General features: G+C 40.9%; 5 protein-coding genes across 5 annotated transcripts in view; 3 read left to right on the top strand and 2 right to left on the bottom strand.

Moving 5' to 3' along the window:
• Positions 1–1,792, top strand: part of LOC138952431 (mucin-19-like) — a 16,255-nt gene extending 14,463 nt beyond the window's left edge. The window contains exon 3 of the mRNA XM_070324100.1: positions 1–1,792. This exon is cut by the window's left edge and continues 3,553 nt beyond it. The gene's annotated coding sequence lies outside the window, so the exon portion shown is untranslated.
• A 1,255-nt stretch (positions 1,793–3,047) lies between these two features.
• Positions 3,048–23,658, bottom strand: LOC138952966 (adenylate kinase 7-like). Its single transcript, XM_070324729.1, has 17 exons — positions 23,513–23,658; positions 22,113–22,286; positions 20,813–20,921; positions 20,208–20,302; positions 19,454–19,564; positions 19,004–19,087; positions 18,206–18,291; positions 17,813–17,903; positions 17,553–17,630; positions 12,597–12,746; positions 11,867–11,995; positions 11,199–11,442; positions 10,689–10,946; positions 9,123–9,203; positions 8,388–8,527; positions 7,502–7,660; positions 3,048–4,285 (listed from the first exon to the last, which is right to left on the bottom strand). The coding sequence occupies exons 1-17, from the start codon at positions 23,603–23,605 to the stop codon at positions 4,247–4,249; spliced, it is 2,121 nt and encodes a 706-aa protein (XP_070180830.1). The 5' UTR covers positions 23,606–23,658; the 3' UTR covers positions 3,048–4,246.
• A 4,092-nt stretch (positions 23,659–27,750) lies between these two features.
• Positions 27,751–49,827, top strand: LOC138953264 (zinc finger protein Xfin-like). Its single transcript, XM_070325064.1, has 12 exons — positions 27,751–28,360; positions 29,863–29,940; positions 30,389–30,568; positions 31,179–31,361; positions 32,825–32,980; positions 34,269–34,426; positions 34,988–37,389; positions 37,838–38,034; positions 42,827–43,219; positions 43,603–43,784; positions 44,212–46,421; positions 47,622–49,827. Exons 1-12 carry the CDS (start codon positions 27,917–27,919, stop codon positions 47,801–47,803), a joined length of 6,765 nt encoding a protein of 2,254 aa, XP_070181165.1. The 5' UTR covers positions 27,751–27,916; the 3' UTR covers positions 47,804–49,827.
• A 679-nt stretch (positions 49,828–50,506) lies between these two features.
• Positions 50,507–66,226, top strand: LOC138952964 (zinc finger protein 585A-like). Its single transcript, XM_070324727.1, has 5 exons — positions 50,507–50,552; positions 52,324–53,350; positions 62,262–62,443; positions 63,095–65,484; positions 65,891–66,226. Exons 2-5 carry the CDS (start codon positions 52,397–52,399, stop codon positions 66,100–66,102), a joined length of 3,738 nt encoding a protein of 1,245 aa, XP_070180828.1. The 5' UTR covers positions 50,507–50,552; positions 52,324–52,396; the 3' UTR covers positions 66,103–66,226.
• Positions 66,227–71,152: 4,926 nt separating this feature from the next.
• LOC138952965 (uncharacterized) overlaps positions 71,153–71,555 on the bottom strand; it is a 25,622-nt gene continuing 25,219 nt past the window's right edge. The window contains exon 3 of the mRNA XM_070324728.1: positions 71,153–71,555. This exon is cut by the window's right edge and continues 3,896 nt beyond it. The gene's annotated coding sequence lies outside the window, so the exon portion shown is untranslated.

Raw genomic sequence — 71,555 nt, 5'->3', positions numbered from 1 at the left:
AATAGCCTGTAGCTGAAGGAGCAAAAACGAAGCACTGGGAAGAGCCGTGAGTAGCTTTTTACGAAGGACCTTAAGTTTGCAATTGCGTTGCAAAATTACACAATAATTCAAATAAAATACATTACTAGTCTTAACGAAACTACTATTTGTTGTAGAGAGGAATAATATGCAGGCCGTACTGACAATTTATAGTCTGCCCTTCTTGAGTGTTGGTGATGGAGTTGATTTTCAATCTGTATGACGATGCCTTCATAACAAATTATTGCAAGTGTAATCATGTAATCAAGCTAGCTGTGATTTAGTTCATTTTCCCTTCTCTTTTGTCTGCACATGCAAAATAGGGATTTTTCTCTATCTCTTGTTGAAGGCTGTGGTTTTTATCATCTCCGAAATCTGCAAAGACTGTTATTTAAACCTTATGCATGTATCTTAAGGTAACTCGGTCCCCTACGGGCGGGTTAAAGGCGCGCAACTGTCAGCATTATTCTTTGCCTTTCGATTTGAAATGCCAAGAAGTATTAATCTGTGAACCGTTTGCTCAAAAATTCACTTTTCAAAGTGTCTTCGTTGTTGTTTTTTGTCCCACTATAACTCCTCCCTTTAAAGGCACACTCCTTCTCGCTCACCGTCTCAGATCTGACCAGGCTTTTACATTGATAAAGCTATATCCATCCACTTGGTCACATACCAAAAATCAGCACCCTGACGGCTTGTTAGGCCAAAAAAAAATAGGTGTGGTTACGGTAACATAGCCAAAAAAATAGGGTAGGTAGGTAGGCAATCACTTTTTTTTTACTTTTTTTTCTAATGTGTACAAATTAAACCTACTTGACAGGGAAATAAGTGTGCGACTCGGGCGCTTTTGCTTTCATTGCGTTTTTTGCACTCGTTTTTTGTTTTTTTTTGTTTTTTTGACAAATGTAATAAAAAGTTATAGGATCGGACCCTAAAAATAGGGTAGGTCGGGTTACCGTAACCACACCTATTTTTTTTAGGCCTTATGGTGAGTTATTATTATTATTATTATTGTGATCATTTTTATGCGCCTAATCTAGATATAGCCCTAGGCGCTTACATATTAATGTATGTTGGTGAATTAATTTTTAAAAAGCCACGAGTGACTTTTACGAAATGTATTCACCAGAAACGTTCAATTTTTGTATGTGACTGAGTGGAGGAATGGTCTTGCGCTATGTAAAAGCCTGGCCATATCTGTTTACAGGGGAAGGAGTTGGCCTTTGAACGCCCTAACCCCGACACGCCCGTCTCTCACTCCCTTCCGTTCTCCATGTTTTCCACTGCTACAACACTCCGCTCCATTAATTATGTTCCGGTCTGTACAATGTCTACTTATTGCCAGTATGGATGACCAATATTTCTAGCTGTGGACTTCAAAATATTTTCCTGATGAAAGACTCAGGGAAATGTGTTGTTTTTTATTCTTCTAATGACTTGGCTAATGGCTTGTTGTTGTTGTTGTTGTTGTTGTTGTTGTTGATTTATTGTAAGTGAGATGTTTGTATTTATTAATGATGATAAGCTGAAGCTGAGATCTGTTTAGTTTAGTTTAGTTTCTTGTGGTTTGGGTTTTGGTGCCAGTATTATTATTGCTGTATTGATGTGAAGAATTGTATTGTTATTTGTGAGGAAATAATAAGTCTGTATCCTCCCAGATTCTGTGTGTGAAGTGTGTAGTGCGAAGAGTGAAAGAGTCAGTTTAACTAGATAGGGCAGAGCACGTAGTAATAGAAAATAACTTCTTTATTCGCATATTCCACTTCATGACAGTGTGTGTGTGTGTGTGTGTGTGTGTGTGTGTGTGCGTGCGTATGTGTGTGTGTCAGTGTGTGTGCGTGTGTGTGCATGCGTGCGTGCGTGCCTGACTCTGCAATGTCGATTTAGATATATAGCTTTGGTTAGTTGATATTCTTTTTATACTATACACACACACACACACTTTCTCTCTCTCTTTCTCTACCTCTCTCTCTCTTTCTCTACCTCTCTCTCTCTCTCCCTCTACCTCTCTCTCTCTCTCTCTCAACGTGACATATTTGAACTTGAACCTTCCCTAACAAAACTGTCGCAATTACCTCTTTATATTTTTCCCCAAGACACACAGCAACAACAAACAAATTAGTTTTGCACCCGATCTTTACTCAGCCGACGTTTAACAAATCCAGCGTACAACGTAAACACAGAGGGTGGTAGGTGTACAAGGCAAATTTCCATATCTCTTCCCGAGATCAGTTTTCTGGCCGAAGACGGGTGGCGGCGGCAGTGCTATTATTCGGGTGGCAACATTATTGACCGGTCTCGTCACAGCTGACTTGGCACCCATGCAAGCAGCATGAGGCGAGGGACAAAGAGATCAGTTGCAAGAGTTATTGTGTTAATTTCGCAGGAAATTGTATGATCAGACAGGGACCTATATTTAGGCATCAGGCTAGGATACACGTGTGTGTGTGTGTGTGTGTGTGTGTGTGTGGGGGGTAGTATAGGGAGGTATAAAGGGTTAAACGGTGTGCATAGGCACATGACGCCAGATTTGTTGCTGTTGAATGGGTTCACCTCTGTTTTACATTTAGTCAAGTTTTGACTAAACTTTTACACGGACTGGGAATCAAAACAGGGTGTTGGTGTTGTTGGTGGTGGTGGGTGGGCGTTCGTGCGTGCGCGCGCTTGTGTGTGTGTGTGTGTGTGTGCGTCATATCCGGCTTTTAGTAAAAGTTGAGGCGGCACTGTCACGCCCTCAGTTTTGGATAAATTTGATTGAAAATTTCGTCGAGCAATATTTAACAAGGACTATGGGATTGCATTTCAGCTGGAAGTGTACACATTTATCAACGACTGAGTCTGGTCATTAAAAATCTCCAAATGTCATGATGTTGTTAATTGTTGTTGCTGTTGTCTTTCCGCATTCACACCACACACACACACACCACACACACACTCTCTTCCATGCACTGACAAAAACCTCTCTCTCTCTCTCTCTCTCTCTCTCTCTCTCTCTCTCTCTCTCTCTCTCTCTCTCTCTCTTCACAAAACAATCAATACTGCTCTTTTATTGTTCACCGTACATACAAATTGGCCGGGTTTATATTTACAAACAAAATAAAGTGAAGATCTTCTTCTTCTTGTCGATCACTCAGATGGAAACGCCGGTTCTCCGCGCAAATGTTGCCGTGCGCTGTAGGTCGTCCAGACTGCCATAGAGCTTCCCTTGCACCGTGGTCGCCTCTGCCTAGATCTGGCTCCTGAGGCCATTGTGTAGTGGGCAAGTCTACAGCAGGTGTTCCGTTGTCATGCTGCCTGTTTGACAAGGGCACTGGTCTGACTGGCCAATTCTGAACTCGGTGAAAAGGTGGTGGTTCATTCGGTTGTGGCCTGTCCGCAGCCTGAATATGAGGACCTGCTCAGACCTTGTGAGCAGGTGAAAGGCGTCGCTTTTGTTGTAGTGTGGGTGCTGCTGCAACCACTTTTTGTGTTGCTTGGCCTTGATGATGGTCTTGGCTTCTTTGAAGGTGGTTGATCTGTCATTCTGGTCCTTCGTAGTGCCCTCCTTTGCCAGAGTATCTGCGGCTTCGTTGCCTAGTATGTTGCAGTGAGACTGTGTGGGCTCTGCACAGGGAGGTCAAGGCGGATGACAGGTCGTTCAGTTCTTTGTCTCTGGCAGTGTCTAAGGCCTGCAGGACTGACTTTGCGTCGCTGAAGAACACAACGTTGTTGGAGGAGAGTGGACTGTGCTCAATATGGGCTGCACCACGGTCTGGAGCGCTACTGCTTCAGCCTTGAAGTTGGTGGAGTAGAGGCCGGTAGCGAGGGAGATGTGTTGTTCTTTTCGACCTCCTGGGTACTTTATGTAGATTAAGTGAAGATCAATGTACAGACTGATAAACACATGAAAAAATGTCCATAAAAAAAAAGAATAGCGAAGCACATATTCTCGGAGTGATGCACAATAGGCAAACAGGTAAGCTTTTATCACAGTTTATTCATTTGTCAGAAATGAAAGGTGGGTCAAAAATGGTCAAGTTACAAAAATGGTATTTTTCCTTCTTATTCATTTAAAAGGGATTCAGCAATGTTTTTTTTGTCAAGCATGGTTTTGTATCTGGTCCTACACACATCAAATGTTTTCTTTGTTGTTGTACCCTCATCAAAAAGGAAACACAATTTGTTCATGATTAAAAGATGAAGACAGATGGAGTGTTGCTGATGTGTTGTCGCTGGTTTCTTGGCCTAGGACCTAGTCCACCTGTGGGTTGTTTTGGAACAAATATTCAGCCTGCAATGAAACAGAGACAAGTATCATAGTCTTAAAAGATAATCATACCATCCTTGATCAGCCGATTTAAACGCCTTTTTTGGCTTCTATCACAAGCGAAAAACAAAAAGTAAAAGTCTGTTCATGCAGCAGCAGCATCAGGATCTTCATGTTCAGTCCAGGCCTTGACTTGAAGAAATCTGTGAAAGAGAATCATATCCTCATCCTGCATAGGGTACAGTGGAAGAACACCCTTGGGGCCAGCCAAAAGTGAGCCTACAATTTAGGGTAGCTTGCTTTTTATGGCAGGTATAATTTTGTTAAGACACTAGACCAAGGGACAACAGATTGTGTCCTTTCATGAAGGTGCTGTAACATCAGAGGGGCTTCACATTGCAGGGACAGTCGAACCTGCCCTTGCAACCACCTCTTGAAAGCAACGACCTGCTCACAACGACCACTCCAAAGGATCCCAAACGAGTTTTTCTTCCATATAATTCACCTTTCCATAGTGACCACCTACCTGTCTTTAATGGCCACTTTATTTCGGTCCCTTGGGTGGTTGCTATAGGTTAGACTGTACGAAATAATTATAGATTAAAAGAAAATAAGACAATGAAACAAGTCGCGTAAGGCGAAAATACAATATTTAGTCAAGTAGCTGCCATTTTTCAGCAAGAGCGTATACTCGTAGCATCGTCAGTCGACCGCTCATGGCAAAGGCAGTGAAATTGACAAGAAGAGCGGGGTAGTAGTTGCGCTAAGAAGGATAGCACGCTTTTCTGTACCTCTCTTTGTTTTAACTTTCTGAGCGTGTTTTTAATCCAAACATATCATATCTATATGTTTTTGGAATCAGGAACCGACAAGGAATAAGATGAAAGTGTTTTTAAATTGATTTGGACAATTTAATTTTGATAATAATTTTTATATATTTAATTTTCAGAGCTTGTTTTTAATCCGAATATAACATATTTATGTTTTTGGAATCAGCAAATGATGGAGAATAAGATAAACGTAAATTTGGATCGTTTTATAAATTTTTATTTTTTTTTACAATTTTCAGATTTTTAATGACCAAAGTCATTAATTAATTTTTAAGCCACCAAGCTGAAATGCAATACCGAACCCCGGGCTTCGTCGAAGATTACTTGACCAAAATTTCAACCAATTTGGTTGAAAAATGAGGGCGTGACAGTGCCGCCTCAACTTTCACGAAAAGCCGGATATGACGTCATCAAAGACATTTATCAAAAAAATGAAAAAAAAGTATGGGGATTTCATACCCAGGAACTCTCATGTCAAATTTCATAAAGATCGGTCCAGTAGTTTAGTCTGAATCGCTCTACACACACACACACACACACAGACACACAGACACACGCACATACACCACGACCCTCGTTTCGATTCCCCCTCGATGTTAAAATATTTAGTCAAAACTTGACTAAATATAACAAGAAGGGCAAAGCCCATACGACTCACATGCTTGACCTTGACCTTTACATCATACACTAAGAACTGCTTTACACATTTTTCCTACCAAAATACATGTGACCTTGGTCAAGGTCATCCAAGGTCATGCAACACAAAGCTGTTAATTCAAGACATAGGAAGTACAATGGTGCTTATTGGCTCTTTCTACCATGAGATATGGTCACTTTTAGTGGTTCACTACCTTATTTTGGTCACATTTCATAAGGGTCAAAGTGACCTTGACCTTGATCATATGTGACCAAATGTGTCTCATGATGAAAGCATAACATGTGCCCCACATAATTTTTAAGTTTGAAACAGTTATCTTCCATAGTTCAGGGTCAAGGTCACTTCAAAATATGTATACAATCCAACTTTGAAGAGCTCCTGTGACCTTGACCTTGAAGCAAGGTAAACCAAACTGGTATCAAAAGATGGGGCTTACTTTGCCCTATATATCATATATAGGTGAGGTATTGAATCTCAAAAACTTCAGAGAAAATGGGAAAAATGTGAAAAATAGCTGTTTTTTAGACAACATTTATGGCCCCTGCGACCTTGACCTTGAAGCAAGGTCAAGATGCTATGTATGTTTTTTGGGGCCTTGTCATCATACACCATCTTGCCAAATTTGGTACTGATAGACTGAATAGTGTCCAAGAAATATCCAACGTTAAAGTTTTCCGGACGGACGACCCGGGTGAGTACATAGACTCACTTTTGCTTCGCATGTGAGTCAAAAACAAGGGTCAAACACGCTCTCGTTCTTTTTTTAAACTTTTTTTAGTTACTATAACACAAGGTATTACATGTATACTCTTGATGTAGTCTTTGTTTGTTTGTTCGTTCATGGGCTGAAACTCCCACGGCTTTTACGTGTATGACCGTTTTTACCCCGCCATTTAGGCAGCCATACGCCGCTTTCGGAGGAAGCATGCTGGGTATTTTCGTGTTTCTATAACCCACCGAACTCTGACATGGATTACAGGATCTTTTTCGTGCGCACTTGGTCCTGTGCTTGCGTGTACACACGGGGGTGTTCGGACACCGAGGAGAGTCTACACACAAAGTTGACTCTGAGAAATAAATCTCTCGCCGAACGTGGGGACGAACTCACGCTGAAAGTGGCCAACTGGATACAAATCCAGCGCGCTACCAACTGAGGTACATCCCCGCCCCTCTTGATGTAGTCGATTTGGTCGTCAGGCCTGGCCTATATTGCATGATGTAGTTACTCCCTCGATGGAATCCTAACCTTGCCCCTAAAACTATCATCCACGGTTACTATATCACAAGGTGCTACCCAATGGGGTCTTCAGACTGGCCTTGCATGATGCAGTTCCTCCCTCAATGGAATCCTTACCTTGCCCGTACAACAATCATCTATGGTTACGGTATCACAAGGCTCTTGCTACTCACAATGTAGTAGATGGGATTCATCAGGCATGGCCTAGCTTGCATAATATAGTTCATCCCTCAATGGAATCAAACAATCATCTATGGTTACTATATCACAAGGTGCTTGCTACTCACGATGTAGTCAATGGGGTTCATCAGGCATGGCCTAGCTTGCATAATATAGTTCATCCCTCAATGGAATCAAACAATCATCTATGGTTACTATATCACAAGGTGCTTGCTACTCACGATGTAGTCAATGGGGTTCATCAGGCATGGCCTAGCTTGCATAATATAGTTCATCCCTCAATGGAATCAAACAATCATCTATGGTTACTATATCACAAGGTGCTTGCTACTCACAATGTAATCGATGGGGTCATCAGGCCTGGCCTTGCAGCAGTCAATGAGGGACTGGGTGAGGGTGGGCATGACGTGCTGCATTAGGTAGTTCCTCAGCGGGATGGACTGGGCCTGCAGCAGCTGGTACTCCTCCTTCTTCACCTCATTCAGTCGAGACGCCTGTTGGACAGAGAACACACACACACACACATATCAACGTTTATCATGGAACCAGCCCTTTAAAGACAATCCAAACATCTGAGAAAATCAGGTCTTAAAAAGGAGGGAGTCTTAAAATGGGGGTAAATTTACAAAGGTTATGAAAAGAAAATCTGACAAGTCAAGGTCTTAAAAGAGAGGGAAATTTAATATGGGGGTCTTAAAAGGGGGGTTCCACTGTACACAATGACAATTTCAACACGCCAAGAGATGATACTTCCTAAGCGAGGGATATTTCTTAAAATGACCCACACTTGGTGTCTATAGAACATCGGGAAGGAAAAGCACCTCAAACAAATTGTTCAGGGAAAAATTACAGACCCTCAGTTTCACACTGTTCTTTATGGCCTTGCTTTTTCAGAGGTTCTCTTCAAGATACAAGTAAGCTGACATTTTCTTTGAAAAGTTTTATCTCCCAATTTTCTTTTATAGAGTTTTGGAGGTATTTTACCATTTGAACCAGTGAAGTACAAGCAACAATATTTGTTCAGATGTTCTCTTCATGATGCTTGTAAATTAAATATTAATGTGAAGGTTTCATCTCCTAAATTTGTTCTTCCTTTTGGAAGTCTTTAACCATGTTACCCACCTCACAAACATCGCCACTAAACAAGCTATTCTACCTTGAAGACGCCCACATCACTTACACATTCAGCTGGGAACACAGAAGAAGAAGAAGAAGACTTACCCATTCTTCTTGGCGGTTCTTGCGCTCTTGAGACTCTTCGGCCTCCTTCCTTTCCCTCTCGGCCTTATCCTCAGACTCTTTCTTCTGCCGGTCCTCCTCCTCCTGTCGGCGCATCTCCTCCAGCTCCTCAGGGGTAGGACCTGACAGCAAGCAAAGCAAATCATCAGGGAAGGGTTTGGTTTTTTGGGTTTTAATGTCCCTTCAGCAGATGCTAGCTGCAGCAGCTATTCGAGACCGATCAGGGAAGGGAGAGAGAAGAACAACTAAAGTTGATCAATAACCAAATCTCTGAGAAACAAAGGGAGGTAAGCGCTATAAATGCATACACCATGTGTCATATATAGAGTTAGTGAGTGTTGTGCAGAACCAATCTCTTGGCACCTGAGACAATACGGAAAGCTCTGAGAAATCAAAGGGAAGTAAGAGCTCAAAATGCACCAGCAAAGGGTGTGTCTGAAACTTGTGGACAAGAAGCATGTGTGTATTATTTGTCTCTCTGAAAGCAAGGGTATTCACTCTTTCACAACCCATACACATCCGACAGAGTTTTGTTCGAACATCGTCTATTTGGTCAAGATTATAGCCATACGGGCAACAGAAAGTGTCATTTTTGGGGAGACTAAAGCCTCTCATCAGAGAGGAAAGACACTGCAGGTACCACTGTGGTAAATGATATGCTGATGAAGTAGTTAATATATACAGTTCAAATCAAGTTGAAGAAGGAGATGGACTCACCATAGTTCCTTGCTGCACCCATAGTCTTCTTGATTCTCTCCACTGTGTTCTTCATCATGTGCGAGCCGTCCTTCGTCACATCTGAAAAGCACAACAAATCAAAACCATTAACAAACATATCAGCAAATCACCAGACGCATTTCCTGTTATGTTATTTCTGGTTTACCTTAATCCCTCTACACATTCATTTCCGATATTAAAAAAAGACTTCCCGTAAAATGTCCATCTGTCTGAACCCAATGAACCTTCTAAATTTCTCTCTACAACGTACAGATTCTCTTAGGATAGAACTCCAGCTCGTCGAAGTAGTTGAGCACCTGTTATTTCATCCTTGGTGTACCGTATTTTTGGGACTATAAGGCGCTTCGTTATATAGGGCGCAACCCCCACTTTTGAGCTAAAATTGAGAAAAAAACATCACTTTAAGCGCTTCCGGTCTATAAGCTGCACATCAAAGGAAGAATACAGAGTGGAAATATTTGTGCTCTGTGTGTGCCGCGAGATCAAAGGCAGGTCCATTCTGATAGCTGGATGGCCTTGTTTACAGACATGGACCTTCTTCCCCCGGGGTCAATGACCCAGTTTTAGCAATGAGAAGTGGTTCCCCTTTCGAATCTGAGAGAGGAAACTTTCCCAGTTTTATCAATGATCTATGAGAGGGTTGGTCTGCTTTCATGTCTGATAAGAAACACTAGTGTGCAGATCAAAGGCAGGTCCTTTGTGACATCTGGGTGGCCTTGTTTACAGACAGGGGGGGGGGGGGGAGGGGGGCGGTCTTTTTAGTAGTAGTAGTGGTTAGGGACTGAATTGGTATCCATAAGCCTCACGGCTTTTTACGCGTCCCATCTCATTATCAAATTTGTTGCAGGTCAATCTTATTAACATGCTCAAAATCGTATTTATTCAATATCAATTATCGTACAAATAAAGTGACTCAGTCATAAGTTTTGGTATGTCCAGCAGATTTTTGAAAGTGTTAATAGTTTGTGCACTTTTAACAACATCAGACATTGTGTTCCATGATGGTGCAACTCTGTTACAAAAGGAATGTTTCCGGATATTAATTTTACTAAATTCAATAAAGATTTTGTCCGTATTTTTTCTTCATGTGTTACATCAGTGGTAGACTTCTTGAAAAAAGACTCGACTTTGACATTTTTGATGTCTTGAGAGGAAACTTGGGCAGGGTAGTACTCCCTGCACCGGGTCAGTGACCCAGTTTAACCTATGGGGCGGTCTCTTTGATGTCTTGAGAAGAAACTTGGCCAGGGTAGTACTAGTAGCTGAAACATGCATTATCACAAGTTGTTTGACTGGTACTCAGGCGGTCTCTTTGATGTCTGAGATGAAACTTGGCCAGGGATTTCTATTTTAACAACACATAGGGCGCTTCCATTCAATAAGCCGTAGGGGTCAAGATTGAGAAAAAAAGTTGCGCCTTATAGTCCGTAAAATACGGTACCTTAATTGCTCCTCACATTCATTTCTGATCTTGAATAAAACTTCCGATTCATTTTTCATGCTTCTGAACCAACTGAACATTCTCTCTACAATGTGAATATATACCGATTCTGTGAGGGTGGAACTCCAGCTCATCGAAGTAGTTGAGCACAGTCTCATCCTCCGTGTTGTTGCCTCTGTATTCCTGCAGGCGCCTCATCAGCTCCTTCTCTGTGTTGTGCGTTCCAGCCACCACAGACTCGGGCAGGTTCATCACTCGGTTCTTCAGGAACTCATCAGAGGCCTCGAGGGAGATGACGAACTCAGGCATGATGGCGGTGTCGTAGCTGGCCTTACCCTCCTCCTCTGCCTCTTCGTCCTCCACTGACAACACAAAATGGAAATGCTTTAAACGATCATTTTTGGTCATTATTGAAATTAACTCAGTACAAGGGAACCCCCCCCCCCCCCCCCCCCCCCCGTTGGCAAGGTTTTGATACCAGATTATGGCTGTTCATCTAGCTCTAACAATTTTTCTCAGAGTAACATGAACATTTACCTGGTCTCTATAATGTCACTGTTCAAGAAGCAAATTAACCCATCTCAACCACTGGCAGAATATAAACCACCACTCACAAGCAAAAAGCTCCTTGGCCTGATCCAGGGTTTTGGGGTAGCCGTCAAGGAAGAATCCCTGGTTCTGACAGGGCATGGATTTGAGGCGATCCCGGAGGAAGCGGATAACGAACTGGTCCTCGACACGGCCACCATTATTTTCCTTGCTCTCGTTGATTTGGTCCAAGATTTCTTGAGCTTCCTGAGCCTGTCCATCATCATCCTCATCCTGATCTTCTGCGTCTGCACGGCGAGCTTTGGCTTGCTGCAAGCAGTAGTGCAAAGCATTGAGAGCTCCTTTCCACAAGCAGCATTATAATAAAAAGCTTTTTTTTTTATACTAGCTACCTACGACTCAAGTCAAAACTGCAGTTTAATATGAGTTTCATGAAAAAAAGGAGGAAAACAGGAGACTGTTAAGACAGAAAGAACTCTCCATCAAGTACAAATGCTTCCCATATCTGTTGAAAATCTGCACTGCACAGCATTCATTATCACCAAGTCCATTCAAGACCACAATAACATGTCATCTTTTTACCTGCACTTCTTTTTGTAACTTCAGCTCTTCTTTTCTTTAACACTTTTTTTTCTAATAAAAAAACAAAAAATTACAATGACTCACAATTTGAACAGTAGTTAGTCTTTAAATTTTTCATAGAAAACAAAAACCAGTCAGGTGCAGTCCTCACCAAGTTCTCCAGCTCCTCGTCGATGACATCCTTGATCTTGATGTGGTGCAGTTTGTAGTGCTCACACAGCTGCTGGATGACTGTGCTCTTGCCCACTGCTGGGGGTCCCAGGACCACCGCTCTCAAAGGCTGTACAATTCAAATAAGAACATTCAGATTCTTAGCTTGTTGCTTACGCAGACGCACATAAGCGCAAAAGAAAACTCAGACTCTTTAAAGGATGCTGATTAGCTGTCATATGAATCTTTCTCACTATGAGGCCTACTGTTAATTGTTTCTATCTATCTATCTTTCTTTCTATCTATCTATCTATCTATCTATCTATCTATCTATCTATCTATCCATCTATCTTTCTTTCTATCTATCTATCTATCTTTCTATCTTTCTTTCTTTCTTTCTTTCTTTCTTTCTTGTTTTCTTTCTTTCTTTTCATTGTTTCTTCTTTTTGGTTTTGTTTGTTTTGTTTTTGTTTTGTTAAAAATAATGTCCACATAAAAAGATTTTCAAAGATCTGTAAAAGTTTACACCCAGGTTTAAATCAAAGTTCTCACATCTCTGACCACCAACACTCTCACTTCTAATTTCTTCATTTCTTTTCTGTTTTCCTTCGTCAAACCCTACAGTCCGGCCCTCACACAAGGAATTCTCTTAACAACTTCAGAATCAGTGACAGAGAAGAAAAAAAAGAGAGAAAAAAAGGCTTGCCAACTCCTGTAACTGGCTTTCCTACCTGGAGATGACGTGTGTCTTTGTACTCCTTGATGATCTGCTGAATGTTCTCCACCAACCCAGCTTCAGATGCCCACGGGATTCTCATGTTCTCCTTGACAAAGACTGAATCCATCCTCAGGTTCACCAACAGCTGATCAAAGTCTGCTTGCTGTGAAGGTAAAGAAAGAAAAGACATGTATTTAAAAGTCTACTGTTATGGTGGAACCCCCCTTTTTAGACCTCCAAAAGTCGGAAAAACTAAAGTCGGAAACAGGAGGGAGTCTCTAAAAATTTAGTAAAATGGGGGTAAATTTACAGAGGTTATGAACAAAAAAAATCAGAGAAAACAAATCAGGGAGTTTTAAATTGACGGAGGGGGGGGGGGGGGTCATAAAAAGAGGGTGCCACTGTATGATTAAGCTTTGCCATGCTATGTCCTAGTATGTAAACAAAAAGTTTGTGTAAATAACTGAGTAACTTGCTTTTTAACATACAAGTCAAGAAAAATTGGAAACGCATGCCAAACATCAAAATACACCAATAACTAAAAACATGTAAAGCCTGAAACATAGATCAGGATAAGGATAAGGGTAAGATTTCATAGTGTCCCATGAGGTTACCCTCATGAAAATTTCGGGCTGCTGCATGCGATCCTCACTGAGGAAATTAAGCGAGCTGCAATTAATACAGTACGGTGCTACATGTACCTTTTTTTTCTTCCCCACATGAGTGTATTTGTTGTGTTTTCAAGCCCTGAGATTTTCGCTGTGAACTTGGGATCTTTATTGTGCGCAGGCATGCACACGGGGTTTCACTGGAAATGGTGTCTCTCATCTTTTACTCAACAATACAGTTACGTCAGAAGATGGAGTTTGTATTTAAGGGGGAACAGGGTAGGCAAGCACTTTTTTTTTTTATTTTGGAAACAGCTTGCTGCTTGTTTGATTTTTGCAAGCAGAATAACCTAATTAAGGGAAACCATTTTAAATTTTGAGTGAAAAGCAATTTTGGGGGGTTTTATTCACCAAAATGTGAAAAAAACGTTATAAAATGTGCTTTTTTTAAAATGTTGCAGTTTGTGAACCAGTGCATGTTTTGATCCAATTTTTCTTCTTTGCAGCAATATGTGTGTGTTTAATAATTCTGTGTATCGAAAAGCATTTCTAAGCAATATATTATTTTAATTTAGCATTTTCAGTTACCGGTTCAGTTCTGATAAGAAAAATACATGAAATCCTAACTGTCAGACTCATAAAAACCCAACCAATGCACTGAACTCTTATTCCATACACAGAACTGATGCTGTACAACTCATAAACAACATATACAAAAACTGAACAAATCCATCAAGCCTTTCAAAAGTTGCAACATTTTAATTGTAGCGTTTTGTCTGAAAATTACATTCAGAGAAAACAGCATTTTAAAGATTTGAACCAGTACATAAAAAAACCAGTAGCACAGTGCACCCTGAATTCATATGTTTTTATCAGAATGACCACTTTACTATGTAGGGAAAAGGATTTGACAATCAAATTATCAGGATTTTTTTATATACATCATATGAAAACAACCATCTTTGTTTGTACCGATATGAAAAAATGAATCAGAACCAAACTGTCAGACTCATAAAAACCCAACCAATGCACTTAACTCTTATTCCATACACAAAACTGACGCTTTACAAATCATAAACAACATAAACAAAAATGAAACAAATCCATCCAGCCATTCAAAAGTTGCAACATTTTAATTACAGATGTTTGTCTAAAAAATTACATTCAGAGAAAACAGCATTTGAAAGATTCCAACCAGTACCTCAAACTAGTAGCACAGTGCAGCCTGAATTGATATGTTTTTTTATAAGAATAACCACTTTACTATGATGGGGAAATGATTTGACGATCAAATTATCCGGACTTTTTTTTTTAAATTATTTGAAAACTCATCTATGTTAGTGCAGATATGAATCAAAACGAAACTGTCGGACTCATAAAAACACAAGGAATCCACTGTATTCTTATTCCATGCACAGAAATGGTGCTTCACAAATCATAAACAACATATACAAAATTGGAACAAATCCATCTAGCCATTCAAAAGTTACAACATTTTAATTACCACATTTTGTCTCAAATTACATGTAGAGAAAACAGCATGTAAAAGAGTCTCACTAGTACCCCGGTAAACTAGTACCACAGTAGAGCTTGAATTAATGGGGTGTTTTTTTTTAACCAGAATAACACTTTAACTATGAAGGGGAAATGATTTGATAATCAAATTATCAGATTTTTTTTATTTAAAAAAAAATCATATGAAAACATTAAAAAAGTCAATTATCTGTGTTTGTGCTGATATGAACATATTGATCAGAACCAAACTGTCAGACTCATAAAAACCCAACGGATGCACTGATTTCTTATTCCATTGCATAGAAATGATGCTTCACAAATCATCAACAACATTACATAATTATATATACACAAATGGAACAAAGCTATCAAGCCATTCAAAAGTTGCAACATTTTAATTACAGTATTTCTGTGCTCAATCCTAACACTGCAGCAAATTTCTGTAAAGCTGAATGTCCCTTTCCATGTACCAACATGGTCATACGCGGATTATTTAAAATGCAACTTTACCACCCGAAGCGTTGCAAACACCGGGAGAAGAGTAAACAACTGCAGACTTGAATGGACACTCATATGCACTCCAGATGCAGGGCCTGTGCAAATCCTTGGGCTGATGCATCACCTTCTTTCATAATCAGACTGCTATCAGACAAGCATTCAGTACAGGATATAGACCTTTCAGCAATAGATTGAGCTGATCAATGTTGACAAAAGCCCAACACATGTCAGCGGAGTGACGTTGCACAGTACCAGTATCCATATCTGCTTGTGATGGGTCAGAAGATGGCAAAGTATCTGTATCTTCTTATGGTTGGTCAGAAGATGGCAAAGCTGATGTTTCTGCTGTGGAAGAGGGTAGTTCCGGTTTAGCAAACTTTTCCATCAGGTCAATCTTTCTCCTCGCTGCCACCACAGGAGGACTGGCTCTCCCCTTGCTCCAACCTAATAAATACACAAACACTGATTTAATATTTGATACAACTGTCCATGGTTTTTGTTTGTAATAAGCTGCAAAATTTAAGACTCAATATAAACGTCAACAAGTGCTTGTACTTTATTTTGCAAATGACCATGTTACATGGGGTGTACCTCAACTTTTTGGCTAGGCCGGTAAATCAGAAATCCCAATCAGCCCCCAACCACTGAACCAGGCGGGTTTTCTTACAACCACCTCAGCGGCTCGTACCCACATATGTCGGTTGACGAACACACACACACACACACACACAAAAGACATTCATTAATTGGCCCCTATCACAAAATTTACATGTCAAGTTTACTATGGGATTTGAGTAACCACACAATCACATACACACAGGAACTAATACTGAAACTAGCTGAATTATTTTCTTTCTTTCTTTTCATATTTTGCTTTTAAAATTAATTTATTTCATCACACTTGCTATGTATTTGCTTGTTTAAAAATTCTTGTCTGTTGTCTGTTTTGTGTGTGTGTTCTGTGTGTGTGTATACATTTTCAGATTTCCTAAACTTAGCACTGTTTGCAGGTGATCTTTATGCTTTTGATTCATGAGTTGCATCCCCAGTCCTTTAGTTTAACTCTTTTTTTTTCTTTGGTGAAGTAAATTGGATCTATTTTTTTATTCCTTAGTTAATGGAAAAGATTTGACAACAATATTGCTGTCAATGATAGGTTGGTCAGCCATGCTGGTGTAAACCAATCCTTTAGAATTAGAGAACGCTCTCTAGTAGGGTACTTATTTTCCTACGGTCAATGACCAGAAACAGAAACTGTGTCAGTCGTACATCGCTCAGATGCTGCTTCTCAGTTTGACCCCAGACAAAGAATAATGATGACATGTTACACCATAGTAAGCACTCAAGGACTGGCCAGCGAAGAACAATAAAATAGGGGTTGTGAAGACGATATCACAGAGATGATCGAGGGAGGGAGGGAGGGAGAGGGGGGGGTGCGCGGCGGCGGCATGGTCAGTAAATTGGATCAAGAAACACGCAAAATACTTCAGACACAAACTGTTTATCATTTACCTGCAAACCCTAACACATTCTTACAACAACAACAACATAACAATGTGCAATAAATCACGTTGTCAAACAAACGAGATCGAAAAGAGAAAGAAGCAAAACCCACCTCGTCGAGTCAAGAATCTTAGAATGTCGTCTGCTTCAATACGAAAATGTTGGTTCATTTCGGAGTGTTGTTACTTCCTTCTACTGTTCGCTGCTGCTGGTTCATCTTTCTCTGATATTTCTTGCCACTATGCCGAACATTTCCAATGTTAGGGTTGTTCTCCGCAGCTCAAAACTTTGAAAAATGCTGCTGAATCGGTGAAAACGTCATGGATTTGTTGACACCGGGGGACTGATAAGTTGTCTACTGCGCTTGCGCCAAATGCCTTTGACCTACATATATTTGCATATATTAATTCCGGGGTTTCGGTTGGAACGGATTCTCTCTCTTTGTGCCTATGTCAACGGAAATTCCCCAACGGTGATGACGTCATCTTGAAGAACGGAAATTTCCACACAGTTTGAACAGCGAAGGGTCATGTCATGTGCGCACATTTACCAGCACGGAGTATCCAAAGTTGACCATTTTTTCGATTTTTTTTATAAAACACAGACAAAAACAACAAAACATCGGTTTGAAAATGGTTTTATTTACATGAATACATGTCTAAAATGACAAAAGCAGATTATTGAATGCATTCCAGGATGTTCAAAGGTGTGAAAAATGCAACAACCCCAAAAAGGTGTATGAGACCAAAAATAACTCATTTTGCCTACCCGGTCTGCCCTTAACTATGTCACAGACAAAATGTCAGCTGCATGTGTTCAAAGAATAAAAGCTAGATGTATAATACCTCGATGTCTTTGCTGAGAAGGGCCTCCTCTTTGGTGATTTGCTTCACTTTGCCGGTACCCAGGCTGGTGCTCACAGCCTGAAAGAGAGAAAAAAAACATGACATTTCCATAAATAGAGAAAAAAAAGGAAAGAAAGAGAAGAACAGAAATGTGCATGCAAGCCGGTATAAAGAATGTGTTGCTTTGGTGTGATATGTATGCTTTAAAAACAAACAAACATTATAACATGTGGATTCCCGGAACATTGACAAACTCTTACCTTGACGATTTCTTCCAGTGAATTCTGAGCATCATCTTTGGCAATCAGGTAGCGCACTTTGGGACGTGAGTCAGCAATGTTTTGGATCACACTGCAAGTCAGAGGATTGAGATTGTTCAGGAACATGACATTCTGTACCATGTGCAACAACACACAATTATTATTGTAACATTCTGGTGTCACCCAACTAGGTGGTACGCAGCCACGGGGTCGGATTGCCGGTTGAAACTGAGATTTGTTGGGTGGGACCCATGCAGTTTTGCTTCGTGCACCGCAGCCCAAGTTAACAGTTTGGCCAGCTCCCTTAACTGCTTTCTCTCACTCTCTTTTTTCTTTTAATTTTTTAATATTTTGAGACAGTATAAAATAAAAACAAGTTTTTTTTAAACTTACGCAGCAAGATCTTTGATGTGAATGGAAGGCACACAATTCTGGCCATTTCCAAAGCACTGCAGCTGAGGAGCATTGTGCCAGGCAGACTGCAACAAAAGCACACAGTTAAAACTAACTCAAAACCGAACAAACTGTAGGCAGTTTTCACGAAAGCTGGAACAAGGGAGGTAACATGCAAAACAGCGAGAGGTACCACTATTCAAATTATGTCCCTTTGACTGCTGTTTCCATTTTTGCCACATCCTTTTTCAAATCAATTTTTCACTTTTCCAATTCAGTTAAAAATATGTCCTTTGGCACGTTCTGATTCTACAAGCACAGTTATTTAAAAAAAAACAACTTTAAAGATGAGATAATCAAGAACAAACCACAGGATCATCAAAAAAGACCTATGAGCTGTTATATAGTTCTTGTTATTGATTGAAATTGAATGTACTTTTGATCCGTGCTGAGCACTGATTTCGAGATAGGGAATGATTCAACTGAACAAAAAACATTTGCAAGACAATTATTTGGAACTCAGAGAAAGTGTTTATTTACAGAGTAAATGGTACAAACTTAGCAAGACAGTTTATATGATCAAGAGTAAATAAAGTGGCACGAAACATTGTGATCACACACGGGCACTCACGCACTCGCACACCCATGCACCCATACACCCACGAATGCATGCAAGCATGCACACACACACACACACACATACACACACACACACTTACACACATGACTTATACAAAATCTACCTTCAAATGTATTGAACAAAGCTCACCATAATAAATAATAAAAATAATAACTTACTTTGAAGAGATAATGGAAGATGTTTTCTTCTGCTCCATAGCTCAGACCAGCACAGACTGTGTAGGTCACAAGTTTGGCCTTGTTCTAAAAAATATTGCATTTTTTTCATAAAAGGCAAGCAAATAACAGGGAAAAATAATGTGAAACACATACAACAACAACAACAACAAAAGAAAACACTTCTTGTATGCTGGGAGGAAGTACGTACGTACACAACATTTTCTACAAATGTTAAAAAAAAAAAGTTCCTGTTGTGGTATTCTTTTCCGTATTTATTTAGTTTAATTTTTCTTTTATTTAGATGAATATTATGAAATCAGACGGAGAGACTCTCGCATTGTGTTACAAAAAAATATTGCACTGCATAAAATAAAATTAAAATAATCACTATAATCCATGACAGCTTAAAAAAATATTTAAAAAATTGAAAAAGAATGCACAGTAACTCACTGTTTTCCCCAGCTTGATGACAGTTTTCTCAGCACTGAGGTGTTCCTTGAAGTTGGGGTGTGGCTTCCTGCGTCTGTAGTCATCTTCCGTGAAAGGAATGTCAGGATCATCCTGAAACAAGCAATAACTATCAGTGACAAATGCCAAAACTCTCAAAAAGCAGCAAAACTATTTTTTAGAAAAACAACAGCCTATATTGTTTGGAGAGGCCAAAAGGAGGGCATAGCTGGGATTGTTCAACTGCCCCAACGACATCTTATGGCAAAATACATGCAGAGAAAAGAAATATCGCCCAGCAAGGTACACTGACAGAGCGAGGGAATTTCCAAAAAAACTTGGAGATATCATCCTGTTGAGTCAACTGAGAGATATTTTTCTACACATAAAAATGAGAAAAAGAGGCAATGAAGAATATATCTCACAGCAAAGTAAACCGGCAAAAACAATTATCTTTGAGCAAGATAAACTGACAAAAAAAGACCTCACAATGATGTTGTTTGATGTCTGTTGTCAGCTAAATGCCAAAAAGTATTTCAAATTCATGAAAAGTGAAAAGTTGCTGCAAAATTCCCAAAGATCTTCCTCTTTTGAAGACCTTATTTTTTCAGATTTTTTTGGTTTATGACGTCTGTAAATCTAACTCCATTTTGAGACTCTCTCCCTTTTAAGATATGATTTTCTCAGATGTTTGGAGTTCTTAAAAGGGAAGGGGGTAGGGGGGCAATGTATTACATGTTTTTCCAAAGCTACTTACAGGATCCAGTGATTTGCTCTTGGCCCATGTCATGACGGTCGAGATGAGGATGAACATTTTGGGCTTCTCCATCTTCTCCAGGTCAGAGTGGATCTCTGAAAAAAGAGAGAACATAATTATAATGAGCTGAGCTTGAAATGCATCATTCACTGTAAAGAGAGTGCCAAAGTGAGTGATTTTTCTTTCTCATTCACAAATTTCACTTGATATATTCTAGCATGATGTACAGTAACCTGCGCTCTGAGGAGGCAAGCACTATAAATAAAAGTCAGTAACAAAATTAAATCAAACACTTTTAAAAAGGCAACTAAACAAATGAAACTTTCAGTCCTTACAAATAGTTACTCATCCAAGCACTGGCACTGCTGCTACATTCATTGCTGTTGTTGATGCAGTTGTTGCTCCTGCTGCTGTTGTTGCCATTATTGTTATAGCTTAGTGAGTAACTCATTATTGCCACTGTCATAATCATCATCATTGTCATCATCATCATCATCATCATCATCATCATCATCATCATCATCATCATCATCATCATCATCAATATCATCATCATTACTTTTGCATCCAAATAAAGAGTATATTTCTGTTAAATTGGAATGTACCTGAGACAGCCCAAACAGCTTCATCAATCTGGTCGGGATCCTCAGTGATGTCATACACGATGATGTCACACTCCACAAGGTACTCATACAGCTGATCTTTATTTTCAAACTGAAAGGAATACCAAATGCATGAATTTGCTTCAACCAACTAATGAATCACACAGGCAGGCAGTCAGGCAGTCAGTCAGTGGGTCAGCCATACAATCAATCAATCAATCAATCAATCAATCAATCAATCCAATGGTCAATGAATCATCAAGTCTGAATGATAAGCAAAACTTCAACTTAGTCCTATGCACTCTTCTGTCAAGTTTATTTGTTATTGTGCAACATTACACCAATTAAAAATGAAAACAAACATACTGTGACTCAGACATAATGACAGTAAATAACAAGAAGAGCAAACGCTCGATCGAGTCACTTTCGCAGTTCTGAATATTATATGAGGCATCAGATGGACAGGAAGAAATTGCTATTCACAACACAATGAGTCACGTTCACATAAAATTTGAGCCCGGTCACTTTTATAGTTTCCGAGAAAAGCCCAACGTTAAGTTGTGTGTTGCCGAACAGAAAAGGCTAGTTATCTCCCTTGTTTTTCTGATAACGTTCGTAAAAGGCTACAGATGTAAATACTTTGATGTAAAGAATAATCCTACAAAGTTTCAATCACATCCGATGAACTTTGTCAAAGATATAAAATGTCTAATTTTTCCTTTGACGCTGACCTGTGACCTTGAAAAAGGTCAAAGGTCAACGAAACCATCGTTAAAGTGTAGAGGTCATTGGAGGTCACGACTAAACAAAATATGAGCCCGATCGCTTTGATAGTTTCCGAGAAAAGATATAAAATGTCTAATTTTTCCTTTGACGCTGACCTGTGACCTTGAAAAAGGTCAAAGGTCAACGAAACCATCGTTAAAGTGTAGAGGTCATTGGAGGTCACGACTAAACAAAATATGAGCCCGATCGCTTTGATAGTTTCCGAGAAAAGTCCAACGTTAAGGTGGTGTCTACGGACGGCCGGCCGGATGGCCGGCCGGCCGGACGGCCGGACGGCCGGCCGGACAGACTAACACTGACCGATTACATAGAGTCACTTTTTCTCAAGTGACTCAAAAAACTGTATTTAAAAACAACAATGGTGATTGGTTCATATAAAAAAATAATAAACTCTCAACAACATATCTTCTCCAAACTGATATATTATATTCATCAGAAATAATTTTGAAAAATTTATACAGCAACAGTCAAAAATAAGTTTATCACAACAAATAAATTAACATAAAGTTTCACTCACCAAAATCAGTTCCTTGACAAAGTCAGGTTTGGGCTTTTCTCTGTCTTTCAGAGTGCCGATAACCTCGTAGCATCCTTCTTTTGGAATCTCCAAGACAGATGAGGTGACAGACGCATTGTCCTCCTCCTCTTCTGGTTCTTCAAGCGAGGCACCCACTACACATCTGGCCAAGTACTGTCACGACAGAAACAGCTGTCCATGAACACTGGTGCAGAATTTACGTTCAACTCTATAAGGAACTAACAAGAAGGGCAAAGCCCATACGACTCACATGCTTGACCTTGACCTTTACATGACCTTGACCTTCAGGGTCAAGGTCAAATAACTAAACCTAGCAATGACATCATACACTAAGAACTGCTTTACACATTTTTCCTACCAAAATACATGTGACCTTGACCCAAGGTCAAGGTCATCCAAGGTCATGCAACACAAAGCTGTTAATTCAAGACATAGGAAGTACAATGGTGCTTATTGGCCCTTTCTACCATGAGATATGGTCACTTTTAGTGGTTCACTACCTTATTTTGGTCACATTTCATAAGGGTCAAAGTGACCTTGACCTTGATCATATGTGACCAAATGTGTCTCATGATAAAAGCATAACATGTGCCCCACATAATTTTTAAGTTTGAAACAGTTATCTTCCATAGTTCAGGGTCAAGGTCACTTCAAAATATGTATACAATCCAACTTTGAAGAGCTCCTGTGACCTTGACCTTGAAGCAAGGTAAACCAAACTGGTATCAAAAGATGGGGCTTACTTTGCCCTATATATCATATATAGGTGAGGTATTGAATCTCAAAAACTTCAGAGAAAATGGGAAAAATGTGAAAAATAGCTGTTTTTTAGACAACATTTATGGCCCCTGCGACCTTGACCTTGAAGCAAGGTCAAGATGCTATGTATGTTTTTGGGGCCTTGTCATCATACACCATCTTGCCAAATTTGGTACTGATAGACTGAATAGTGTCCAAGAAATATCCAACGTTAAAGTTTTCCGGACGGACGGACGGCGGCCGGACGGACGGACGACTCGGGTGAGTACATAGACTCACTTTTGCTTCGCATGTGAGTCAAAAATGAAGCCACTAGACTGCTAACGTTTAGAAATGATGGAGAGAAAGAAGAACAAGCAGTTCCGTTTTTTTGGAACCTTTAATCAATGACAAAACCAAACTTTCCCTTGGATGATGTTGTTTATTGATGAAAAATCTGTGAACACAGATTCTTTTTCATTATCATTGTTGAAAAGAATCCAGACAATAGTTGCAGCATCGGGTACAGTGAACGATCTCCACAACACAAAACAATCCTGATTTCAGGGCGGTACATGGAAGAAAACACACCGATTTGAAATGTTATGACGGAAAGCAAACTAAAGTCTTAGCATTCTTACCTTGGCTATGTTTTTGCCCTGAAATTGGTCCACATGGTTGATGAAAATGCGTTTGCTTTTCGGTTTATCGACTTCGTCTTGAGTGCTCGCCATCTTGTTGAAGTCGTGTTGCCAAGTGCTGTTGCTACGGTCGAAGACACTTCCGCTTTAACCGGAGTAGTTTCCCTTGTGGTGATGCGGGTGCACATGCACCCTTACCAACAGGGACAAAAAAAAGTATAAATCTTGTAAAACGTGATTTTGTGTGCTGTGATCGAAATGTCGAGCTGCTACTGCGAGCAGCTGGTATTACTAAGCCTGTTTTGATCTTGTGAAAAAGCCCAACAAGATTTGATTACTTCATTCAAAAACTTAGTCACAATGTCATTGATGTTTGATGGGTTGCCAGATATTGATTTGGTCTAATGAAATGCATTTTTTGTCATTGAGCAGGTTTTCTGCATGCCATTGGCTATAAAACGTATGTACTGTGGAGGCCTTCAACTTTATACTGCAGGTTAAATCACCACTGTGACAACATGTGATTTTAAAACTTGACAACGGACACATATCACTATTAAACATTATGTCATGATGTGTATGGTTGAAATGCCCAGAGTTGTTTCTTTTCATAATAGCAAGCCTCCAGACTGTGAGTGTAAAATATTGATAGGCATCGCCAGTTTACAAAAAGTACTGACTACTGTACCATTGAAACAAAAAGCAAAATTACCTAGTACAAGAGTATCTTTTGTTTGTAAAATTGTTCTCAAAACAGCATTTTCAGCATTAGTTCTAATGCATAAAAAACCCTATTTTCCATTATCATTTTTGTTATTTTTTTTAAAATCTTTTTGTTTTGTTTGGCAAGGAGACACAATTTTGAAATTGACTGTGCTAGTTGATATGTTTTTAAAAACACATATTTCTTTTTGACACCTTAATCAGGTTTTATTTCATTTTACAAAAAATAAGTGTAAATTGTAATTCTTAAGTTTCAATGTAAAAATTCCAGAAACAAATTTTCTAACAGGCATTTTAATTTTTTAATTTTAATTTTTTTTAAAGATGACAGGGCTGATTCGATTGCAGACAGAAATCTTTATGTTATCTGCCTTTCGATAAGGGCAATTTTAGCCGTTACCATGACACCTGGCGCATACAATTACAATATGTTCTCAAGTACTATTTAGTATCTGCATTTGAGACTGTTTGAGACAGAAACAAAAACATCACAAAAATCACAACTCTCTCTCTCTCTCTCTCTCTCTCTCTCTCTCTCTCTCTCTCTCTCTCTCTCTCTCTCTCTCTCTCTCTCAAACAAAGGCACACCCTTCCAACAGTACGTACAGATACAATTAAATAATCGAATCAGTATCAGGCCATGTTTGTATCGTAGGTTTTTAAAGCTCAAAGATGGAAATGAAACACAAAAGTCTACGATGAAAAATGTATCTTTTAGTTTATTCCCATTTCGTTTATTCGTATTCAGCTTGAAAGAATCCTTGCTTGCTTTGACAACTGCTTGAAATTAGATTTCTCCGCCATTTTGGGAATCTGGGTAAATTAACATTTTCTTGCTTCTGCAACTCTTTGTCAAAGCAAAGAAATATATGACAAACGTTGAATTCAAGCAAAGACGAATTTTTGCAATAGTTTCTGTCATCATTCGGAAGAATATACCGGTAAATGAGAGAAATACACGGACGTGAGAGTGACCAGCAGGGTTGGACACGGATCGTAAAGACCGTCACCATCCACTGACACTGTGCAGGGCAGTATTCTGCACGAGTAGCACTTGAAGCTTGCATTTTGCAAATGTTATAATTGCTTACACGAGAAAAGAGCAATTGCAATAAACTGTTGATATAAATAAGCAGAAGACGAATTTATACATCACGAAGGAAACTATCAAAGAAGTTTCATGTCTATGGAAGCAGAAGTCAGCAACAGTCTACTGAAACTATATTGATTGGTAGCCATCTGATAGTGATAGTGATGAGGTGGTACTGTAGATCTACCAGCACTTATTATTAGACTCACACACACACATGTTTGGCTCACGTAAGTGTAGCCTATGCGATGCTAACTTTTGTCTGTCTGTGCGTGCGTGCGTGCGTATGTATATCTGTGGTAGAAACTTTAACATTTGACTGAACACCGAAATACTAATTTTACCTGGTTATTATTCAAGCAACAGCTTCAAAGTATTGAAGCAATGATCAACATTTCGTCGGCACGTATGTAGTGAAAGTGTGTATCCAAAGAAAACGGGTGGTGGGGGGTTTTGGGGGGGTAAAAACAGCTGACTGGTTTGTGTCGTGTGTGGTATGTAGACCAGGTCAGGGGTCAAGGTTAGGTCAGATCGCGTGAAGGATTGTGGTATAGAATTAGATACAGTTGTCACCGAGCTGCAGTTCGCCGATTCGGAGAAGACGATTTCACATTGTTCGGTTTCGTAGCTCCAGAAAAATAGATAAAGAAGATGCCAAAGGAGATTTCTTACATGTTAATCTGCACAGCGTGTTTCCAGTGTCTGCGCGAGGAAGCGCTGTCGAAAGCGCAGTGTCGATCTGGCCATCTGGCAGTCGTGTCCCCGTAAGTAGGCTACAGACAGACAGATCTAGATCTAGTGTCTGTCTCGCACTCTTGCACCGTGTCACCTATGCTTACTGTGTGTGTATGTGTGACGGAATGATTGAGTTTGTGTTACTGTTTGTCGATTTCTTACGTGAGCCTTGAAGGCTTCGCCTCTTGTTTTAGTTGTGTACATCCACACTGTCCTGGTTTGGCATTTTGAACTCAAAGCCATGACGTTCCCTACACAAGGCTTTGATAACGAACAGATAAGGGGCGTAACTCCTTAGTCATATTACAGTTGAAAATTCAAAGCGGGTCGGCTTCACTCAATTTCTTGGCATCAGAGGCTTGACATAAATTAGGAAAACAAATGGTTGGACCTATCATGGACCAACTAAAACGCTGTAGCGCAGAATTAATATTTTGATGGTATTTTTGAACGTTCTCAGCGTCACTGTAGGAAGTGGCGTTCTCAGCGTGCAGAAAGTGAGCGTCAAGTCCGTTTGTATCAACAACGAAAATCTTTGCATCTTTGAATGAATCGAAACGCACGAGACTTACCACTCGTGCGTTTCGATTCATTCAAAGATGCAAAGATTTTCGTTGTTGATACCAACGGACTTGACGCTCACTTTCTGCACGCTGAGAACGCCACTTCCTACAGTGACGCTGAGAACGTTCAAAAATACCATCAAAATATTAATTCTGCCCTACAGCGTTTTAGTTGGTCCATGATAGGTCCAACCATTTGTTTTCCTAATTTATGTCAAGCCTCTGATGCCAAGAAATTGAGTGAAGCCGACCCGCTTTGAATTTTCAACTGTAATATGACTAAGGAGTTACGCCCCTTATCCGTTCGTTATCAAAGCCTTGTGTAGGGAACGTCATGGCTTTGAGTTCAAAATGCTGGTTTGGTTGTGGTTTCAGGTTTATTGTTGAGTAATCTTTAAAACAATTATTTTTTTGAGTCACTTGAGAAAAAGTGACTCTATGTAATCGGTCAGTGTTAGTCTGTCCGGCCGGCCATCCGGCCGGCCATCCGGCCGGCCGTCCGTAGACACCACCTTAACGTTGGACTTTTCTCGGAAACTATCAAAGCGATCGGGCTCATATTTTGTTTAGTCGTGACCTCCAATGACCTCTACACTTTAACGATGGTTTCGTTGACCTTTGACCTTTTTCAAGGTCACAGGTCAGCGTCAAAGGAAAAATTAGACATTTTATATCTTTGACAAAGTTCATCGGATGTGATTGAAACTTTGTAGGATTATTCTTTACATCAAAGTATTTACATCTGTAGCCTTTTACGAACGTTATCAGAAAAACAAGGGAGATAACTAGCCTTTTCTGTTCGGCAACACACAACTTAACGTTGGGCTTTTCTCGGAAACTATAAAAGTGACCGGGCTCAAATTTTATGTGAACGTGACTCATTGTGTTGTGAATAGCAATTTCTTCCTGTCCATCTGATGCCTCATATAATATTCAGAACTGCGAAAGTGACTCGATCGAGCGTTTGCTCTTCTTAATATAATTATCATTTATCATTTTATGAGAAAAAAATCAGAAGAGATCAACCCTCTGTGTGCATGAGTGTATTTGTGTTATAATTTAATGTAAGTTGTTTTTATAATTGATAAATGTTGTATCTGATGTATTTTTCTTCTTTGATAGATCGGTATTGTAAGACTAAGAGGCATGCTAGCCGTACAAGTTCACAACATTCTGGTGTCATGGACTGTGACCAGAACTTCACTGAACATCTCCAAGAGAGACACACTCCGACAGATAGAGAAGGAAACTGAATCACTGTAGGATTAGCTAGGAGGATACCTGACCTGCAACATGGAATCCTCCACCACCCCATCAACAGAAGACAGCAGCAAACAGCACAACACCACCAAAAACTTAAGACCATTACTTCCAAAACCAAGTGGGACCGCATTAATATCAAATGATTCAATGCTGCAACAGGCACAGGAGGAAAGAAGTTGGGTAAAAATCAAAAGAACCGTTGATCCTAACAAACATGTACCCCAATCAGGCAACGACGAAGGAATCTGGATCCGAATTGAAAAAATCCCGAAAGCTGAAGAGCCGACACAGGGAAGAATGGCTGGCAGTGCGAGACACACACGACAGTATTTATCCTCGAAGCAACCCGGAAATGAAAAGAAAGTCCAAGGAAGTCACACAAATCGGCCGACAGGATTGGTTCAGGAATCAAGAAGAGTACCACCAAGAACTAGGATTTTGCCCAAACGCTCCTCATCAAAGACAAACCTGCAGGTAAAATACCAAAAGATTAGAAAACTGTCATGTCCATTTTCGTTATGCATAATCATAGAAGTTATGCTTTTGGCGCCACAAAGACAACGACCAAGTTGGGATCCTTTGGGTGGACGTTTTGGCAGGTGCATGGTTGTTGTTGAGACAGGCATGGGTTCGGCGGACAATTTCCGCCGAATTTTTTTTTTGTTCCGCCGAAAAAGCAAAGGTGCCCGCCAAAATAATAAAGGGAGAAGGCACACAAAAAAAACACTGGTTACTTTTGCCTTTGTGCAAAAGCCCGCGAAAACTTTCCGTACTTTGTTCACGCACTGCTACCGCCCGCCTCAGTTACTTGAACTTTTATGTTTTCAAGAAAGTAAACCAGATTGCACAGATTGTGTTACAAGTTACATTTTCCTGTTTGTCTCAATAGATCAATTTTTTTACAAATTTAAACCATATAATACATGTACCGTACTTTCCGGGTTACAAGGCGCTACAGCGCATAAGGCGCACCCCCTTCTTTTTAAACAAAATTGTAATCCAGTCACTCATTGGGCGCAGGGGGCCGATAGGGCGCACCAAAATTAAAAAAGTATACCGGTAACAAACGGTCGAAGAATGAAAATAAGCCGCACATCAAAGGAAGAATACAGAGTGGAAATATGTGTGCTCTGTGTGTGCGGGAGATCAAAGGCAGGTCCATTGTGATAGCTGGGTTGCCTTGTTTAGACACTGACCTTCTTCCCAGGGGTCAATGACCCAGTTTTTGCTATGAGAGGTGTTTTCCCTGTCATAGATCTGAGAGAGGAAACACTTCCTGCACTGGGGTCAGTGACCGAGTTTAACCTATGGGGCGGTCTCTTTGATGTCTTGAGAGGAAACTTGGCCAGGGTAGTACCTAGTAGCTGAAAGTGCATTATCACAAGTTGTTTGACTGGTACTCAGGCGGTCTCTTTGATTTTTTTCGTATTTCATACACGGATTAGGCGCTTTGTTATACAAGACGCAGGGGTCAAACTCGAGGAAAAAAGTCGCGCCTTATGACCCGGAAAGTACGGTATATATTTCTTTTCTTCAAAAAAGCAAAAATTGGTACTAAAAACTCTGATTCTAAAAACAGAATTTAATGGCAAACTTGGAGCTCAGATGACACCAGATTTCACCATCTGGGTTCTTTGGAGAAAATATTTTACGGGGGGGCATGCCCCCGGACCCCCCTAGTAAGGCTAGGCGCTTCGCGCCGTCGACTTGACGCGAGTTATAAATTTTCAGCCTTTTTTACAATTTTCAATTCCCATGCCTGTGAGAGTTGGTGGTTGACAGGGCAGGTTCGACTGGACAACAAACAAGGTCACAATGCTGACTTATCAATTATAGAAAGGTTCTTTCTTTGTGAGATTTTATTTTGACACTTTGTTGTGACAAGGTTTGAAATGTTAGTACTTCAACTAATAAGTTTATCATCCATTGCCAATGAATTGGAAGCCCATAAATTAACTTGTGTTTCTCTTTTGCAGGCACAGAAGAAAAACAAGCAGCTCAGAAGGCAACCTGTTGTTGTTGTGGAGAGGCTTTCCAGTGACAATATCCAAAAGGTCTGTCTACGTTCGAAAAAAACACAAACTCTTTATTTCTATTCCCTTTGCTTATCTTTCTTCTCTCTTCTTATACATGAAGGGAAATAGTTTATTAATATTATACGGTGTGCAGGTGGATGAATTCATTTAGACAATGAGAAAAAATGTAAGCAGAACAAAAGTTTGATTGTTTTCTTGTATACATAGGTACATGTGCGTATGTTCTCAAAACTGTGTCACTGATAATCAGACCAAGAAAAGAAAAAAACAATATATATCGGCAATATGTCTCACAGAAATATGGTCAGTTGTTCTGCACATACCTTTTTTCACACCTGTATTTGGCTGTGAAGGACCAAAAATGATTCTTTAAGTCCCCACAAACCCTTAAACCTGTTACTGTTAGGACTGACATCAACTGGACTAAGTGATTGGCTGTAAACCTGCTTTGTGTTTGCTTTAACAGGAGGTGACCCAGATCTCACCAAAGAGGACACGGATACAGACAAGAAAGACAGCAGACCCTGAGCCAGGCACCAACCCATGTGTCAGCTTCAGCACCACGAAAGACATCTATGATAAATGGCACAGCGCCGCTCAAGACTTTGGATTGTCATACTCGCAGCTGGCAGCCTTCTTTGTTGATGTAAATATTTGGTTTTAGTGATGCCTTTGGGTGTTCCACGAGAGATTGCAACCACACAAAATAATTGATTGTATAGTAGAACCCCCCACCCCCAATGGTTTTTTTCAGATTTACTGTTCATTGTCTGTAAATTTACTTCCTATTTCCATATGGATCTACTTCCTCCATTTCAAACCCTAAAAGGGGGGGGGGGGGGGGGGGGGTGTCCACTGTAATAAATGTGAATTTCCAAAAGTCCTTTCATGAGTTGCAGTAACTTTTTCATTAGATGGCACACATGGGCCAAGCCAAAACAGCATTATTTTCTATCGTAGAAGTGTATTTTTTTAAGTTAGTGAGCAATGATCAAGAGACACGGCTTGATTTTGACTTTCTTCAAAAGGGGTCTCCAGTTATTGATCTATACATGTATATCTACAATCGTATAAGCGAATACTGCAAAGGTTAGTAGATGTAATAGCAGATGGGATTGTACTTTTTTGCAGGGGCCAGCGCACAGAATTGCACATGTGACATTGTGTGAAAAAAAAGAAGTTTTCCCTGGTTTGTTAGAATCAAATCTCTGCCTTCTTGGGACATCCTATTTTTTTTCCCTTTTTGTGTGTTGCAGGAATTTGCTGAGCCTGCTCCAAAAAAGAAGAAAACAATACCGGAGAGGAAGTTGATCAAACAGGAGCCATCTACAGATGCAACTCTGCACTTGACCCCAACACCAGACACTCTTCACAAGTGGCAAGCTCTAGCACGAGAGCAGAATTGTACTGACTCCCAGCTGGCGGATTTTCTTGTCATTGTGAGCAGTTGTATGTGGAGTTTGCTATTATTTGTGTAAGATATGCAGGGATGTCATTTGGTGTCAGCAGTTGGCTAAACGACAAAACTTACTTCAGATGGAAAAAAACTTTGCAGTCATTCCAGTTTTCATGGTGGGGGAAAGGTCGATTACGCCAAAGACTGATGAAAACTACTAAAAAAAATTGACAAAATGTTCTGGTAATTTTGGCACATTTGCTGAAAATGCATGAATCTTTGCAATGTCCCTGGACAGTTGAATTTACCTGATACAGTAAAACCTCCCACTAACGACCTTGAAAATGTCCAGAAAAATCGGTCGTAAAAAGGAGGGGTCTTTATTGGGAGTTTGGGAGGTATAATTTTGTTTACAGGGGTGGCAACTCTTGGGCAGTTCAGTCTTGAAAGTTGTGTCCCTTATCCTATTTTTGTTCCCATTTGATGTGCATATGGATAAGCACGATGTACGTGCATACACCACCGCACAGACTGGCAGACTTAACACACTCACACACACGCGCGCGCGCGGTCTGGTCTCATAGATAAAAACTCGGTGATTGACCCCGGGTAAGAAGACCAGTGTCTGTAACCTGGGACAGGGGGAGTTTCCTCTCAGACATCAAAGGAGACCGTCCCATAGGTAAAACTTGCTCATTGGCAAGGGTAAGGGTCATTGGCCCGAGGTCTCAGTTGGTGAGCACACACTCACAGAATACGTACACAGCAATTCAGTCATTATTGAGTTGTCGTTCTAACTGCCCCTACCCAACCCCTCCCATTCCCTTTCTGCCCCCCCCCCCCCCCCCCCCACCTACTTCGAGGGCAGTCATTCCATTGTGACAGCAATAGGTGAGAAGATGACAGCCGAGGGCCACTTGACTTGCACGCACTACTAACTACAGACTACCTCCCCTGACTCTTGATGCGTGACTAATGGCATGCGTGTGCTGCGTAATTACGAACTTTGACACTCACTGGTTAAAATGTCAAAGTCGTTATTGACCCTAAATTGGTAGGTCGGTCGTCGGAAAAAGGAGGGCGTCGTTCTTGGGAGGTTAGTTACAGTGTGAAAAGTATCCGTGCCGAGAAATTCGGTCGGCAAAAGGAGGGGGTCGTTCTTGGGAGAGGTCGTTACGGGAGGTTCCACTGTATTAAAATCTTGCTTCAGTTCTTACACAGTTAAAGTTGTTTGAAATGACAACCACTGTTTTCAAATCTCTCGGATCCAAGTTTTTTCTCCAAGTTTTATGATTTTCTGTAGGAGAGACAAAATTGCTTTATTTTGAAACATGAGAGAGGATAAAACTAAAAGAAAGCAATCGCTGTTGAAACAGGAGGAAGACTAATACATGTACTGAAATGAATATCCACATGCCCGCTATCGTTCCAGAGAACAAAATTAAGCAAGCTTGATTTATTTTTTCTTATTGTATTCTAAAGCCTTATCACACATTCTGTTCACAGGAGCATGATCAGCCATTGTCCAAAAAGAAGGATCTTCGGACTCGTCCTGTTCCAACTATCAGCTTTGCCACAACAAGAGACACTTTCATCAAATGGCAGACTCTCAGTCAGGAAATTGACTGCACTGACTCTGAACTGGCAACATTTTTGATCAATGTGAGTGTGTGTGGGTTTTTGACTCACATGCGAAGCAAAAGTGAGTCTATGTACTCACCCGAGTCGTCCGTCCGTCCGTCCGGACGTCCGGACGTCCGGAAAACTTTAACGTTGGATATTTCTTGGACACTATTCAGTCTATCAGTACCAAATTTGGCAAGATGGTGTATGATGACAAGGCCCCAAAAAGCATACATAGCATCTTGACCTTGCTTCAAGGTCAAGGTCGCAGGGGCCATAAATGTTGCCTAAAAAACAGCTATTTTTCACATTTTTCCCATTTTCTCTGAAGTTTTTGAGATTCAATACCTCACCTATATATGATATATAGGGCAAAGTAAGCCCCATCTTTTGATACCAGTTTGGTTTACCTTGCTTCAAGGTCAAGGTCACAGGAGCTCTTCAAAGTTGGATTGTATACATATTTTGAAGTGACCTTGACCCTGAACTATGGAAGATAACTGTTTCAAACTTAAAAATTATGTGGGGCACATGTTATGCTTTCATCATGAGACACATTTGGTCACATATGATCAAGGTCAAGGTCACTTTGACCCTTATGAAATGTGACCAAAATAAGGTAGTGAACCACTAAAAGTGACCATATCTCATGGTAGAAAGAGCCAATAAGCACCATTGTACTTCCTATGTCTTGAATTAACAACTTTGTGTTGCATGACCTTGGATGACCTTGACCTTGGGTCACATGTATTTTGGTAGGAAAAATGTGTAAAGCATGTGAGTCGTATGGGCTTTGCCCTTCTTGTTTTTTTTAAAGTTTGATTGCACTGACTCTGAACTGGAAACATGCTTGATTAATGTTGGTGTTTTTTTTGTTGAGAATTGTATTGGTTACTTAGAAAGAATGAAGATGTTGAATGCTGAACATGAATATGTACCTACTTATCCGTCTTTGTTGTTGCAAAGCATTAAAGATCAATTTGCAGCCGTTATGGTTGGCTCTGTGCAATCAGTATTAACCTGGTTGTCTTTTCTTGTTGGAAAAGTAGCCCAGATTGTTAACACAGGACAGGTAAATTAATAAGGAAGATCCATTAAAGAAGAAAGGACTGGGTTGAATGAAAATTCATCAGCAGAGTACATTTTATAAATTCACATCCGAAGTGTTCTCTCTTGAACTAATGAGAAGAACAACCACAAATATGAATCAGACTTGTCTGGTAAACGCATAAAGTGGGATAAATCCTTCAACCTGTTTGAGCATGAATGACGAGCTTCGTTTTTCATTTGGCGTGTTGTAAAGCCATGCATTCTTTCATCTTCACAGGAGCAGAGTCAACCGGCAACTCGGCAGAAAGAATTCACAAGGCGTTCCAACCTGTCTATCAGTTTCACAGCATCAGCCGATACTTACAACAGGTGGCAGACCGTTGCACAGGAACGGAGCTCTTCTGACTCTGAGCTGGCAGCTTTCCTCTTAAAATAGTAAGTTATATCAGATATAATGTTGATGTCGGATTGCTTGATTGTTTTAAGATAAGATGTACGATTTTGTTTTATGGAGAGAGGACAGCATCTTTGGTTGATTGTCTCTTCAGGCTGAGATGTCAGACTGTATTCTTATGGGAAGGAAGAGAGTGTTGGTGATGAGTGTTCAACGCTCAGAAAATGAGCATTGTCTACACTGAAAAAGCTACTGCATGCACTAAAATATGGGAGTATATATATGGGTGCATGGCATCTTACATAATAGTTTTACATGTGTTTAAAATGGCTTGGCTCTTTTCACTTAAAAAAAACAAACAAAATTATTGGAAGTATTTCCAGCACGTTTAGTGCTTAAACAGAAGTAAGGGATATGTCAAAAAGAGAACTGAGCAGTAGGGAAAGCTGTTTTATGGTAACTTTGTTTTGTATTTGTTTTGTGGTGTGTATGTGCCTAGTATGTGTGTGGTTTTTTTCTGTTGTTGATTTGTATAGTAGTTAACACTGTTTTCAATAAGATTTTACACTGGTGTTTAAACTGAGGATTTTATATTTTTTCAGCTACGAAGACAACACAAAACAAGTTCAGTGCGAGAGATGCAACGTTGCGATGACTCACTGCTGGCAATGTGCTAAATGCCTCACTGTCAAGAACAAGCAGCAGAAAGAGACTACCCCTCATCATGCAGAACCCACTAGCTCCAGACCAAAACAACCATCACCAAAAGCAGTTCACAACCCACCTCGCCCTTTGACCAAAGAGAAAGTTCTTGATCCCAACAGCTCCAAGTTGAAAGGAAAAATTTCCATTGCTCCTGTATCTTCTTCACACCACACAACTCACCACAGCATTTTTGAAGAGCCAGACCAGCACAGTGACTCTGATACAGAGGACAATGAGATGCCCGACGAGGTCGATAAACCTGATCCTGCCAACCAGGTGGATTATAGCAACGTTTTGCAAGAACTGGTAGACATGAAACCGCAGAAAATGGATGACGAGGATGAGCAAGAAGCTACCCTCTCTGACCAGTACAAGTGCCAGGTTTGTGACAAGACTTTCACCGACACAGAAGGCTTGACTGCACACTTGCGAGATTCCCAACACAGCACTGAAAGAAAGGGCGAAGAGGAGAAGGAAGATCCACTTCATTGCAAGCTGTGCGACAAGACATACGTTGATCCAGACCAGTTCACGTACCACCTGGCCAAGCACCGCAACGACATGAAACACGAGTGCGGCATATGCCGGGCTAGGTTCTTCAAACCAGAGATTCTGGCTTTACACGCAAGGTTTCACGAGGAGGACACTCAGTTTACCTGTGATCGCTGTCAAGCCGCTTTCTTGACCAAGCGAGCGCTGTGCCTCCACCAGCAGTGGCAGGTGTGTGACGAAATGCTGGCCCTACAACTTCAGCGCCAGCAAAACATGGCACAGCATGGGATGGAGCCACAAGGAGGAGGAGCAGACTATGCCATTTTGAACATAGAAACGCCAGTGGAAGAGACCTTCACCGCCAGATCCAAACAGACCAGAAAGCGGCGGTACTTCCCCAAGCGAGACAAGTGGCAGTGCTACCAGTGCGGGGCAAGTTTTGTCACGGGGCGGCAGCTAGAACGTCATTCTTCTGTCCACTCGGGGCTGAAAAAGTACGGTTGCCAGATCTGTGGTGCAGCCTTCCCTCAGAACTGCAGCCTGGTGGCTCACATGAAGAGTCACAGCAACTTCAAGCCCTACGAGTGTGGGGCCTGTCACAAGACTTTCAAGTACCCCAGATTCCTGAGGATCCATAACTGTAAACCTGACGCATCTGGTAAAGCCAAGCCCACACAAGCAGGCCAGCCAAACAATGAAGATAGAACAGAAAGCCAAACACAAGAAAAAGGAATTCTGGGCGAGAATCTGCAGCCGTTAATATCAGTACCCACTGGTTCATCTCAAGACGTTTCTGTCCAACATTTGGCTCGTTTTATGTTGATGCAAGTTCCAGTTAAAACAGAATCAGGTAAAGACGACCAGTCGGTCAGTTTGGTGGCTTTACCTGGTGTAGGAGGTTTAGGTGAAGGTATGTCTCAAACAGTGTCCGTCAGTGGCCAGGAAGCAGTGCCAAATGAAAATCCTGGATTGAAAGCACAAGTCAGAGATACTCTGGACTCATCTTCACTATCTGCCAAGACTGTTGACTCCGAGAAGAGCCCAGACGGTGCTAGTAAAGCCAAGGAAAAGCGACCGTACCAGTGTTCATACTGCAAGGCGTGCTTCCACTTTCCCAGTCATCTATCCCAGCACATGCATCGCCATACAGGGAAGAACGGCTTCCACTGCTCTCAGTGCAATCAAAGCTTCAAGTTCATTTACAGTTACACTCGCCACATGAACGAACACAAGGAGATGGGCCCAGGCGTGCCTCTGCGCACCGCTCCTCGTCCACCAGGTGTCTCGAGAATGGACAGGACAGGGTTCATCATACACGCTAACATGCGAATTAAGCCGCTCCCCAAAACCCACCCTGAACAACGTCCCCTCTATCAGTGTCCGTACTGCGACAAGAGAACTAGCCGGTACCAGCTGGTTCAACACCTTCGCATTCACACAGGAGAAAGGCCCTTCACGTGCGAAGTGTGCGGCAAATCTTTCACGCGTATGGAAACCTACAGAAAGCACAGAATCATCCACACGGCCGACAAGCCTCACATGTGTCCCGAATGCGGGAAGTGTTTCCGCACAAAGTCCTACCTGACTCAGCATGTCAAAGGCCACAGTAACAAAGTGCTGAGACCGTTCATCTGCGTTCACTGCAACAAGTCGTACCACAGTGCCAGGTACCTGAAGGAACACACCTTGGTGGTGCACGGTGGTCAGAGGCAAGGGAGGAGCCCACAGTTCAGCCACACTGTTTGCGAAATCTGCGGCAAGAGCGTCACACGCCCGTACCTCAAGATCCACATGCGAACCCACTCGGGTAAGTTTTGTTCAGAAGTAGTAATACAATGTTGCAGAGGTATACATGCATAGATTTTGCAATTCTGTGAAGTTTTATGTCCTGTAAGAATGTATTGACTTTGATCAATTCTGATAAGTACAGGGATTTTTTTTTTTTTTTGGGGGGGGGGGTAGTTTTTATTTGTTTTTTGTTTGTTGGTTAGTTTAATTTTGTTTTAAATGTGTTTTAAGTTATTATCATAGAATGTTAACCATATTCCCTTCTTCACTTGCAAATTCCTTGGTTGCATGATGGATATATTATTATATATATATTATACACATGGGTGTAGAGGAGATGACCGATGACCCGGAAGAAAAAAAAGACGAGACCTTTAGTCAGTACTTTGCTTAAAGTACTATGGTTGTGAACTTCTATGAGACAATTCATGGACACATCTCAGTTTTCATGGTTTTTTTTCTTTCAGGTGAGAAACCATACCTATGTGGCAGCTGTCCTGCAAGCTTTGTGTCCTCCACCCAGCTGAAAGTACACCAGCGAAGAAGACACACTGGTGAAAAGCCTTATCAGTGTGAATTTTGTGGCAAAAGATTTGTTCAGTCATTTGAACGCAGATATCACTACCGCAGACATCATAAGACTCAAACCAGTCATCAGGCAGTCTTTTACAACCTTTGAGTGTATAATTGCAGGGATGGCCAAATCCACCGCCCTATCACCAGGGGCGAGTAAACAATCAGTCGGACGAGTACAAAGTCTGGCCAGTTAAAATTCTGGTCAAATGTGAAAGGTTTGGTTGAACTATCGAAACACTGCAGATGCAGGAACTTCGTTGTCTGCAAAATCACCGCCATATTCTAGTGAAAGGAAAACGAGTCTCCAGTCGTAACACCGCTATTTAAATTGTGTAAAGAAGTCTGACACTCATAATTGGTTGTGTAGTAGTACTAGTAGTACAGTGTAATTGGTAAGTACCGGGCCAGCGAAATGTATGGCGGGCTAGTGACTTTTTTTAAGTTACTCGCCCGGCTTGCCAGTTCACATTTTAATATTTGACCATCCCTGAATGGAGTCTTAGAAATCGTCACTGCTGTTAGATAGACTCGTAAAATGTTTGTTCAAACAATCTTGTGCAATAAGTTGGTATCTGATATACAGTACTACTGTAGCTACAAATTATTTAACTGTTTTTGACAGGTGTATGTATGTGCCTGGGTTTTTTTAAGAGAGAGAGAGAGAGAGAGAGAGAGAGAGAGAGAGAGAGAGAGAGAGAGAGAGAGAGAGAGAGAGAGAGAGAGAGAGAGGGGATGTTATATTGATTGGTGTGCTTTTATGCACATGCAGTGTATGTTTGTGACTTTACACATGTGATTGAGAGAGAGAGATAGAGAGATCAATGCTTTGGATGTGATGCAATATTGGTTGGTGTGTATTTTTACACAACAAAGACTTTGATTGTTGATTTGTGTTGTAAGCATGTAGTACATGTACATGTATATTACAGCAAAGACCTTTTGAATTTGAAACGGAATGATTGTATCCAAAATAATTCCAACAGCATCTGGTGCTAATGCACTAACCATTTGTAAACACAAAATTCTTTTTGTGTGTATCAAGAGTAATTTTCAATGCTGCTCGAGCAGTGATTTGTCATACGTCTGTACTATGCTTTCAGTATACTTGAGATAGTAATCATCAAAAATGATTGAAGTTATTTCCCTTTAGTTCTAAGCAGTTACTAGTCACATACCTGCTGATCACTTCCTCTGTGCATATATATATATATATGTGCAACAACAACAAAACAATCGGTAGAAACCTTTATAGCCTTGCTTCCTATTTCTTGCTCATGTGAATGAAAAATAACATACATTAGCTGTACTTGCGATTGCGAGGTTTTTGTAACTGGTGTCATAACGACTGAAAAAGGCAGTTGTGAACACACTCTTTGTTTGTGTGTCTTGGTCTGCGCACGTGTGTGTGTGTGTGTGTGTGTGTGTGTGTGTGTGTGTGTGTGTGTGTGTGTGTGTTAAAAGGGGGGCTCCACTGTACCATTAAACAGTCTTGCTTTTTTTAACGTCATTATTAAAGTTTGCAAGAAAAACCTTTCTTTGAAATCGAGATGCAATGCATAGGCTATCCAGTGTGGGCATCTTCTAGGCTTGAATCATTTGATGCTATTTATGTTTCTGCTTGCACAGCGGCAAGTATAACACAATGAAATTCAAGACAGCAGTTCTCCATAATCGAATTGAACAGTGCAGCTGACCCATTTGCATTCAGTGAAAGATAGAAGCATGATCGCTCATTTCTTTTGAACTGACCCCTGACCTGCACATAATGTAGACCTACCCTAACGTAGGCGAACTTGCCTTAAGTCGGGGTAAGTCCGCCTACAGGGTGGGGCAAGTCCGCCGCTCTCATCCCATAGTAGGTACAAGACTAGTAGTGGGCAAGCTTTAGTGGGAAAGCTTTTTTGATTCCCTTCAATATTTAGGTTCAAAAATGCCAATGACAAAATACGAAAAAATGTAACACAAAATTACGTTAGGGGAGACCGGGGCTAGTCCGCCTACTTTTATGCTACTTTTATGCTTTTGGTAGCATAACTGGCGAGTTTGATGAACTAGAAGACTGATTTTTATTTTATTTTACATCAAGACAAATGTGTAGCTGATATCAATGTGCAGACAGTTTTTTATATGCGCATGAACATTTGTTGTACATACTGCTTACGGCGAACATGCCCCATGACAAATAGGCGGACTTGCCCCTGCACGGGCAGGCAACTCTAGTGCCAGATAACGAGCACAACATGGGAAGGAAGAAGCAAAACTTTCGTCAGAACTCGACCTTAATTAACGCACTTTCACTCGGCACCAAGACTAAGTATTTGTTCTCAGAGGTAATGCATCAAAACCTAAGTCAACTCCTATGCATTCATGTTACAAAAATGAAGAAAAACACTTTTTGTGATCTGTACTCACACCCCCCGCGGGTTAGGGGGAGTCCCATATTGGTTGGGACGAGAAAGAATTTACCCGATGCTACCCAGCATGTCGTAAGAGGCGACTAACGGTTCTGTTTCTCCTTTTACCCTTGTTAAGTGTTTCTTGTATAGAATATAGTCAATGTTTGTAAAGATTTTAGTCAAGCAGTATGTAAGAAATGTTAAGTCCTTTGTACTGGAAACTTGCATTCTCCCAGTAAGGTCATATATTGTACTACGTTGCAAGCCCCTGGAGCAATTTTTTTATTAGTGCTTTTGTGAACAAGAAACAATTAACAAGTGGCTCTTTCCCATCTTCCCCCTTTCCCCTATCCCATCTCCCCCCTTTCCCCGTCGCGATATAACCTTGAATGGTTGAAAACGACGTTAAACACCAAATAAAGAAAGAAAGAAAGATCTGTACTCACGATATATGGGCGCGCAACCTCTGAACTTCTGCAGGATATGGCGGGAAGAAGGGACGCCACTTTCACATCCCGGTGTGAATGACTAAAAGGTGGCAAATGTAAGAATAAACAGACAAAGACGGATGTGCCCCGGGGGCGGACTAGCCCTGGTCTCCCCTATACATAATGCAGAAAGAGCTTCCCAGGCAGGCTTAAACAAATATTGAAATGTGAATACACATGTACGTACGTACATACATACACACACACACGTGCACAATTGGTTTGCCACGATTTTGTTTGACAAATACCTCGGGTTTTCTATAAACCTACAACGTCGCACAAGTACCAGTAAGTATATGAGTACAAAACACTTTGCATGCCTCTTTTTTTATTGACACATCCAAAAACATATCGAACATTTAAATCTGCTGAAGGATATTTTGTCCTTTTTCTTTTTCTTTTCTTTTTTTTTTCTCTCTGGTTTAAATATTGTACGAATTTATTTGGTATCACCTCACTCCTCAAAAATATCAGTTCAGGGGAACTAATCTGAGAGGGAAAGGCATGGTTGTTGGCCTTGATTGATCAGCAATGGCCGCCAGCTTTTGATCGTCGGCAAGAAGATCCAGCTTTTATTTCGGGATCTGTGTAAGTAAGACTTCCGTTGATGTGCTTGTGTTGTAAAGTTGTTGGTAGGTTTACTGCCTTTGATTATTAAGCAGGGTTGCAGACAGGGGGTAGGTTCTCATCTCCCAAATTATATTGCAATGGCCAGTTGTCACTGTTGTGGTTTTAAATTTGAGGTAGCCTAACTTGTGATTCTTTCAGTTTCACTGTTTCAAAATAAACCTAGTTTCGTAGACAGTTTGCACTTTGCAGCATTTCGAGCATGTGCGATTTTTGATGCACAAAATGCCAAGGAATTGTATGCATATTTTCCAGTGAATGGGATTTCTAAATTAGGCCAAAAAAAATAATAGGTGTGGTTACGGTAACATAGCCAAAAAAAAATAGGGTAGGAAGGTAGGCAATCACTTTTTTTTTTTTTTTAACTTTTTTTTCTAATGTGTACAAATTAAACCTACTTGACAGGGAAATAAGTGTGCGACTCGGGCGCTTTCGCTTTCATTGCGTTTTCTGCACTCGTTTACTTGTTGTTTTGGGTATTTTTTTGACAAATGTAATAAAAAGTTATAGGGTCGGCCCCAAAAAATAGGGTAGGTCGGGTTACCGTAACCACACCTATTTTTTTTTTAGGCCTTAGTAAATATGACAATTTCATAACACTATCGTTGCAAGCTTTCTTATGAGTACTACAACTCGAATAACCATTAGATTTCATGTACATTTTTTTCATGTCGAGAATTTTTTTTTTATGAAGATCTCTGATCAATATATAAATATATTACTTATTACAATGTACATGTACACCACTACATGTCAGAACAAGGAACTTATCATTTGTGTATTCATGATATTATCTGAATCTGAGTACCTTATGTGATAACATAATCTATATAATTCAATGTCACACACACACACACACACACACACACACACACACACACACAGTGACACTGACACACACACACGCCACAGTGACACACACACACACAACACACACACAATATGGCACAGTCACTGCATCTCAAAACGATGTTCACCCAGTTCAACCTTTATATTGGAAATAGGTCAGGACAGTTTGTGTGTGTGTGTGCGCGTGAATGTGTGTAACTGTAAGTGTAAGACGGGTATTAGTATTTCTTAATGTGACAGGGAGACTACTGCGTCACTCTTCACAGCAGCTAGGCTCTGCAGGCGGTTATCGGCTGTTGAGGAGCGCAAGCTATTTATAGCTCAACGTTTCTTATACGCCGCTGACAACTGTGCATTGTTGAGTTCTGTTTGTGATAGGGTCTGGCTGCTGCGATTTCCTTGTACGGTTTTTATAGGGCTAAGAAATTAGCATTATATATATGACATGGTTAACATGACCAGTACTGAACAGTATAGATCTGTCACCTTTATGCTCACAGATCTATATATATATATATGACAAGAAGACTGGACACTGAAGATTGGCCGAAGCAGCATGGATCCCAAAGCTGCAGTAAAGAAACTAGGCAGCGAGAACCCTGTAATGGACAGTAGCACCTTTCTACACCACCTGTTCCCCGACATGGACAACCCGTCAGTGCAGCAGCAGCACCAAATTCACCCTCAGCCCTATCCTCAGCCAGAAACTCAGCAAGCACATCTTCATCATGGAATTGGAAGCCACCTTCCGCACCCTTTGGGAGATCAAGGTCCCAGCAGACAAGCTGTTCAAGCACCTGCACAAGTTGCGGATTATACAGAGCACGTTTGTGGAATAAATGAGAACGATCAGGAGCGGGTGAGAAAAAGCGCTGCGACTGCCATGATGATGCTAAATTCAGAACCAACACAGGTAAGTTCCATAGAAGACAGTTAGACTTGACAAATTGTTCTGTTGTAAGTGCCTGTGTCTTGCTGTCTGTTGATAACCATCTCACTGAGTCACTTGCTGTCTCACTCTAATTCTGGACTACCATTACCAATTCCCCCATTCCCAAATCCTATTTTTAGATTCCATGGTCTGTACTTTCTGAAATTGAGTCTTTGCAACTGCAGTTTTACATCAATCATTAGATATCAGGGGGTTATATACTTCTTGCTTTTAAATTTCAAGAAAGTGTTCATTCTTCTTGTGAAAATCTAAGTTAGTAGCGTTTCCTATCCTTTACCTGTTTGACACAGAATTTAACATTGATGGTTTGCTCACAGTCGCATGTTTCTGTTATCTGATGGCAGCATATCACACTAATGCCAAGGAAGAGGAGGTGTGACCGGCAAGAGCAGGGCGCCAGCGAACAGAGAACATCACCACTGTCTATTAGTTTTGAGGCCTCCAGAGACACGTTCCGCTTGTGGCAAATCGTGAAGGAGGAACGCAGCTTGGATGACTCACAGCTTGCAGCAACTCTTCTTGAATGGTTTGTGTGTTTTTTTAGCTCTTTTTTGACAAGGGCGTTATTAAAAAAAAGAAGTCATTTTATGTGTGCTTGTTGATCACACATGCACAAGTGTGCATGTGTATGCACACACTATACACACTCTCATTTTGACGTGTGTTGTTTCATGTGTTCGTAATGTGCAGATAAACTGCCTTATTTTAATTGATTATATATAATAATTGATTTTAACATTAATTGAGTATTGTCAATGTCATTATTGAAAGAAAAAAGAAAACTCAAAACTGCTTTTTACAGAAATGTTGTAAATGGGTGCGGATGTATGTGTGCATGTATGTGTACATGGAATAGTACAATACCGATCTTAAGTAACTAGATCTCTAATATGTGTGTATTGACACACTTTTGTACTTGTGTAATAACCAACTTGTATTCTTCTCTTGTGCAGTTATGAAAGTTCTTTGAGGCGAGATGTGTGCCTGACCTGCAACTCTCCGCTAAGCCGCTACTGCGCCAAGTGTTTCAACCTGAGAGGAAGTCAGCAGAGCTTACGGGAAGCCTCACCTCAGGTGCAGCCTCGCAGTTCTGGCTCAGCAGAGTCCAGCCAGCATCCCGTTCCTGTGGCAAGTGTCAAGGAGAAACCTGGGGAATCTTCACTTCATGAAACAGAAGTTAATGAAAGTCAACAAGGCGGGACCTCTGAAACTGAACTCACCAAAAAGCAACCTGGAAAGAAAAGGACAGGCTTTGGTATGAGCAACAATACTGGCATGGTTGAAGGCTGTGAAGAAATAAGAGAAGAGGATAAAAGTTCTGAAGGATCTCAGTGTCAGATATGTGACAAGATGTTCGCCAGTTCCGGCGAGCTGGGTCAGCACATTGCCCAGCACAACGGTGAAGTGAAGTGGGACTCTGTCAGGCAGTACAAAACCCTGCACTGCCAGCACTGCGACAAAAGTTTCACGGAACCGGACCAGCTCACCTGGCACATGGCTAGACACCAGGCGGACATGCGGCATCAGTGCAAGTTGTGCAAGGCGCGTTTTTTCCATGAGCACATGCTGGCGTTGCACGCTAAGATTCATATCATGCAGCCCCTGCAGGTGTACTGTGACTACTGCAAAGCTCCCTTTGCCACCATGTACGCTTTGAGGCAGCATATGAGGAGACAGGTTTGCCAGAAAGCATTGGCCACGCAACAGCTTCAGTTGCAGACTGTCACAGAACACCCGTTAAAAGACACTAAAGGAAAAGCCAAAGATGGTGATGCTGGTAGCACTAGTTCTCAAAATGGAATTGCGGAGAATGCAGAATATGACAAACCTCGTCAAAGCTCTTGGACTTGTCACCAGTGTGGTGATGGTTTCAAATCTCAGTGCCGTCTGAATCGACATCTGCTGATCCACTCAGGAGAGAAGGAGTTTGGCTGCCAGGAATGCGGAATCGGGTGTTCCCAGCTCTCTCATCTGGTGGCACACATGAAGAGCCACTACAGGCTCCGAGGATTTGAGTGTCGAGTGTGCTCCAGAACGTTTTCTGATCATGCCAGTATGACTTTGCACAACTGCAAGCCACAGGTCTCTGCACTCCTAGGCAAGCCTTCTGCTGAGAGTGGGAAAGCACCAGGGAAACGCAAGAAAAAGAAAGGTGGCAGCAAGGTTAATGACTCGGCCAAAAAGCATTCTGAGCAAATCCAGGAAGTTCCGAAAGATGAGAAAGTGGGCTCAAATGCACAGCCTCAGCAGACTTTTCCACCACGCTATGAAGTTACCGCTAGTTGTTTTGGGTTAGAAACTGTGCAGCAGTCGCTGGGCTTTGAACAAGGAACTGACACTGACAGTCTTTCCTACATGAGTGGACAGTTACCTATGCCCCCGATGCAGGCCCCCGTGCCCGTACCTGTCTCTGATGCAGATTTAAGGGTGTTGGAGACACATTTTGGTGAACAGAAACCTAATCTTGCTCCAATGCCACAAACAAACCAAATGATGCACAACGTCTATGAGCCAGTTTCTGATGGACCAATGAGGTATCAGAACGCACCTCCTTACCCGTCACAGTCTTACAGCCAGCCTGACATTGACAACAGAAGCAGAGTCCTGTCTCTGCCTTCCCAACCAACAGAAGTAGAGGAGGTGGGAGTGGTGACCAAACTACACCCTTTCAAGTGCTTTGAGTGTGACAAGGGTTTCAAAGGCTTTCAGAGCATGGTTGCTCACACTCGCTCACATCCCCACCCTGAACATCAGTGCCCCCACTGCAGCGAAGGACTCCCTACAGCATTTTCCCTGTCCAATCATGTTTGTACCATCAGAAGCCAGAAGCTTTTCAAGTGCACTGTGTGTGGAGATCTTCTTCGCAATTCGAGAAACTATAGACAGCACTTCCGAATCCACACGGGAGAGAAACCCTACCTGTGTCAGATATGCGGCAGAGATTTCAACTCTAGCAGTAACTTCACAATCCACCTGGCCATCCACAAGGAGCAGAAGCGCTACCAGTGTCCCGATTCTGAGTGCAGCAAGGCGTTCAGCTCAAAGACCAACTTGAACAGACACATCATGGTGCACTCGGGAGTCAAACCCCACGTGTGCGAGGTCTGCGGCAGAGGTTTCTCCGTTCCCTACAGGCTCACGCAGCATATGAGAACTCACACAGGTGAGTGAACTTGTCTTCTTTTTTCTGTTAGTGCTTTCTTTCTTTTTTATATTTCTAAAGTCAAGTTTTGACTAAATATTTTAACATCGAGGGGGAATCGAAACGAGGGTCGTGGTGTATGTGCGTGTGTGCGTGTGTGCGTGTGTGTGTGTAGAGCGATTCAGACTAAACTACTGGACCGATCTTTATGAAATTTGACATGAGAGTTCCTGGGTATGAAATCCCCGAACGTTTTTTTCATTTTTTTGATAAATGTCTTTGATGACGTCATATCCGGCTTTTCGTGAAAGTTGAGGCGGCACTGTCACGCCCTCATTTTTCAACCAAATTGGTTCAAATTTTGGTCAAGTAATGTTCGACGAAGCCCGGACTTCGGTATTGCATTTCAGCGTGGTGGCTTAAAAATTAATTAATGACTTTGGTCATTAAAAATCGGAAAATTGTAAAAAAAAATAAAAATTTATAAAACGATCCAAATTTACGTTTATCTTATTCTCCATCATTTGCTGATTCCAAAAACATATAAATATGTTATATTCGGATTAAAAACAAACTCTGAAAATTAAATATATAAAAATTATTATCAAAATTAAATTGTCCAAATCAATTTAAAAACACTTTCATCTTATTCCTTGTCGGTTCCTGATTCCAAAAACATATAGATATGATATGTTTGGATTAAAAACACGCTCAGAAAGTTAAAACAAAGAGAGGTACAGAAAAGCGTGCTATCCTTCTTAGCGCAACTACTACCCCGCTCTTCTTGTCAATTTCACTGCCTTTGCCATGAGCGGTGGCCTGACGATGCTACGAGTAAAATGGCATTGCGTTCAGTTTCATTCTGTGAGTTCGACAGCTACTTGACTAAATATTGTATTTTCGCCTTACGCGACTTGTTTCTTTCTTCTTATTCTTTCAAGTTACATTTGATTTTTCTCTGGGGTTTGAGGGCGAGTGGAAAGTTGGATGAAGCTTGTGTTTTGTTTTTGCTTGTACTTTCTGCAGCACTTTTAATTTTATTGGAAACTATTTGTTCCTGCTTAATAAGTGGTGTGTGAACTTCAAACCCATACTGACCTCTAACATGAATGCCGAATGTCTGACTGTCATTTGCTCCTTCAAGAATATCATTGAATGTCTTGTGGGTGTTCAGCACGTACACCTTTTTGCAAAGAATAATTTATTTTTACTCTGTTTCAGGTGAGAAGCCCTACAAATGTGATCAATGCGGAGCCTGTTTCAGCTGCCCAGGAACTCTTGTTGGACATAAGAGAGTGCACACTGGAGAAAAACCGTACAAGTGTGAAATCTGTGGGAGAGGCTTTGCCTTGCAGCGCAACCGTAGAAGTCATTACCGCACGCACAGAAATCGCACAGCGTGAGATGCTCTGTCTCATGACATCTTGAAAAAATTAAATTGTACATGGTTTGGGCATGTCTTGATGCCCTTGATAATAAAAGGATGAAATAAGGGTAAGATTTTATACAGTCGTGTGAGGTTACACTCAAGGAAATTTGGGCTGCTTTCTCACTGGGGAAAGTGAGCCATCACTCAGTATGGCGCTACCCTTTTTTTTTTTTTTTTTTTTTTTTGTCCTGCATGCAAGTATTTGTGTTTCTAAACCCTGAGGCTTTTGCTGTGAACTAGGGTTCTTTATCGTGAGTATGCATGCATACAGGGGTGTTCGAACACAGCAAAGAGTCTGCACAAAGTTGACTCTGGGAAAAAACATACCTCACTGAACGTGTGAATCGAACCCACACAGATAGCGACAACTAGTTTTGAAGCCAGCGCCGCTACCGGCTGAGCTATCTCCCCACAAATCAAACTGTAGAATAGACGAATTCCAAAAAATAACCCTGTCTGGTTTGTATGGGTTGTGAACGAGTGAATACCCTTGCTTTTCTTTCCTCTGACAAATAACTCCACACATACACCTGTCCACATGCTGGTGATTGGCCCCTCCAATGTTTGTCCGCGTAAAATCAAAAGGCATTGATTCTCTCTCTCACAACCCGCACCAACCCGACCAAGTTGTTTTTCGGAATTCGTCTATTGACGCAAACAGAGAAAGAGAAAGTGGCCCAAGATAAGCTGGCGACAGACAGCGGATACTGGTTGAAGACTGTGCTGCTTGAAGACTGTGCACAATGGAGCGCTTTGTCTGACTTATACGTTGTGCGACATAGAAGCATCTAAGTCTTACCTCAAGTCTGATTCTGAATTAGTCTATGCTGGGACACTTCTTCATTTTGGGGCCAAATGTTTCATCATTTTCATGTGCATCCTCTCTATACCCTCTCTGTGTATTTAGATTGTAATCAATAATATTATGTTTGCAGTAATATTGCTAAAGTGTCAAAAAAGCACTCTTTGATACCATTACATTCGTGTTTTTGGATTTTCTTTCCTGGCGTTTAAGTGGTGAAAGGAACAAAGCTGAACTTTTCTGAATCCAGTGAATATACCAAAGGGGGGTGTGTATGTGTGTGTGTGTGTGTGTGTGTGTGTGTGTATGTGTGAAAAAGAGAGGGGAGATCATCGCCATGTACTTGCAAGTTTTAGAAGATGTAAACAAAACTTGTGAAGAGAAACAGAGAGTATGCACTAACATTCTTTCAAAGGTCAATAAATGTGTGGAACAAAATTATGTGACCAATTAAAAAAAAAAGAACTGAGGTCAACAACCAGCTAGCTTACCTGCTCTGCTTATACACATTCTCTTTTTGGGAGAGTTAAATTGTAGAATGTCAAGTTGTAGACTCTGTGTAACCCAGTATGTTGCCAGAAGCTCATTTGGCTTCTTTCTGTCCCTTTGTAATATTCATTGTTTTTGAAACTGTATTATAGATAAAATTATAAATATAATATATATACGTATATATATGAAAATAAATGTGATAATTTCAATGTTTCTATGTCGATTCCATGTTGTCATTGTATGTGCTCTTCAGCAAAGGAAACTATATGCCATCTTTGAACAGTGATTTAAAATACATGTGAAACTGAAAGACATGATTTATTCAGATTTTATGTTTATATGGTCTTGATCTCTATATAAGGCTTGGTTTTAAGGCCTAATTTTCTTGTTTTTTAAAGATTTTAATTCAGGGTCAGGGTTACACTGTAATAATTTTAGAAGTCTTTTATATGTTTTTAAATATTGACCCTAGGTTTACAGAAAAGGTAGTAGTGCATGTTCTATTTTGAGTGATTTCTACAAGCTGATGGTTTTGCACCTGCGATTTAACCAACAGTTTTTAGTAATAAAAACACTGATGCAAGTATTTGAGACAATAACTACATACTGCTTGATAATAAGAACAATGTCCGATTGTTTCTTAGACCAGTCACGCTGATTTCTTGCTACATTTCACAATAAAATGTATCTGTTTTTAGACCAATTACCTATGTGTATGTTTCCTGTGTGTTTGTGTGGGTGTGTATGTGTGTGTTTATACATGTGTGTGTGTGTGTGCGTGTCAGTATAAATACAATGTGTGTGTGCGTGTGTATACATGCTATGAGTGTGTGTATGTGTAACCTTTTATCATGTATGTGACATTAAAAATAGCGTCAAACTTTATGTAATCTCTCGCTCACCTCTTCCAACCCACACATCACAAACCAACCAATCAAGCAAATAAACAGAGTGAACAGTTAATAAATTAGCAAGTTATAGCAGATCGCACAACACAAAAACGAAATAGTGATAAAAATCTTGGACCGGATTTTTTTTTTTCCACATCGTTTCCAAAGCTTATTCTGTTGTTGGTTACTCCACAGGCGGAAGGTATCGTCCACTGGACTACTACTATCACAGAAAGAGTCTTTCTGTGATAGTAGTAGTCCAGTGGACGATACCTTCCGCCTGTCGGGTTACTCTCTCTCGCTCTGCTTTCAAAAGAAGCCTTGGAGGCACCTCGATTCAAGTTCTGGCAGATAAAAGCAGGCTAGTCTAAATTATTTTCACCCAACAATAACTGTCTGAAGTAGAAAACGCTGGCAGAATGAAGGACACCCGGTTATAATAAGCCACTTTCATCAAGGGAGATAATAATTATGGCCAGCTTGAGCTAAGAGTAGTTATGTACCTTGATATGATCAACAATGGCGGCCTGTCTTTGATCGTAAGTGAAAAAAGCTTGCAATCTTTTACTTTGCAGTGCTATGAAACATCAGTGACGTGCTTTAGTGCTAGACTTACGCATTTTGACGATTGCTCTGGACGTAAACATTATAACAACCAGTATTTCTCCTGTCTCAAACGATAATAATGCACTCATATAAGTTATAACATAACACTCCTACTTCCATTTTGAGGATTCCATTTCCAGACATTCACAATCATTCTTTACAAGAGTTTGAACTTGGAGATGCCAGACACAAAAATGACAGATGAGTGAAAGCACCGTGGCACATTGTGGCAGTCCACAGCAGTTCGTTGTACTGTACAGGCACAGTGTATAACGTTTAGGACACTAGATTAACATTGCTCAACGTGAGTTGTTTGCCTTTTCCCTCCCAGCAGAATGGCACTTTTCCCTTGAAATTGCTTAAGATATGATAACTGTGCGTGTTTTGTTTGCAAAGATATAAAGTTTACACATAGCATTAGCAAGCACTTTCGGCTGGATTGTCTGGTCCCAGTCGGCTGCCCAAGAAATAAAGACGGAGGTTTCCGGCGGTCAGTCTGACCTCTTTGTAGCACTATCATGAAGTTTCCAACTGGCGATCCCTTTGTTGTTATTGATGCAGTCTCAGTTCGATTTCTTATTGTGAGGATCGTGTTTGTCTTTGCAGACCTGTGTGTTTTTCAAGTAATGGGGGGGGGGGGGGGGGGGGTAACGTTATGTGTGCAGGGAAGTGGACGGCTCGTTAGGGGAAGGGAGATGGTGGTTGCATGCCCCATCCAATTTGGTAGTGGTATCTGTAGTACAACATTCTGCTCCTGCAGGCAACCATATTAATTCATTTAGTTGCAGTTGACTTAGAAACGTAATTTAGTCCTATAACAGTAAGTGTAAATAAGATTTTGACTGTTGCCATATTATTTTATTTTTAAACCTACTAGTTAAAACAGAATTTATTAAGGCCAGAAGTAATTCTTCAGTTCCAGTTAGGTCGATTATATTTTGAAGATAAATAGTTTATAGTTGTACTTTGTTAAAGGTGGTCGTCTACATTTTTGCTTTTTTTCAATAATCTTATAGTTAGATTTTGATACAAAATTATGTCAAATGATGAATGAACCATGGGGATAAAAGTTACAGAAAAAAAAACTATGTAAAAAAAGATTTTATTTTTGGGTAGCGTGACTCACGCTTCCAATATTTTGTTTTCTGTTTGCTGAGAACATGTGCTTTGCCTAAAAATACTGACCAATCAAATTCATGTGACTATGCTTATAAGTTATAGCCACGCCCAAACAAGTGCAGCAACAGTTTGACACTGGAGCGTACGTTGTCCACGCTTTTTTTTAAACGCACGAAATGCACGGGATTTGAGAGGAGTTTTGCGCTTGGCATTTTCCAAATAAGGATATCCTACTATGAGTACTACTACTACTACGCTGGAATAATACATTGAATTTTCAAACGGCTACACTGGCTTCGTCTTTCTTGATCGAAAGGGGGTGTATTGTTGATATTTGTAGATAATAGACTCTGCATTTTAATGGTCAAATGGCGATTTCGGTATACAAATGTAGACAAGGACCTTTAAACTAATAGTACCAGTAATACTAATACTATTTATGTATTTTTGTTAAAATAAAATAAAAATGTGTGTGTTGAACTCGATCGTAGTGTATGAAGGTAATCTATTTTATATCAAAGTGACATGTACAATGTGAACTTGATAACTGTTCTAATTGAAGACATAAAAATATTTTGTACACAGAGGCATGTCGAGCTCCACGAACCAATGGCATAGCTGGTAATGTTGCCAGTCAACTGAAAAGCAGCACTGCAGTATGGATCCCAAAGCTGCTGCAGTGGCGACACCTGGTGGTGAAAACATTCTGATGGACAGCAGCACTTTCCTTCACCACCTGGTCCACGACTTGGACAACCCATCCATCCAGCATGGGCACCCATCAGTTCCACAACAGGGACATCACTCAGTTCAGCAACAACAACAAGGGCACCACTCAGTTCAACAACAACAACATGGGCACCACTCAGTTCAGCAACAACAACATGGGCACCACTCAGTTCAGCAACAGCAGCAGCAAGGACATCCAGCAGTTCAGCAACAACAGCAACATCAAGTGGTTCAGCAGCAACCGCAGGGGCATCATTCAGTTCAGCAACAACAACAGCAGCAACAGACACACCCATCTATACAGCAGCAGCAGCAGGTTCATCCAGTGATGCATCAACAGACCCATCATCAGCCAATGCCAGTCTCACACCTTGTCATGCAGCACATAGACCACAGGGGCCACCATCCGCACAGTTTGGGAGATCACCACTCACATTCTGTTGGAGATCAATGTCATCCACACGCTGTTGGAGATCATCACCCACAACCTCTCGGAGATCACCATTCACATGCTGTAGCAGATCACCACCCTCACCCCGGTGCAGATCGTCATTCACACTCCATTTCAGATCACCACTCACACTCCATTTCAGATCACCACCCACAACCCCTCCGAGATAGCCATTCACTCTCTGTTGTAGATCACCACCATCCACAAACTCTAACTGATCACCATGCACATCCACATCCTATGGGAGATGGGGGCATGGGTAGGGAAATGGAACAAGTTTCTGTGCAGGGTACAGACAGCAAGGACCAAATTCACGGAGGTAGAGACGGGGGTCAACTCATGAGGGAAAAGAGTAATGGGGGTGTCACAAGCCCTGTCCACCTGCAGATTCCAAACCCTGCCATGATGATGCAGGATTCAGATTCTGCACAGGTAAGGAAAGGCCTTAATACCTGTTGTTTGCTTCTCCGCGTGTTTGTGTGACTGTCTCCCTCCCCCCCCCCCCCCCCCCCCCTCCTTCCCTCCCTCCCTCCCTCTCCTCTCTCTCTCTCTCTCTCTCTCTCTCTCTCTCTCTCTCTCTCTCTCTCTCTCTCTCTCTCTCTCTCATCTCTCTCTCTCTCTCTCTCTCTCTCTCTCTCTCTCTCTCTCTCTCTCTCTCTCTCTCTCTCTCTCTCTCTCTCTCTCTCTCTCTCTCTCTCTCTCTCTCTCTCTCTCTCTCTCTCTCTCTCTCTCTCTCTCTCTCTCTCTCTCTCTCTCTCTCTCTCTCTCTCTCTCTCTCTCTCTCTCTCTCTCTCTCTCTCTCTCTCTCTCTCTCTCTCTCTCTCTCTCTCTCTCTCTCTCTCTCTCTCTCTCTCTCTCTCTCTCTCTCTCTCTCTCTCTCTCTCTCTCTCTCTCTCTCTCTCTCTCTCTCTCTCTCTCTCTCTCTCTCTCTCTCTCTCTCTCTCTCTCTCTCTCTCTCTCTCTCTCTCTCTCTCTCTCTCTCTCTCTCTCTCTCTCTCTCTCTCTCTCTCTCTCTCTCTCTCTCTCTCTCTCTCTCTCTCTCTCTCTCTCTCTCTCTCTCTCTCTCTCTCTCTCTCTCTCTCTCTCTCTCTCTCTCTCTCTCTCTCTCTCTCTCTCTCTCTCTCTCTCTCTCTCTCTCTCTCTCTCTCTCTCTCTCTCTCTCTCTCTCTCTCTCTCTCTCTCTCTCTCTCTCTCTCTCTCTCTCTCTCTCTCTCTCTCTCTCTCTCTCTCTCTCTCTCTCTCTCTCTCTCTCTCTCTCTCTCTCTCTCTCTCTCTCTCTCTCTCTCTCTCTCTCTCTCTCTCTCTCTCTCTCTCTCTCTCTCTCTCTCTCTCTCTCTCTCTCTCTCTCTCTCTCTCTCTCTCTCTCTCTGTCTGTGTGTGAAACAGAAAGAGAAAGACTCATAACAAGTATACCAATACCAGTATTCGTATAAATGTGCGAATTTCAAATGCTCGTGGCCATTGACTATCGGAGAGATTCCTTAATAACCAAGTAAGTGTGTGCCCTCTCTGCAGTGTGTAGTGTGCATCTTGTCCTATCGAAAGGGCCAGATGCTAAACAGTGACATTTTCGATATTGTGTGTGTAGTTTTAAAACTACAGTGTCACTTTTAGTGCGACCCTTGACTGTGTTCAATCAAAAGTGACCTGAAGACTGTGAATTTACACTTACTCCAACGTTTGAAACCTTTCTTCTTATACTTTCTTATACTTTGAGAACAGAGAAGTCAGGTTGATAATAACTGTGTGCTTGTGTCTACTGATCTAGTCACAACTGTGTCGTTATTTGCGATCATCCACGTTCAAGTGTGCGTGTGTCTCATTGTTTGACAACTGTCTTCAACTGAAAACTTGTACGAATATTAACTTTATCACCACTTTTGGACTGTCTCGGAGACATCGCCCTTTGCTTATTGATTGTTGTTGTCTGTGATCGCTATTACAGTATCACTTTTTACCTACTTATTTACTTAGTATTAGTAACTTACTTCTTTGTTCAAAGTACTTTTATTGTCTCCTTTTTCATATTGAGAAGTCAGGTTGATAATAACTGTGTGCTTGTGTCTTCTGATCTAGTCACAACTGTGTCGTTATTTGCGATCATCCACGTTCAAGTGTGCGTGTGTCTCATTGTTTGACAATGTTCAGTCTTCAACTGAAAGTACGAATATTAACTTTATCACCACTTTTGTACAGTCTCGGAGACGTCGCCCTTTGCTTATTGATTGTTGTTGTCTGCGATCGCTATTACAGTATCACTTTTTACTTACTTATTAAGTTATTTACTTAGTATTAGTAACTTACTTCTTCGTTCAAAGTAGTTTATTGTCTCCTTTTTCATAAAATATTACAGTGTCTATTCCTTTTTGATAACATATTTTGTGTTTCTTAATTGCTTTTTTTTCTCGTTTGCTATTTACTTTTAGTTTGTTTATTTTGTACCAAGATATTTCAGTAGTCCATATATCGATTTATTTTAACGCTCAGGAGTTAGAACGCTGTTAATGTAATACTTATATAGTTTCATGATGAGCAGCTGCCCAGATGCATGGCCCACTAAAGAGGGTTTTCGCATGGGACACCTGAATATAAACCATGCAATTAACAAAATGACTGACATAGATATATATATGATCTACTATGCTTTTAAATTCTGGTTCAAGCTTTCACGTTTTTGGGTTTTCAGAATCCAGATTATCTCACCAGATTTCAGATTCTGATGTTGCTATTCCTGGTTACAATGTATTACGACGAGACCCACAGCAAAGTAAAGAAACTGGTTTGCTATTGTACATAAGCGAATCAGTTAGTTATACACGATTAACACACCTTGAGCAGTTTGTGGAATCGGTGTGGATAGAAATTAAGTTGAAAAGAGCACCTCCACTCCTTATTACTTATAGGTTTCTGTTATAGAAATCCTGCAGAGCGAGCAAACTGGTCAGATAATTGTACACAGATGTTAGATGCAGTCTTGCTCGAATCAAAGGAAATAATTATGTTAGGTGACTTTAATATTAATTTGTTAAAACAGAACAAAATGTGGCTTGATATGCTTAACCTCTATAATCTCAAACAAATAGTATGCACACCTACTGAGAGTCACAGCAACCACCAGCACTCTGATACTGATAGATCATATTTATATGACTGATCACCGTAACATTGTTGAATGTTGTGTTCCAGCTAGTGGTAGCAGCGATCACTTTCCCATTTGTCTAACGTGGTCGAGAAAGGGTATAAAAATTCCTAAAGCTGGCCACAAGACAATAAAAATTAAAATATAGATCCTTTTCTCAATTCAACGAAGACACATTTCTCCGTGACCTCTGTAATTCCTCTCTCCCTGAGGTTTATAATCATACGAATTCTGATGCTGCTCTAACGCACTGGCTGAATGCCTTCACTAACATTTATGATCGACATGCTCCATGGAAAATTAAGAGAGTCAAACACATAGTAAAACCTAAGTGGTTTGATGATGAATTACAAGATGCAATTGATCATCGTGATTTTTTAAAGTCAATCGGTAAAGAAGAGGAGTATAGAGAACAGAGAAATAAAGTTAATTCAAAGAAACGATTAAACAAAAAAGACCTTGCTTCTTCAAAACAAAATTCAAAGAACATTTGGAAAACAATAAATGAACTTACAAATAAAACGACTGCACCTACTTCAAGTTGGCTAAAGGACATATCACCTGATGATTTAAACACACATTTTTCCAAAATAGCTGAAAAGGTTATTATAAACGATAAAACAACCTTAAATAAATTGGAAGTTTTGGAAGACTTCTGTAAATCAAAACAAATTTCATCTCACTGAGTTAGATATTCCTCCGCTTACGGTGCCTGAAGTATTTCACGCACTCACTCATTTGAAGCAAACGGGTACCCGGGGAATAGACAGGCTTGATGGAAGGATTCTAAAGTTATCAGCCCCTGTAATTTCTGACACCCTCACTTACATAAATTATAATCTCTGTTTAGAACAAAAATATTTTCCAATAGCCCTCAAGCAGGCTAAAATCATTCCTCTGTTTAAATCTGGCGAAAAGAAAGACCCCTCAAATTATAGGCTGATTTCTATACTGTCAGTATTATCAAAACCACTGGAACGACATATACAAACACCTATTATCGCACTTTGACCACAATCAATTATTTCACCCTAACCAGTCTGGATTTAGAGCTCATCACTTCTGTCACACTGCCTTAGTCTCTCTTGTTGATCAGTGGTTGGAAAAGATCAACGATAATGAATTTTGTGGAGCTGTTTTTGTAGATTTTGCCAAAGCTTTTGATGTAATTGACCACAAGTTGTTACTGAGGAAACTCACATTGTAATTTGTATGGACTCGGGATTGATTCTGTTGAACTTATAACTTCTTTTCTTAGTGACAGGCAACAGGCTGTATACGCAAACGCCTCAGCATCACGTATGCAGGATGTACGATATGGCGTACCACAAGGGTCAGTTTTAGGCCCTCTCCTCGTATCTATAAATGACCTTCCCCTTCACATTGAGAATTTGTGAACTTTTTGCAGATGACACAACCATACATTCTAGTAACACCAATTTAAGTCGTTTATCAGAAACACTGCAAGAAAGTTTAAACCAGTTGAGTGAATGGACTGAGCTAAATCACATGTCCCTTAGCCCCCAAAAAACAAAAAGCATGATAATAACAACTAGGCAAAAACGCCAGAACATAACCTCAATATTTCACGATCTAACGGTTAATGATAAACTTGTTGAAAAATTCGACCATCATAAAGTTTTGGGAGTGACCATTGATAACAACCTGTCTTGGTCACAGTCCACATCGAACAACTGTCTAAACATGTGTCCAAGAAGGTTTATCTATTATCTAGAATCAAGCACTTTCTGAATTTGGAAGCCAGGAAATTATTCTTTAATGCTCATATTCAGTCTGTTATTGATTACGCGTCTACCTTGTGGGACTCGGCAAGTGAAAATTCATTCAAACCACTAATTAGATTACATAAACGAGCGCTTAAAGAAAACAACCCTATCTGAGTTAGACTACATGAACTTAGGCATTCTTCCTCTGAAGGCAAGGCTAAGTTATAATAAAGGTACCCTTATGCATAAAATTATTCATGGATGTGTACCTCAAACCATATTTTCCAAATTCACGTTAAAAACTTCACGCCAATTGATGAGACTGAACATGCCTCTGCCTAGGATTGACCTATTCAAATCTAGTTTAGTCTATTCAGTACTGTAGCAGTCTTTGGAACACTCTTCTGACAATCCTACGGCAAACTAGCAGCACAAACGTTTTTAAGACCAGATATATATATATACGTCTTATCTCATGAAGTCTAAATAAACATCTGTTGTCGCTAGAATGGTTGTTAAAACCAACAACCGGTGCTTTTTAACAATGTATTATTATTTTTATATACACTGATTTTTTTCGAATGCAGTGTATGTCAATGGGCATGGCATTTACAGCTTTGTTGCGTCAGTGCAATCTACTCTATAATTCTTAACTCATGTCTTCTTCTTCTTCTTCTTCTGCGTTCGTGGGCTGAAACTCCCACGTACACTCGTGTTTTGCACGAGTGGAATTTTACGTGTATGACCGTTTTTACCCCGCCATTTAGGCAGCCATACGCCGCTTTCGGAGGAAGCATGCTGGGTATGTTCGTGTTTCTATAACCCACCGAACTCTGACATGGATTACAGGATCTTTTTCGTGCGCACTTGGTCTTGTGCTTGCGTGTACACACGGGGGTGTTCGGACACCGAGGAGAGTCTGCACACAAAGTTGACTCTGAGAAATAAATCTCTCGCCGATCGTGGGGATGAACTCACGCTGACAGCAGCCAACTGAATACAAATCCAGCGCGCTACCGACTGAGCTACATCCCCGCCCTTAACTCATGTCAAATGAACTTACATTTTTCATTTAAGCAATGTATTGTATGTAAATTGATGATATATGTTCTTACTTTCATTTTATTATAATCATGTAGCAGTAGTTTTCTTTACTTGCTTATTCTTTAGCAATTTTAGACTAGTCCCTCTTTAGGGCAAGGGCCAGATGTAAAAATTGCAGATCACTGCTTACTCTATTACCCTTGTTAAATAAAGGTTTGTTCTTGTTCTTGTTCTCTCTCTCTCTCTCTCTCTCTCTCTCTCTCTCTCTCTCTCTCTCTCTCTCTCTCTCTCTCTCTCTCTCTCTCTCTCTCTCTCTCTCTCTCTCTCTCTCTCTCTCTCTCTCTCTCTCTCTCTCTCTCTCTCTCTCTCTCTCTCTAAACAAAACTCAAAAGATCACCGCACCGTTGATCACATATATATTTACTTTGTTCAGTATGATTCAGAGGCATTTGCTGAGAAAACAAAAGTTGTACGTTGCTTTTATTGATTTTTGAAAAGCCTTTGATTTAATTTCCCACTGTAAGCTCTGGCCTATTTTGCGCGGATCAGGAGTTGAAGGCAAGATGTTACAAGGCATGTACAGAAGAGTTAAAGGCCGAGTAAGATATGGGTGTAAACTGACCGACGCCTTTTTTTGTCACAAAGGCCTCAAGCAGGGGGAAATAACCAGCCCGCTTCTTTTTTCCCTGTTTATTAATGATCTGGCGTCGGAAATTATTTGTAAGGGTAAACATGGAATACAGATGGTGCCTGCCTGACTTACTTGAACTATTCATTTTGCTTTTCGCTGATGATATTGTTTTATTATCTGATACCGTGGTTGGATTACAAAACCAACTGAATATTCTTGCCCACAAAGCTAATGACATGGATTTAGAGGTTAACCTGGAAAAATCAAACATAATTATTTTTAGAAACGGGGGATACATTTCTCAGAACGAGAAATGGTTTTTCAACGGCGTCAAGATGAAGATAGTAAACTCTTATAAGTATTTAGGACTTGTTTTCACTACCCGCCTGACCTTTTCAAATGCTCTTAATGATATGGCATCCAGGGCTAAGAAAGGTGTTTTTGAGTTATTAAGAACATTATGGAAACTCGGTGATTTCTCCCCAAACCTGTTTTTGAAACTATTTGATGCTCAGATACAGCCTACCCTGTTATATGGTTCAGAAATTTGGGGTCTTTACCCACAAACACAGACAGAGAAGATTCACACGTTTGCGCTTAAAAAGATTTTAAACGTGGCGCCAAGAACACCAAACGACATAGCATATATATGCTGAAACTGGTCGCTATCCGTTGTACATTTTTTCTCATGTTGCATGTATAAAATATTACCCCCGCAGGTTAGGGGGAAGAATATAGTCAATGTTTGTAAAGATTTTAGTCAAGCAGTATGTAAGAAATATTAAGTCCTTTGTACTGGAAACTTGCATTCTCCCAGTAAGGTCATATATTGTACTACCTTGCAAGCCCCTGGAGCAATTTTTTGATTAGTGCTTTTGTGAACAAGAAACAATTAGCAAGTGGCTCTATCCCATCTCCCCCCCTTTCCCCGTCGCGATATAACCTTGAACGGTTGAAAACGACGTTAAACACCAAATAAAGAAAGAAAGAATGTATAAAATATTGGTTACGCCTAGTCAAGATGAATGATTCCAGACTCCCTAAAAAAGCTTATAATATGCAGTTGTATTTGCACAGGCAAGGCAAGTTTTGTTGGACATCCCAAGTAAGATTAACTTTGTATTAATTTGGTTTCGGATTTACCCCCCGCGGGTTAGGGGGAAGAATTTACCCGATGCTCCCCAGCGCGGCATGTCGTAAGAGGCGACTAACGGATTCTGTTTCTCCTTTTACCCTTGTTAAGTGTTTCTTGTATAGAATAAAGTCAATGTTTGTACAGATTTTAGTCAAGCAGTATGTAAAAACTGTTAAGTCCTTTGTACTGGAAACTTGCATTCTCCCAGTAAGGTAATATATTGTACTACGTTGCAAGCCCCTGGAGCAATTTTTTGATTAGTGCTTTTGTGAACAATTAACAAGTGGCTCTATCCCATCTCCCCCCCCCCCCCCCCCCCCCCCCCTTTCCCCGTCGCGATATAACCTTCGTGGTTGAAAACGACGTTAAACACCAAATAAAGAAAGAAAGAAAGGTTTCGGATTTGTGTGGGAAAACCAAGGTGTGCAATGCGAGAAAGCTTTTTTGAAACGTTTTAGACAGAGGTTAATAGATTGTAATATTCAAGAACGCGTTTACAGCGTATTTAAGTTATCTGTTTGCATGGAAATGTATTTTACTTTTGTCAAAAATAAGCATATAAGAGATGTGCTCATTAGGTTCAGAGCTGGCGTGTCCGAATTACGCTCACATAAATTGAGATACTCCCCACATACCCTACAGGACTTGTTTTGCCCATTCTGCAAAAAAGCACCTGAGGATGAAATGCACATTTTATTTCACTGTGATGCATTGAACGATCTTCGCTGTCAATACTTATCCTTTAAATACACATCATATCCTTGTTTGGTTTCCTTTCAGTTGATAATGCAAAACAAGAACGGTCTCCATGATTTAGACAGATTTATTTATTATGTTATTGTTAACAAACGCCGTGATTTACTTCCTAAGGTGTAACCGAATGATTTATTTTGCTTCATGTCTCTCTGTTTTGTTGATGTGGTTGAGTGCATTGCGTAGCTGCTGGATTTTATACAACTATGTCCTTTGATGTATGTTGTAGTTGAGGATGTATTTGATGAGGCACCAGCCATCCCCTGTACATACCCATACATGTATGTATTGTGCATGTGTGTGTGTGTGTGTTTGTGTGTGTGTGTGTGTGTGTGTGTGTGTGTGTGTGTGTGTGTGTGTGTGTGTGTGAGAGAGAGAAGGAGTGAAAGTCAGAGTGTGTGTGTGTGTATACATGTGTGTGACTGTGAGAGTGGGAGTGGGAGAGAGAGAGAGAGAGAGAGAGGCTGTCATGTTTGATGTACCGGTTGTAATGGGTCAGTTGGCCCAAACAATAAACTTTCTGAGTTTTCTCTCTCTCTCTCTCTCTCTCTCTCTCTCTCTCTCTCTCTCTCTCTCTCTCTCTCTCTCTCTCTCTCTCTCTCTCTCTCTCTCTCTCAGCTTCTCACTTTCTGGTTTAGTGTTCATTTTGTTCCAAATTGATTTTGACCAAGTGCATTACGTCAGCATGATGTTGTGTTCTTTATTTCTTTATCTTCATCAGTTGTGCTACTGGACTATTTCACAATTTTAGCAGGTTGAGGTAGAACTAGAAACAACTTGATCAAAGAAAACAGTTTTTCAGCGTATCACTTGTGCGAGTCATGTCGAACGTTTTTAAGTTATTTGCACACAAGCAATTTAAATCAATTAGTCTGCTAACTTGCTTGTGCTAATTTAAATGTTTCACTGTGCAGCGCATCACCTTGACACCAAGGAAGCGGAGATTTGAGCAGCTGGAGGAAGCGGTCAGCCAGCAAGGTCAGTCGCCCATGTCCATCAGTTTCTTGACCTCCCGGGACACCTTCTGCATGTGGCAGATCATCAAGGAGGAACGCCACTGGGACGACTCGCAGCTTGTCGCCACTCTTCTGGAATGGTACAAAGCCTGCATTTGTACTTTTTCTGGTTGATGAAGAAAAAATGAATTTCACAAATCTGATAAATTTAAAGTCTCAGAAGAAAGTCTCTGCTGACTTTCAGTTGTTTCTTTCACAACTCTGATATTTTAAAAATATTCAATCAAATATGAAAGTGAGAAAATACAATAAGAAATAAAATAAGATAAAAAATGAGAAATTCTGTTTTTGATGTAATTATATCCTCACGGGTTGCACTGACCATTTAGGGGCATGTCTTGTTAACATATTGTTTTGGTTGCAGGTATAGGTGAATGTGAAAGTTATTTTGAGTCAGACAAAATGCAGCTCTTTCAACACATCATTGGTAAAATTACATCATGTGTAAAGCAACATTTGTGATGAGCTTTCCTTCCAGATGTAATGCACAATTCTTCTGCACAGGTTATGCCTCTAGCAGTAGCACACAATTTTGGAATGTTTAGAGAGATATTTTGCTCTGATGTGTGTGTGTGTGCGTGTATGTATGTGTGTGTGTGTACTTCCATAGTTTGCAGCTGAACATCTTACTAACGATCCTTATTTCTTGTTCTGTAAAAGAAGTCTTCACAGCCAGTGTAAATATTAATATCTGTGTATACACTACAATAGATGTTCTGTTTTCTTTTCAGCTACGACAATTCTCTCAGGAGAGATGTGTGCGGAACCTGCAACTTTCCCCTCAGTCGCTACTGCTCCAAATGCTTTGATCTGACTGGTAAACAGCCAGCATCTTATGGGTCATCATCTCAGATGCAACCCCACACTTCAAATCAAGGAGAATCAAACCAACAGTCCAGTGCCGCTCTCAGACTGAAGGAGATTGCTCAGGTGGTTTCAGATGGGTACCACATAGTCCATGGAGGGGACTTGCAGGAATCGGAAGATATGGAAATGGATGGAGACCACAGTCACAGATCTGCAACTAAAGGAGAAGCTTCAAAAAAGCGGCCTGGTAAGAAACTGGTAGTTCCTGGTGGGATTCGGGATCCAAGCATGATCAGAAGCTCAGGAGAAATAAAAGAGGACGACAAAAACTTCTCCCACGTCTCGAGAAAGTTTCAGTGTCAGGTGTGCGACAAGCTGTTTGTGAACTCCAACAAACTGGCGTTGCACATGATCAAACACAGCGCCACTCCTGAAGTGAAGTGGGACTCGGTCAGGCAGTACAAAAACCTGCATTGCAAACTCTGCGACAAGACTTTCACGGATCCTGACCAGTTCACCCAGCACATGCCCAAGCACCAAGCTGAAATGAGGCATCAGTGCAAGTTGTGCAAGGCGCGCTTCTTCCAGGCGAACGTTCTGGCGATGCACGCCAAGATTCACATCATGCAGCCGGTGCAGGTGCACTGCGAACTGTGCAAGACTCCCTTCTCCACCATGTACGCTCTGAGGCAGCATATGAGGAGACAGGTGTGCCAGAAAGCGCTGACTCAGCAACAGCAGTGTGTCCAGCCTTCACCAGCTCAGCCATGGACAGACAAGAACTTAGCAGATCCCAAGGAAGGGGAGGATAGCAAGGATGGCAAAAAGGGCAAGAAGGAGAAAGGAAAATCGGACAAGTCCAGGCGAAACCGGGTCATCTGCCAGCAGTGCGGAGACAACTTCAAATCCCGGAGCCACTTGAATCGACACACGCTGATTCACTCCGGAGAGAAGGAGTTTGGCTGCCAGGAGTGTGGGACGGCCTGTTCCCAACTGACTCATCTTGTCGCACACATGAAGAGTCATTACAAGCTCAGAGCCTTTGAGTGCAGAGCGTGTGGCAGGTCGTTCACTGATCACACTCACATCGCTAGCCACACCTGCAAGCGTGAAATTCCTGCCCACCTGTGCAAGCCCCCAGCAGAGGGCAGAATGCTACCTGTGACTAATAATGCTGGCAGCCCTGACGTCATCAGGTGCGATGACTGTGGGTTTACGTATCCACATCAAATTCAAACCCCACCGGTTCCTGTCGAGAATAGGTTCCAGGTGCCAACATCACAAATCCAGCCAACATGTCAGTCAACATCACAAATCCAGCCAACATGTCAGTCAACATCACAAATCCAGTCAACATCACAAATCCAGCGAATATCTCAGTCAACATCACAAATCCAGCCGACATCTCAGTCAGAATATGAGCTCAGTGCCAGCTGTTTCGGGTTAGAAACCGTACAGCAGTCACTGGGCTTTCAACAAGGGATACCTAGTCTGCCAATTGCTAGTGGACCATTACCTCTTTCATCTCTTCATGTTCCCCAGGTGAGGCCCGTTCCTGACCCTGACGCAGATCTGGTGGAGTTGAAACCCCGTTTTGAAGACCAGAATGTCCCAGGCCAAATCCCACCCAGAAGTCCAATGATCGAAGAAGATTTTGAGTCAGTTCCTTCCACTAGCGACGGAGAAATCAAAGCTGAGAATGCACCTCCCTTGTCTACAGCATCTTACAGCCAGCTTGCGAGTCGACCCAGAAAAGCTGCTTCTCAGCAGTCAAAGAAAGTAGAGTTCCCACGGACGCTCGGGGAAGACGAAGACCCCCTTCCCTTCAAGTGTGCTCATTGCGATCGCACCTTCAAGACCTTCCAGCACATGATTACTCACACCCGCTCCCACCAGCGTCCCAACCACCAATGTCCTCACTGCGGCAAAAAGCTGGCCACCGCTTTCTCCCTGGCTAACCACGTGCGCACCCACACCAACGAAAAACCCATCAAATGCAACGTGTGTGGAGAATCCTTCAGGCTCATGACCACCTACAAAGAGCACTTCCGCATACACACTGGGGAGAAACCGTACCTGTGCCCACACTGCGGTAAAGGTTTTGCCCGCAGCTGCAACTTCAAAGCCCACGTGAACATCCACAAGGAGCACAAGCCCTACACGTGTTCCGAGTGCAACAAGCAGTTCAACCATCAGAGCAACCTGAAGCGGCACGGCTTGATTCACTTGGGAGAGAAGCGCCACGTCTGTGAGGTCTGTGCCAAAGGCTTCTTCCATCCGTCTGGTCTCGCCCAGCACATGAGGGTCCATACAGGTAAGACTGAGACTGAGAACTTGTGTCGTTTTCTTTGTAGTGTGTGTGTGTGTGTGTGTGTGTGTGTGTGTGTGTGTGTGTGTGTGTGTGTGTGTGTGTGTGTGTGTGTGTGTGTGTGTGTGTGAGAGATCTATTGCATTTTGTATCAAATGAATTAAGAGATTCTGCTGGATTCTTGTTTGTAATAATAATAAACCTACTTGTAAAGTAGTCAGTCAGCTTAGTATGTATAGCAACAAAAGTGGGGTAATGCCACATTTGTGCTGTTTAGTTTTCTAACATGAACATTGATGGGGGGGGGGGGGGGGGGGATGTTGTTTTAAGTGTGTGTGTTTTTTTGTCAGTTGCTCAGCCATTAGTAAAGTTTTTGATGTTTACAAAGTATTGTGAATTGCATTATTTTCAGGTGAGAAACCATACAAGTGTGAAGACTGTGGAGCCTGCTTCAGCCTCTACAGCACGCTTGTGGGACATCGGAGAGTGCATTCCGGAGACAAACCTTTCAAGTGCGAGATCTGTGGTAGAGCCTTCGCCCTACAGTCCAACCTCCGGAGTCACTACCGCACGCACAACAAAACCCAGTCCAAAAAGGAGTCGCAAAAAGCTTTATCAACCTAATCAAAATCGTACTGTATGTCCTGATCTGAATGTCTCCAGAAAGTTCTGCCAAACTCCTTGTAAATTAGTAGAGAAAATGTATTTTGAGACTGGACCAACCTCCAAGAATTTGTTTGGAAAGATCTTATATTGAATGAGTTTTTGATTTGAGTGCAAGAGTGCTTGACTTTTTTCGGGGTGGGGTGGGGGGGGGGGGGCGGTTGAGAGTGAGAGAATGGGGTTCATTCCTACTGGAACACAATCCCAAGTATCTTCCAGTTTTGGCTTGTCTAAAGCTGCCCTTTTAAATCTCTTTCCAGGACAGTGTTTTGCAGACAAATGATAATAAGAGGTCCACCTTTTTTCATAAGAAAATACTCACACAAATATACCATGAACTATGTTTTACCTGATATTGTCATTTTATCATGTCTGTTCTTCATTGATCTGATTTTACATGCCCTTTTTGACAGTTTCTACATTTTGATAGGAATGTGTTCTCCCTATGTTTATGCATGCTTTTTTCCCTGTTTATTTACCCTGTATGTGCCTGTACAGGTTTTTGTTTCTTTCCATAGGATGAGTGACATTCTGATAAACAAACAAAAAAAAACACACACACACATAAAAGTGAGAATCAAAGCACATTTCATACAATCCCAGGACCCATGTCTTCCATTTATTCGTTGTTATTTACTTTGTTACAATGACTTTTTCTACACCTGTTGTATTGCATGTTTGCATTAAAAACATTCTATATTGAAACTGAAAATAGTGCATGATGTCACTATTTAAAAATAATAGGTGCTGCTGTTAATTGAGTTTGTTGTTGTTGTGATTGAATGGTTTTATATTTTTTATGTGAAATTAGCCCAGTTAGAATATGAGTTACACTTACAGTTTAGATTTTATTAGAAAAAGTAAAAGTAAACGGAGGAAATGAAATAAAATAAAAGAGAATAAATGAAAAAAAGAGTACTGCAGGAAACAGAAAGTTATTATTAACTACATTCCGCCGAAGTTCCAATCTATTATCATGGTCAAATGTGGTTTCCGATTTTGTTTTGAAATACTGTACATTCTTTTCTAGTAAATTATTGTGTTTCGTTGTTTTCTCAGAGACATCATTTTAAAATAATTCTCTGCACAAACTACATGCAAAACCATAACCCATGGTAGTACTGCTCATACCAGGAAATATTAAAAAAATAATCATGTATTTGTAGAAATCCCGCAGTGGGGCACTGCGGTTATGAAATTAAAGGCCCCTCCTGTTTTTGGAACCGCAGGAGCTTTCTAGTTTGCTGTTAGGTAGATTTTTGGTTCCTCTTTCCTGTCATGCTCTCTTTTTCTTCATGAATTCTTTTCTTTTTTCTGCCTTCTTGCTCATTCACCTGTATTTTTTCCAAAAATCTCTTCTCTTGCCGCTTGTCTCGCGATTCATGTATAGTTTAATCTGTTAGTGTTCTGATGTAAGTCCAGCAGTAGATAGGTTAAGCCTATTTTAACATACTGGAAACTGGTAATCTTCCAGTAGGTATTAATTTAGTTTTACTAAAGCCTGCTGGGACACAAGTAATGGGTTAGTGCATGTAAACAGGAATCGCTTGACAAGTGGCCCCCTTCATCCCCCCCTTCCTCGTCCTGATATGGCTCTGCGTAGTCGGCTGGACGTTAAGCAACAAATAAACAAATAAACAAACAAATTTGTAGAAATAGAGCATGCCATAGAATATATATCATGTCATAATCCATGTTTAGTCGTAGTGTAGATTTTATAATAAAATACAGATCTATATATATACTGCTTCCATTATTCCTGTGTGTGTGTGTGTGTGCGTCACTGTGTGTGTGTGTGTTTGTGTGTGTGATTCTGTCCAGTGTACCAAAGGCAGGGAAACAAAGATTTAAAAAATCGTTTTTGATTTGTGTATTTTCATTTCTGTAAACATGTAAACATTGAGAGAGCCGTTTGTGTGATGACAACTCTTCCACTTGAAAGCTCAAGAACGGTGCTTGAATATGTATCTCTTCTATGATCAACATATTTTTGTGAGAAATATTTTTTCTATCCCTGTCTGTTTCTCAGGCATGGGAATTGTCCGCGAAATCGCAGATTTCCGCGAAAATAAACAATTGTCCGCGGCAAAAAAAGGTAAATTAAATTATATGTATACTATTATCTCTCTATCCATTATTTGCTTACACGAGAACTATCAAAATATTGGTCTAAAATGCTAAAATTCGTTTTCCTTCTACCCCCCGCGGGTTAAGGGGAAGAATTTACCCGATGCTCCCCAGCATGTCGTAAGAGGCGACTAACGGATTCTGTTTCTCCTTTTACCCTTGTTAAGTGTTTCTTGTATAGAATATAGTCAATGTTTTGTAAAGATTTTAGTCAAGCAGTATGTAAGAAATGTTAGTCCTTTGTACTGGAAACTTGCATTCTCCCAGTAAGGTAATATATTGTACTACGTTGCAAGCCCCTGGAGCAATTTTTTTATTAGTGCTTTTGTGAACAAGCCTGAAACAATTAACAAGTGGCTCTATCCCATCTCCCCCCCTTTCCCCCTCGCGATATAACCTTCGTGGTTGAAAACGATGTTAAACACCAAATAAAGAAAGAAAGCTTTGCCCCCCTGGTCCCCCAAACGCCCCTGTACCCTGCCGGGACCTTGGCGGCCCCGGACCTCAGCCTATTTTCAGAGTTTTTTCTACTTTGGAATTCCCACTTTGGAATTCCCATGCCTGGTTTCTCCCGTGTCTGTCAGTAGGTCGGTTGGTCTGTCTGTCTGTCTGTCTGTCTGTCTCTCTCTCTCTCTCTCTCTCTCTCTCTCTCTCTCTCTCTCTCTCTCTCTCTCTCCGTCTGTGTCTTGTCTCTCTCTCTCTGTCTCTCTCTCTCTCTGACGGTCTGTCTGTCTGTCTCTCTCTCTCTCTCTCTCTCTCTCTCTCTCTCTCTCTCTCTCTCTCTCTCTCTCGGAAAGGCCAAGCAGAGAAGATGATACGTGTTGTTGAACGCCCTCACGGTAAAACCATCAGGGGCATGTACCCGAGCCATGTACCCGGGCCATGCTGAGAAGCATGAACTTTCACTGTATAGTTCTGTTTAAAGGGAAATAACTTTCTTGCTCTCGATGCGGAGTAAAAATAGTTGTTCCCCTTTATGCTTCTATTTCGAGCACTGACCAAACTTTTTTTAACGAGAAGGAGAATGCCCGTTTGTTTGAAAGTGCATGTGAAGTTTGTATTTCAAGCAGATTGGTCTAGTAACCAGCTCAGAATGAGACAGTTGACCATTAGCCATTGCTATGTGGTTTGTGACTGAGAGCGCTCGATCGTCACGTCTTGCTTGTTGCGACACCTCCGGATTCCCGATTCCACTCGGTCTCGTGTGTGTGCTTGTGCGTGTGTTTGTGTGTGTGTGTGTGTGTGTGTGTGTGTGTGAAGGGCTATTGTGTATCTGAGAGTGTACGTGTCTGTCTGTCTATCCGGCTGTCCTTTGGAGAGAGATAGAGAAGGGGGGAGGGCGTTCATCATCAGTATTTGTTTTACTGTAAAGGTTGAAAAACACTTTAGCAAACTCCTCTTTCCACGATAGTATGCCTCTGTATTTGTTTCAGCGCGCACACACAAACAAACGCACAAGCACACGCACAAGCTCACACAAACACATACACACAATAACACTCACACACTGACACACACACACACACGCACACACACACACACACACACACACACACACACGGCATCTGCGTAATGTCTCAAAAGCTTTAATCTCATTTGAACACATCACATCATCAATATCATCCTCAAAAGATTCTTAAGCCGATTTATGTGGAGCACGTGATGCGCACCAAAAATATTGGCGGTTTAGAAGTGTCGTCTGCGCAATGATCGCGGCGGCTTTCTTGACCGCCAAGGACGACCACGCACGTTGTGAGACGTCATTCGGGAGACCTCAATAGACACTAACTATTGCATAATAAACTGATCTGACTAGACCAATGGGGAACCCGTGCACAACTGAGCAAGAGTGAATATTCCCATATCCGCACAAAACATTGGAAATCTTCAACGATTTCGCACATTCAAAGCATGCACACAAAATCAACTCATTCGCTCGTGTAAATTGATGCTCACACAAGATGTGCACACAAACATTCAGTCTGGATTTACTTTTTCATATCCTCTTTTTCATACATGTTCAACACACACAAAAAGTAAAACAAGAAAACAGAAGCATTAAACAACCCTCACTTTTGCGATATCGAACCACTGATCAGGAAAAACCTGATGAACTACGTGACAAAACACTTGTATTGTTACGATGGCAGTGCAAACTCCTCGAAGATGATACGGTACAAGATTCTAGTCGAATTGAAACTAATTTATAAATAAATTAATGTAACAAAAAACCAACACAACAACAACAACAACAAAATGGGACAAAATGGATACTTATCCTATAATGCATTTAAAATTAAATATCCAAATGTGCGAGGAGATTTTGTATTGTACCAAGGTGTAATCCAGGCTGTTAAAAAATATCAGAGAAAAATCGGCTTAGAATTTGATAAACATTTTATTATGACAGAGCCCAATGTGTGGAAATGTATTTGTAAAGGCAAGACACAACTTATTTACAAAAAGCTGAATGAACATGTTACGGTCCCAAAATGTATCCAAAAATGGTCTGAATCCTTAGACTGTTTGTTAGATAAGAAGGCTATTTTTCAACATGTTTTTAAAACAACAAAAGACACTTGTCTGAGATGGTTCCAGTACCGACTATTGTACAGAATTTTGCCCACAGAACGGTTTCTATTTTTGCGAAAAATTGTGGATACGTCATTGTGTACATTTTGTGGTAGAAATGAAGAAACCCTTTTACATATGTTTTGGGAGTGTGATAAAGTGCAGACTTTTTGGATAGAATTTGTAAATTGGCTAAAGGCGAACTGCACCCATTGTGACAATTTAAAACTGTCTAAAGAACTGGTTCTTCTTGGAGTTGCGAACAATGTTGTCACCGATAAAGCTTTTGATATGTTAGTAATCTGTGCCAAACACCATGTATATATTTCCAAAATGAACAAAAAGACCCCTCATTTTCAGACGTTTAGTAGAAATTTGAAGCAAAGATTTATTTGTGAAAAGTATAACGCAGTTGTAAATAATACAGTAGATAAATTTTACAAGGATTGGCGCCTGTATATGCATGTTTTGATGTAACCCCTTTATATATATATATTTTTTTTAGTTTTTTTAGTTTTTTTCAAAACCTTCTGATACTGCGACCACCAAGCTCTGAACATCCCCCCCCCCCCACCCATCCTCCCACCCCATGTATGTTGTAATTGTTCAAGTGTTTTTCGGTTATATGGATCTGTCCTTTTGGTTAAGTGATGTCCTGTAATGTACAGAATTATATGTATCATTGTATGTAAAAAAAAAAAATTCACCAAAAGAGA

This window comes from Littorina saxatilis, linkage group LG17 (assembly GCF_037325665.1).
Source record: "Littorina saxatilis isolate snail1 linkage group LG17, US_GU_Lsax_2.0, whole genome shotgun sequence".
Taxonomy (NCBI): Eukaryota; Metazoa; Mollusca; class Gastropoda; order Littorinimorpha; family Littorinidae; genus Littorina; species Littorina saxatilis.
The sequence above is the reverse complement of the archived record's forward strand: the minus strand, read 5'-3'. Positions and strand labels throughout refer to the sequence as shown.

Bases quoted from the DNA above. Each gene is read 5' to 3' on its own strand.
- LOC138952966 (XM_070324729.1), bottom strand. From the start codon at position 23,605: ATGGCGAGCACTCAAGACGAAGTCGATAAACCGAAAAGCAAACGCATT. The intron at 17,631-17,812 runs GTAAGAGTTTGT...TCTCTCTTTCAG, and splicing joins CACTGGAAGAAATCGTCAAG to GCTGTGAGCACCAGCCTGGG. The intron at 4,286-7,501 runs GTGAGTAGCAAG...GTTTCATTGCAG, and splicing joins ATGACCCCATCGATTACATT to GCTGAATATTTGTTCCAAAA.
- LOC138953264 (XM_070325064.1), top strand. From the start codon at position 27,917: ATGGAATCCTCCACCACCCCATCAACAGAAGACAGCAGCAAACAGCAC. The intron at 31,362-32,824 runs GTGAGCAGTTGT...TTCTGTTCACAG, and splicing joins TGGCGGATTTTCTTGTCATT to GAGCATGATCAGCCATTGTC. The intron at 43,220-43,602 runs GTAAGTTCCATA...ATCTGATGGCAG, and splicing joins TAAATTCAGAACCAACACAG to CATATCACACTAATGCCAAG.
- LOC138952964 (XM_070324727.1), top strand. From the start codon at position 52,397: ATGGATCCCAAAGCTGCTGCAGTGGCGACACCTGGTGGTGAAAACATT. The intron at 53,351-62,261 runs GTAAGGAAAGGC...TTCACTGTGCAG, and splicing joins AGGATTCAGATTCTGCACAG to CGCATCACCTTGACACCAAG. The intron at 65,485-65,890 runs GTAAGACTGAGA...CATTATTTTCAG, and splicing joins GCACATGAGGGTCCATACAG to GTGAGAAACCATACAAGTGT.